Source organism: Leopardus geoffroyi, chromosome C2 (assembly GCF_018350155.1).
Source record: "Leopardus geoffroyi isolate Oge1 chromosome C2, O.geoffroyi_Oge1_pat1.0, whole genome shotgun sequence".
NCBI classification, from domain to species: domain Eukaryota; kingdom Metazoa; phylum Chordata; class Mammalia; order Carnivora; family Felidae; genus Leopardus; species Leopardus geoffroyi.
This window is the reverse complement of record NC_059333.1, coordinates 80,197,003-80,260,000: the sequence shown is the minus strand read 5'-3', so window position 1 is coordinate 80,260,000 and position 62,998 is coordinate 80,197,003. Positions and strand designations below refer to the sequence as shown.

The following is a 62,998-nucleotide window of genomic DNA, read 5'->3' as shown; positions in this document are numbered from 1 at the left end:
TTGTGTCAAGTTATTATGGATAAAAAGTTAGAATCGGTTTGATTACAGAACATATTTCATTAAAAATGGATCATAATGTTTTGGTGTGTATCATTTTGATTTAAAAAAAATTTTTTTTAACGTTTATTTGTTATTAAGAGACAGAACGTGAGGAGCAGGCGAGGGGCAGAGAGATAGGGAGACGCAGAATCCGAAGCAGCTCCAGGCTTTTAGCTGTTGGGCACAGAGCCCGCCTGATGCAGGGCTCGAACTCACAAACCGCGAGATCCTGACCTGAGCCGAAGTTGGTCGCTTAACCGACTGAGCCACTCAGGCACCCCTGGTGTGCATCATTTTAAGTGCTACCTCACATCGCTATCTTTTCCAGTTCAGTACATGGTGACGAATGGGCCCCAGAGCCTTACTGCGAGCCTGTGTGAGTACTGGGCACCGAGCTGAGGCCAGCCCCACACATCACCAGCTGCCTCACATCCGGGCTCACCTGCGCTCCTGCAAGACAGTGCCTGATGACACCGCCACCATACGGCCTCTGCAGGAAAGCCATCCTTCATCAGGAGAAGGCGGAAACTGTTAAAAATGGGAAAAGCAGTTAATTTGTGATGTGAGGCCATAGCTCGGCCACCCGTCATGATCTCTCAGTGTGACTCCAGTAAAAACCAGAAAGCCTTTGTAAACATTGCCGAGTTTTTAACTTGGGATCTGGGAAAAGGGACGCAGTATCCACTATGGGGTCTATCTCTTAGTCTATTACAAAACAGTTACTGACTCTGTTAGCGCGGAGTGTCAGGTGAGGTTCTGAGGCTAGTGGGATGACGGAAACACGGTGCCTGCCCTTCTGGGCTCAGTCCGGGGCAGTAAAGTATCTCCTTTGTTCACAGCCCTGAGACATTTGCCCCTGCATCTCCCGACATCCTGACCGTGAACCCTTGCTCCCTTGCTAGAATCAACTCCTGTCCTCTTCTTCCCTGACCCGCAAGTTGTTTAGAGGTAAAATCGTGTTTGTAATTTACAGACAAATCACATTTTCCAGCTCCTTTTTATTATTAATTTTTCCCTTAATTGCATTGTCTTGAGAAAATGGGGTGTATACGGTAGGAATCATGGGACATTTTCTGAAGCTACCGTTGAATGATGGTTTTCTGCGTTTAGTTTTGAAAAAAAATATATTGAACTTATTTAGAAGGATAGCATAATATTATAAATAAAGGTTCGTACTCGTGAGCAAGATACGGATTTTAATCTCAGCTCTGCCAGTTACTATCTGAATAAAATTAGGCGATTATCTCAGTCTCCACATCTGTGAAGGGGGTAATAATAGAGATCATTGTAATGGGTTTTTGAGGGGAACCAATGAGCTCCCAGTTGTACAGAGCTAGAAATAATTCCCAACATATACTGGACACTCAATACATGTTGTTTGTTATTATTATGCCACCATATTATATTGCTATTATTATATGCCATGTATACAACTTTCTTTGAAAAAACTTTTTTAATCTTTATTTTTGAGAAAGAGAGAGACAGAGTGTGAGCAGGGGAGGAAGAGAGAGTGAGAAAGAGAGAAAGAGAGAGTCATAGAATCTGAAACAGGCTCCAGGCTCCAAGCTGTCTGCACAGAGCCTGACGCGGGGCTCAAACTCACAAACCACGAGATCATGACCTGAGCTGAAGTCGGACGCTTAACTGACTGAGCCACTCAGGGGCCCCAGAACATTCTTAAATGACAAAATTATACAGATGAAGCACAGTGGTTGCCAAGGGTTAGGGGGTGCATGGAGGGGAAGGGAACGGAGGTGAAAGGGTAGCACGGATCCATGAATGTACACACGAGATAAAAATCACATAGAACTACACATACACACACGAGTCCATGTAAAACCGGTGAAATCTGATTAAGATCTGTAGATTGTACCCACTACGTCAACTTGTCGGCTTTGATACTGTGTTGTGGTTATGTAAGGTGTTACCACTGGGGGAAACTGGGAGAAGGGTCCATAAGACTTCTCTGTACTACTTTTGTAACTTCTTGTGAATTTATAATGTAAAAATAAAAAAAAATATTTTTTTAAACATCCTGGAACATTGTGATGTTCAAGAAATGCTATTTCGTGTTATTAATTTTGTCATAGCAGTTTTTCAAGTTTTTATGCATTTAACATACATTAATTTTGAAATTAAATGCGATTTTTACAAAGAAAACATTTTTGCCTTGGCAAAGGGATAAATTGTTAAGTACAGAGGAACTTTGAGCCCCTTGTGAAGTGTTAAGTAGGTTGGCCTTTATGACAACCCCAACCTTCAAAGGCCCCTTTTGAATTGTGAAAATGCCAGAAGGCACGTATAGGGAAGCCCCAAATCCAGGATCTGTGAATTTGGGTCTAGTGAATGCAGAAACACTGGGAACAATGGATGAGAAAGGGCTGGCCTTCGGCGACTAGAACTCTATGATCTCCATGAGTGATTTCTATTACCAGGCCACCCCCACCAAGAGCAATCTCTGTCTCCCACTGTACCTTAGGCTGGACAAGTCAGGGTCACGGTTTCCAGAAGGAGCCTTGGAGATTATCCTGTGCAGTGTTTTCATTCACCGTCAGGAACCAAGGGCCAGGGAGAAGGGGCTGGCTGACCAAGCAAGTGACCTTGACTCAAGGCCAGAGCTGCTTGCCTCAGATCTCACTGTGGGGGGGCCCAGGCCAGCAGGGATTGGACGATGCCCTTCCCCTCTTATGTATGGAAAGCCACTGAGTGTGATGGGGAGAGGAAAGCTGAAGAGGCAAGCCCCAGCCCCTCGGCACTAAAGGGCAGTGACCAGGTGCTCAGGGTATGGCCAATCCGTATCAGTACCAGGCATCCAGATCCCAGGACACTGTCACAACCCTTTGACACAGATATTGAGCTACATGACATGCCCTGGTGGCCTCCTCTCTAACATTCAGAGTTTCCAGTTCTAAGCATCTACACCCTCTCCTTAGACTATGTTGTTCAGTTGGAAAAGCCACACACTAGGGTGCATGAAGAAAGGGGCACCTTTTTGTTAATTCAACAGCCGACACACTAGTTCCATCGGCGCTAGTCAGAAGGCGAATGTTCCATCCCCTGCCTTGCCACTTACTCGCCATCCTCCCTGAACCTCAGTTTCTTCATCCGCCAGATGGGGATTTTTTTCTTCCTTAAGTGACAAGATTGTGGTAAGGGTTCAGTGAGCTCTTGGAAATGAAAGCCCCCGGGGACCTGCCAATTCAATTATATGTGTTGTTAGTGTCATCTCATGAGCCCCTGCCTCCCTCCAGGGTTCTGTAAGGGATGGCCTGCTTTTGCCTGAGGACTGAGACATGACCTCTTTCCGTCCAAGGAGAGCTGCAAACCCGAAACAAAGGAATGGCTCTCAGAGTGGAAATTCACACGCCCAAATAGGTCTGAAAGAGAGATCTGGGGGCCAGAGGACCTCAAATCACATCCCCCAGGCCACGAGCCAATTCCATTGGATGGCTTTGCAGAGATGAAGAAGAGGGTTATAGGAAGGGAGCAGGTACAAAGCACAGGAAGCCAAGTAGAAAAAATAGCAGTAACCCCGTTTACACGCTCCCACCTCCCTGGGAGCCAGAGAAAGTGGCACCTGTGACCGTCACTGCTTGGCGTACTCTGCCACCTGGTGGCTGTCTGCTAGATTGCTTCAGAAATGCAGGCCCTGGAAGAGCTATAAAGCCAACTGGAACCCTTAATCACACCTCACTCTCCCACTCCATCATTTAACAAACCTGGACAGGTGCACGTGACTTTTTTTTAGGCTGAGGAAATTCATGGGTGGCTGGTCCTGTAAGAATTCCCTGGGTGGGGGGTGGGGGTGGCAAGAATAGAAGTTAGGAAAAAGACATGCTCAATGAAGGGCATGGTGCATACAAAAACCGAAGCCTGGTATGTCTGGGAAATGACACGTTTCTCCATGTGACTGAAAGAGAGGGCGGAATAGTGACAGACGAAGCACAGTTCCACTATCAGGAAATGATGTGTGTGACACCCCAAGCCAGGGTGTGCCCAAGCCCCCCCCCTGGAATGTGGCTCAGTTCAGGGCTACACGAGCTGTCCCACCTACATGCACAAAGTGGTCCCAGACTTGTGTAATTATGCCCTTCTTTCTTGAGAGTCATAGCAGACCCGTACTTCCAATATCTTCCCATGGTCAAAATCAGTTTATTTTTTTAATTTAATCTAATTTTTGTAATGCTTTATTTATTTTTGAGAGAGTGCAAGCTGGGGAGGGACAGAGAGAGAGGGGGGCACAGAAGATCTGCAGCGGGCTATGCACTGAGAGCAGCAAGCCTGATGTGGGTCTCGAACTCATGATCTGCAAGAACATGACCTGAGCCAAAGTCGGATGCTCCACCGACTGAGCCACCCAGGCGCCCCCAAACCAGTTTCTAAACGGGATAGGACCTAAGAGAATCTCAAGCTTGAAAGGGGAGCCCTTTCCCCACATTGACATCACTGTTAACTTGCCCTGCATTTTTTTTATTTCTGTGACACTCAATATTTTAGTTTTTTATTTTTATTTATTTTACTTTATTTTTTTAATTTATAGCCAAGTTAGTTAGCATACAGTGCAGCAATGATTTCAAGAGTAGATTCCTTAGTGCCCCTTACCCATTTAGTCCATCCCCCTTCCCACAATCCCTCCAGTGACCCTCTGTTTGTTCTCCATATTTAAGAGTGTCTTATGTTTTTGTCTCTCCCTGTTTTTATATTATTTTTGCTTCCCTTCCCTTGTGCTCATTGGTTTTGTGTCTTAAAATCCTCATATGAGTGAAGTCATATGATATTTGTCTTTCTCTGACTCATTTCGCTTAGCATAATACCTTCCAGTTCCATCCACGTAGTTGCAAATAGCAAGATTTCATTCTTTTTGATTGCCGAGTAATGCTCCATTGTATATATATATATATATATACCACATCTTCTTTATCCATTCATCCATCGATGGACATTTGGGCTCTTTCCATACTTTGGCTATTGTGGATAGTGCTGTTATAAACATGGGGGTGCATGTGTCCCTTTGAAACAGCACACCTGTATCCTGCAGATAAATGCCTAGTAGTGCCATTGCTGGGTCACAGGGCAGTTCTATTTTTAGTTTTTTGAGGAACCTCCATACTGGAGGATTGGACTGGATAGGATTCGAGGTTCCCACCCCTGGCTGCATGCGAGTGTCACCTGGGGAGCAGTCAGCAGCCATTTAAATGTCCTCCATGGCGAGAACTGCTGGGTTAGACTACCTCCGGGGTAAGCTCCAAAACTCCATGAGTTTTGAAAATACTGTTAACTATAATAGTCTCCAGTTCTTGTCAAGAGGCTTCTATCAAACCTATAATGGCCTGGTATACACATCCTTGGTGATCTCTATTCCATAGGGACCTGCGTGGACCTAGATTCTTCTCCCTTCTGTTTAGCCAAAATGTGGTTGCTTTGTCCCCTCATGCTCTCCTAAGGTGAGACACATCAATGATATGAAGGACACAGTTGGGTGGCAGAGAAAGAGGAGAAGCATGGCCTGACCTCAGCCGAGTGACTTTTCCCTGCCATGGGTTCAGTTGTGTGCCCTCAAGAGAAGGGAAGGGGGAAAAAAAGTTACAAACAGAGAAGGAGGGAGGCCAACCATGAGAAACCCTTAAATACAGAGAGCAAACTGGGGGGTAACTGTGGGGAGGGGGGAGAGAAGGAAAATGGGCGATGGGCATTGAGGAGGGCCCTGGTTGGGATGAGCCCTGGGTGTTGTATATAAGCCAATTTGACAATAAATTATATTAAAAGAAAAAGAATCGTGTCCCCTCAGAATTCCTATGTTGAAATTCTAACCCCCAGAACCTCAGAATGTGACCTCAGTTGGAAATGGGGTCATTGCACATATAATTAGTGAAGATGAGGTCATTAGGGTGGGTCTTACAGCAATTTGATTGACGTCCATATAAAAACGGGAAAGTGGGACACAGGGACATGCACGCAGGGAGAAGGCCATGTGAAGGTGGTGCTTCCCCCAGCAAAGGAGTGCCAAGGAGTGCCAGCAAATGCCAGGAGCTAGGAGGAAACACTGGAGTAAGATTCCCCCACCCAGCCCTCAGAAGAAACCCATCCTCACAACATCCTGATCTCAGACTTCCATCCTCCAGATCTGTGAGACAACACCCTTCTGGTGTCTGGGCCACTCGGTTTGTGGCTCTCCTTAAGAAACCAAGCCACCTCCAGAGATGGCTCCTATTGGTGACATCAGGGAGGATAGCTCTTTCCAGACAGAAGGAGGCACTGCAGTCCTACAGAAAGGAGATAGGAAGCCCAGAAAAGGCTCCTGCTTGGCCTCCAGCTCAGCAGGCTGCCTGCCTCCTATGGCCCTGAAGGAGCAACGTGCCGTTCTGAACGTAACTCCCCTCAAGCCCCTGAGTGACAGGACTGTCACTCATTAGCCATCGTGTTCTATCTCTTTGTGTTTCTTTGTGATCTTACCTGCATATTTGTCCATGTTTTGTTTTCCCAACTCGACTGCCCACTCCTTGAAGGCTGGGATGATGTTATAAACCCAAGTGGGAGTCAGGAGCCATCTTTGATAAAAATTCTTGGTGTGACCTTAGGGGTTGTCCCTTTCCCCCTCTGCGCCTAGCTCCTTCACCTGTCAAATAGGAATGCCATCTCCAAGGCTCCATCTGGCCCCACTATTCTGCAATTCTCACTCTAAGGAAGCATCCTAGTTCTTTAACCAACCTGCTTGCTTGGGATGCAGAAGGAAGGGAGACTCAGGAAACTCATCTTGAGATGTGCTGAGAAGCCAAGCATTTGGGGGTTAAATGTGTCAGATTCCTTTAATGAGAGGGCTAGACCCCAAGGGCTTAGGGGGCCAATATTGTAGTGCAGGGACTCCCGGCCCCACCAGGTCCCCTTCCTAGACCCCAGGGCCTCTTGCTTCGGCACCTGCCTGTCTATAAGGCCTCTTTCTTAGCGATTGCTGATGCTTCCTCCTCTTTGGGGGCTTGGAGGAACAACACTGTATTTCCAAGCGGTTCCAGTATTTTGACTTCCTTCTGAGGGATCACAGCCTGCCTCAGCCTCCACTTGTGAGAAGCCTGCACCCCATCTAAGAGTATTTAAGGATATTCCTAATGGCAGATACCCCAGATGCCTGGGAACCTGGGTAAATTGTCCTCTTTTGGTTCTGGGAAACAGGGACGCACACAGACCAGCCCAAGTAATGATGGGTAGTGTAGCAGTAGAAGCAGGGACCTTATTAAAAAGTGATTATAAGAGGGATGGAGTCTTTTAGAAATCTAAGACCAGAAACGACTACTCAATGACAAGCTTCGTAGAACCAGCTACTAGAAGGTTATTTTGCTTCCAAGCTTCTTCTGGCGACCTTACTCCAAGGCTCTGCCATTAATGCGACCCCGCTACTCTCCCGGATCCGCTTCTTGTAGGCATCTCTCTGCTCAGAAGGCATCGTCTCTCTCAAAAATAAATAAACAGTAAAGAAAAAGAGCACATAAATAATCAGGGCATGATGCTATGGCAAAAGTCATGGAGGTGGACCACAAATGACTGAAGTCTGAGAAACACTGGATTGGCTGCCTGTGTCCACATTTCACTATAAATTCCCAGGACACAGCACTTGAGTGTCTCAACTCATTAGCAGCCCCAATTTACATAACTAATACTTTGTAATGGGCCACAGGCCCTTTGCAAGTGGGCTGCCCTTGGATCCAGTGTCCACCCTTAGACAAATCAGTGGTCAGGGAGGTAGGGTTGCATGATGTGGGATTTGGCTGCCCAAGTTCTGGCTCTTCAGTGGGGGCTGAGGATAAAGCAGTTTCTTTGGGAAAATTCTGGGGGCAGGTGCAGCCTGATGTGTTATTATGGACCTCTGGTTCAGCTGTAGCTCTGGGGGGCACGGCCACTGACGGGGAGTTTCCAAGGTGGGCGTGTGGTTTCCGTCTCCCTGTAAACTCTCCTCGGGGTGGTGGTTGTGGGAACTGAATGGGATCTTTGGTATGAAGGTGCCTTGAAAACCACCGTCGGCACAGAAAGAAGTGACAGTAGGCAACTTTGCTCATCTCTCCTGCCTCTGTCCCTTCAGGATTCGGTGACAGATTTGAGCTGGGTGATCCTTACTATCTCATCCCTTCCAGATCCTTAGTGGTCCTTGATTCTCAGTTCCCTGCCTCTCCGGTTTTATCCCCCAACCACCAACCTGGTCCCCAGAAACATTTCCTCTAAAGTTCCAACAGTAGAGAAAAGGACATCGTGAGCCCCCTGTCTTGCAAGTTACGTGTTTATAAAAATTGGCATTCACGGCACACTTGTTTTTGTAATAAAAATTCTGCATTCCCTTTGTCCTGGCTTATCCGTTTAGAGATGTTTGCTTTTTACTCATTATTGATTGTCAATTGGCTCCAGTTACTCTTTGATCTTCCATGTTGTTTGAACTTGAACGCCACCCACACTGTCTGCCCTCGGCCCATGGTCTCTCTATTAAACAGTAATGACACATAAACAAACTCGGAGGCCCTCGGGGAGCAGAGGGGCCCTGGGCCAGCCTCCCTCAGGCCTGTGAATTCTCATTTCTGAAGCTGTCTGTTTTGTAAGTTCTTTTGCCAAGTTTCTATGGGAGCAGAGGGATCATTTTCTCCCTTTTCAAAGAGCAGGGTGAGCTGAGGCCTCGAGCTGGCAAGTCCTCTAAAGTCATTTTCAAAGGAAACCTGAACCAAAAGGCCATGTGGCTGGCAGAGGGTGGTGTCACTTTGTGAGGCTCTCTCTGGGGCTTTGGGTGGTCAGCCCCCACACGCTTCTCAACACGTGCCCAGGGCCTGCCGTAAGACCCTGCCAGAGGCCGCTTCTGTCCAACCCATGGCCTGAGAACCCGGGGAGGGGCTCCACTCCACAGCCCTGCCCCACGGCCACCCAGGACCTGGAAGGGGGCAAGGACGGCCTTTCTCCTCTGGGCCAGGGGCCAGGACCGCACTTGTCCTCACTGTTCTTAGACCTCATCCATCAAACTTGATCCTTGGGGTTTTTTGAGGTGAAATAAAACTAGGTGCCAAAGCAAGCCAGGGTGAACTTATGTCTGAATCATGGAATCATAAATGATCTAGTTAATCTAATCCTCACACGGACAGGAGCCAGAGGGGAAATGGTTGTCCCAGGTCATGCAGGAGGAAATAGGGGCCTTCCACCAGAGTTCTCTGGACAAAGAGCCCTTCTCCAGGGTAGGAGGTTTGCTTGGCCGGAAGCCGTTCACAAACCTTCTGAGTCTGTAGATACCTGTCAATCACCCAGCAGGTACCAGAAAGACTCTAAAGGCACCAAGGCTGAGAAATGTATGATGGGGTCAGACCTGCCTTCATACTTCCCCTGGACCCCAGCAGAGAGAAATTGCTTATGAAGCCAGGAGGCAAGATGAGCCTTCACAGGATGGGCGAATTCTCCAAGACACAGGGAAGGCAGCGATGCCGGTGCCTTTGTGTCAGCAAGGCTAGAACTGAAGTCATTAGAACTCGGCCTAGAGGGCTGAGTGAAGAAACGGAAGAGAACCAGCCAGAAAGAAAGAGAGGTGAGAGACCCATCTCACCTCCCCTGCCTGAGCTCCTCACGGCCCGGGTCTGGAGCCTGCAGTCCTCAGTCCATCCTGGTCTGGGGGCCAACAGCGGCTCCGGGCCAAGCTTCCAGGAACCAGCCCCAGCCTCGGCCCCTCTGAGGCCCCCCATGGCCAGCAGCCACTCCTGTCCTTGAGCATCTCCCACTAGGTTACGAGCTGAGGACACCAGACCCATTTGAGTCCTGAGTCCTGATTCCAACACAAGGAAAGACCTCCGGAACGGAGCCAACTTGACTTTTCAACGTTTTATTCTTGTATTTGTACAGCTATATTTTACAACGCGGTAATGCAGTTTAGACACAGCCAAACCCTGTCTCCGGAGTAGTTCTAACACAAGCATGACGCAGAATGTGATGAGACAAACATTCCCAAAGAGAGCTTAGTTAGCGACGACTTCAAGTCCCTGTGTCTGCCTACACTTCAGAAGGGATGGCGTGCTCGTCCATCACTGAAAACTTCCATGAAAAAAGGCACCGTAGGACACGTTGTACAGGTATATACAAACCGAGAACTAGAACAAAACTACACATTTTTCCTTCGGTAGCTTTTTTTGTTCTTTTTGTTGTTTTTTTTTTTTTTTAATACACACTTTGTAAATTGTAAACCTTCACTTGCAAAAAAATACAAATACACTGAGGCATTTTAGACAAAATATTTTCTTACTTATACAGATGCAATACTTAAAATATTCTCTTAAGTGCTCTTTCTCAATAAAGATTCTCAGATCCGTGTCTGCCTGCAGATACAAAATCGAGCCTTTAACACAGTTTTATATTTTTAATATATCTTTTTTAGGTTTATATATATTTATTTTATATATATATATATATTTATATATTTACAACTCTGCCATATATTCCTTCACCTTTGGTTAAAAAAATTAAAGCCCTCTCTTTGATAACATACCGAAGTCTCTTCTTTTAAAAGAATGCACATTTACATACAAAAGAAACATCTGTTCCCACAAAACATATACATTCCTCATTTTGCAGACCAAGTCAAGTCAGAACTTTTGCATACTCCCCCCGCTCTGCTATATAAAATGATTTTGCCGTTTGCTGACGTGGTTTGCCTTACACATAGGAGAAGAAGCAATATTATTTTCTTAATGTTTTATGGCAGTAGGGGAAGGGGAGCTGCCTTGGCTCCCGGTCCCCCCGCCCCTCCCCCCCCTACCCCAGCCCAGCTATGATTTGCACTAGTGGATGAAAGAGGCACTACATCATGGGATGAACATCGTAAAGTGTTACAGTATCCTTTGGGTAGATTTCTGAGAAGGGACTCGAATGGAAAGCATCAACACTCCATGCTTCAGCAGGCCTTGGGGAGCTCCGGGGGCAGGTCAGTGGCGGACACACGGTACTGCACCTTGGTGTTGGTGATAGCGCCGTGCTTCTGGCGCAAGTGAAGACGCAGCTGGCTTTTGTGACGGAAATGCAGGTTACACTTCTCGCACTGAAGGAAAACCGGAGGCAGACTGTTAGCTGTCACCAACCCAGGGAACGTGTCATTGCTCAGAGACCCAGAGAAGGAGGGTCTCCCTCTGAGAGATCTGGGTCGCTCATCCCCCTCCAAGGCCAGGTGGAGAATTCTGGCTCCAGCTAAGGGACACATAAGCTTTGTGCAAATGGCCCTTCCCTGTCTTCTAACGTGTTCCGATGCTGCTCGCGCTTTTCCCTACCCAAGCACATCGTTTCTTCTGTGTGCCTTGGGTTTCCTTTCTGTAAAGGACTGAGGCAGTGCACTCTGAAGGTCACTGTTACCTCGACATCTGTGCATCTAAACTGCTAGCACATATTTATTGTATTCTTCCTGTGTGCCCAGCACCATCCCGACCCTTGAGTGGATCTGGTAACTGAGCACAACAGCCCCAGGAACACAGCTACGTCCAGGCTCATTTTGCAGATGAGGAACCAGAGGCACCGAGAGGATGAACTAATTTGCCCAAGAACAAAATGCAAGTAAGAAGATTCTCACTCTGGGACTGATAAACAGTGGGTGAAAATAACCACATGTTGCCGGCTCACATTTGTGACACGGGTTAAGCACTCATTGGTTCGTTCTTGTGCCCAGCCCTACCTACAGTGACGCCATAAAGCCACCAAAGTCAGCATCACCTATCGGAGTAGTTTCCACACTTGTAAGCCATGGGACTCTCTTTTCAAATTAAATAGAAACTCAAAAAGCGAAAGGGACAGCAGGATTCAAGAACCTCAGTGTTGTAAGGGGATGGTTTGGAAACTGCTCATCTACAGCATCCTTCTCAGGAAAGAAAATTGTGGTCCACAGCGAGGGTCTGGGCTTGCCTATGGCCCCAAAAAGGTTGGTGTCAAAGTCAGAATAAGAACCAGACACCCCAGCTGCCCAGCCAGTATCTCCCCCGTCGGTGGCAGAGATTGGCAAATGATTTCTAACTGGTGAAGAGCCAGATGGTAAATACATCGCGATGACAAGACTGTCCCTGTAGTAGGAAAGTACCCAAGGACAGTACGTAAACAAAGGAGCACGGCCGTGTCCCAGTAACACTTTCTTTATGGACGTTGAAAATTAAATTTTATATAATTTGCATGGGCCACAAAATATTGTTTCTTAATTTTTTAGCCATTTGAAAATATTAAAACCATTTTTAGCTCACGAAATGTTCAGTAATAAGCCCGCAAGCCATGGTTGGCTGAAACCTTGCTCCAGAACACTATGATTCCAGTGGCCCATTCACGGCATCGTGTTGTGTAGCTGACCACCTGCTCTTTTCTTAAAGTGGCCTTTTCTCTTTTTTTTCCTTCTGTCACCACATTTTTTGTTGTTGTTGTTGTTTATTTGTTTCTTTTGAGAGAGGGACAGCGCAAACAGAGGAGGGGGAGAGAGAGAGAGAGAGAGAGAGAGAGAGAGAGAGAGAGAGAGAATCCCCAGCAGGCTCCGCACTGTCAGCACAGAGCCTGAAGCGGGGCTCAAACCCACAAACCGTGAGTGAGATCATGACCTGAGCCGAAATCAAGAGTCGGATGCTTAACCGACTGAGCCCCCCAAGGGCCCCATCACCACATTTTTCTGATTCTCTTCCCACTCCTATGGCTGTTGTTTCTCAAACACCTTAGGTCCTCTTAGGTAGACAGGTAGCCAGCCCAACATAGACGCAAATTGTAAGAAGCCAGTTAGTGTGGAATGAATGAATGACTCCAAAATCAATGGATCTATAGTCTGGACCTCTGTCCTAAGGCCCAGATCACCTAGCCCAATACCCTCACTTTAAAGACGAGCAAACTGAGACATAGCCAATGTCAAGCAGGGTGTCTTTGACAGTTAGGCCCAAACCAGGTCTCGTGACCTTTAGTTCAGTGGTCATCCCACCGTGTGCCTGAGATTGACACAAACAGCTCTGCTGGCTGCACCTCTACCCTCAACCCCTCCCAGGCCAGCCCACGGGGGTGACAAGAGGCTCACATACATGGTAAGGTTTCTCTCCCGTGTGGATTCGCAAGTGGCTCTTCAGAGTCTGAAGGTGCCGGAAACGGGTGCCACAGATTTCACAGGGATAGGGCTTCTCTCCAGTGTGGATGAGCACGTGGGCACGGAGGTGGGCCACCTGAACGGAAGGGCAAAGCATGAGAGGCTCCGCTGGGGCGGGCCGCGGCCCCCACCCCCGGGAGCCCCTCGTCAGCACGCGGAGGCTGAGGGGTCCTTTCCCCATGGCCCTGCTCACTTGTACGAATCTGGCTCCACAGGTTTCGCATTTGTAGGGCTTCTCTCCAGAGTGGATTCGAGTATGGGTTTTCAGGTTGGCTGGCCGGTTGAACTGGGCTCCACAGATGTTACAGCGATAGGGTTTCTCACCTATTACCAAAAGGAAGGGGATAAAGAAAGCCATATTTGACAGAGGTCCCTGCAGTCCCGGGTCCCTGGATCTCAAAGCAAACTGCCCTTCCGGGGGCCACCCTCAGCGTTATCTCACTTGGAAGATGTCTGAGAGAGGATCCAGGGGCCTGCTTCCTGGCCACCACCCCCAACACGCGCACACACGCCGGAACAGGCTGCAGGCGGCCAGGGTCAAGAAGCAGGCGGGGACAGAGCAGAAACAACACAGGCAGTGGGAGAGGGAGGGAGGGAGGGAGGGAGTTCCTCCCAGGAGGCCTTGAAACCGGCCATGTCATCAGGATTATCTAACTGCCGACTCAGAGAAGTCACTCTCCTCCTCTGGACCTCAGTTTCCCTCTCTGGAACCTGAGGGGTGAATTTAGACGATGTAGGAAGGCTCTTCTAGCTCTCGCCTTGGCTAAGACCGATACGGGAACCAAACCATTCACCAGGAAGATACAATCAGACTGCTCTAGTTTCTCTTTTGGAGAAGACATGCTTTTCTGCTTATGGCAGCTACAGCTGGATTCCATGTGCGAGAGGGCCGGGGCCTGAGTCAGAGTAGATGCTCAGGTGGAGGAAGCCGACAGAGGGGCTGAGCCTTCCTTCATGGGAAGTTGCTGGGATGACGGACACATTTAAAGTACCAAGGGAGAATCAACTCTGGACGACAATCAGGTCACTGGAAGCTACGTGGTAAAGGAATGGAAGTCGATCAGGAACAAGCCCTTGGAGGAAATCACGAGGCTTTTTAAGTTTTTTCCCGGCTTTACAAAAGCCAAACCTCCTTTGCCTCTCTCAGCCTTAGTTTCTTCGCTTGTACATTGGGATTAACTTTTCTGACTCCAGCGAAGGGAGAGACACAGGACAGAGCTTCTCAGAGAAAAGACAAACAATACAGGGAGTGGAATGAGTCACCAAGCAAAGACGTGACAGGTCTAGGCCCACATTCGGGTCAGGACGGGGCCTGCTCCCTGCCTCAGCCCGCCGGGGACCAGGGCCCCACTCTGCTTTCTCTACGGTTCTCTCCCCATCCTGGTCCCAGTAACCCTGACCAGCCGAGGTGGGGTTGGGGGGGGGGGCGGGGCAGGACCATACCCGTATGCACAGTCTTGTGGCTGGCGAGGTTGCCCTTGTAGCGGAAAGAGGCCTGGCAGCGGTCACACTTGTAGGGTTTGTCACTGTGGGTCTGCAGCGTGTGTCTCTTGAGCGAGGCCTCCTCAGAGAAGCGGCAGTCACACTCGTTACAGAAGAAGGCCCCGTTCTCTGTTGGGAGGCGGGGATGGGGACACCAAAGTCACAATGAGGAAGGGAGGCAGGGCTCCGAGGCCACTTCTTCCCTCTGCGGCTGCACTCAAATTGATCCCCAACCTCCATCCACCCGACGCTCCCGAGAACCCAGAGCCAGGGGCCTGTGGCATTTTCTTTTTCTTAGCATTTAGAGTCCCAGTCGTGGAGGACAAAGGAGACAGATTTGAGTATTAAGGTACAGGAGGGAAACAAACCAACGGGTATCTACACGGCCTGTGCCAGCTTTAGGAAAGCTCAGCCGGCTCTTCCTGTCTAGAGAGCTCTGACAACTGCCTTTTCTTATCACTGCATAGTTTTCTTGACATTCATACACGGGAGCCCTCGAGCAAAACCCTTCACCTCTCTGAGCCTGTCTGTGTCTCCATCTCCAAAGTCAGGAGAGCAACCCCCCACGGCCTATCTCATAGGAGCATACTGTATCACGCAAAGCATTCTAGGAATGTAAGATATAAAATCCAATGACACTTGGAGGTCATTAAATGAGGAAGTAATGGTGAACAGGGTCACCCTGTATCTCTCTCTGGATTTCATGTCCCCCAAACACTTCTGTGAGATTGGGAGAGCCAACAAGGACGGGAAGTAGAAACAGTGGCCTAGAGAGAAGGGACGGGATGCAGAGAAAAGGCAAGTGGCCAGGGGGACAGATGGGGACAGTCCCTGCTCTCCCAGCTATACATCCATGACCCTGTGCCAAATCCCTCAGTGTGAGGGACTGATTTCTTTTCCTTTTGTGCTAACGTTTTGAAAATGATGTGTCATGGCAGGCGGTTCACCCCCGAGTAGGTATTACTGGGCTATCCTACTCCAGCCAGAGCTTGAGGGAAAAGATGGGCTTTTATCTGATAAAAACTGGGGATGCCAATCACAAAGTATCCAACACTTCAATTTAATAATTCAGTTCCACGAATCTAATTCCGCTAACATTAGCCAAGTTGCCTACTCCATGCTAGAAATTCTCTGGGATCTGTGGGAGACGCAGGAATGATTACAGTCAGCTGCTTGTCCTTACGGAATGCACGGCCCAGCAGGGGGGAACTAACACAGGTCAGGCCTTTGGGTCCCCAGCAGCCGAGAAAGCTCTGGGAGTTATAGCCAGCCCGACAGGTTACATTAGCTGGAATGCAGCTGAAAAGGCTGTTTGGTCATTCTCTCCTAGCCCAGATGAACTCAAACACCCTATCCATCGCTCCGGTCTGCCTGGTTCAAGAGGCCAAGAGTGGGGTGATGGACTGGCGATTGTCAAGTGCCAGTGACCTTCCAATCGGGGACTTCTCCCAATCGGTAACAACAGTATACATGAAATGGAAAGGCGAACCCCACGGGCAGAGGCAGGGGCCTTCCTTCTCCCCAGCAAGGGAAGGGAAGGAGGGAAAGGAACTCACCACAGCTGGAATCCGAGTACTCAGACTGGGTCTCTCCCATCTCCTCGGGGAATGTGGGGCCGGCGGTGTGGAGGCACATCTCTGCGTGCTGCGGGGACTGAGAGCCGCAGGATGTGCACTTGGGGGGGTGCAAGTAGAGAGGCGAGTGGCTCTCGCTGCTGCTGCGGGGGGAGCCGGTCAGGGACCTGTGAGCAGGAGGAAAGAGAGCCTCAGCAGCTGGGCAGCATAAAGCACCCCACTTGGCCTGGACGCTGCCCCCTCCCGTCCTGTGCTCAGGTGAGCCCAGAGCTGGGCTGCCTCGCTCTGGATGTGGGGCCACAGAGTTATCCTCAAGCCTACCTCTAAATAACGTACGCCCTGAGACCCCTGACAGGGTCACACTGGGCCAACACCCCGACCCAGGCCAGTCCCAGTCTGCAGGCTAGCTCAGTCCAAAGCGGGGGCGAGATCGCCCTGCCCTGCCAAGACCATAGAAGCTGCCCTGGGGATTCATGAAATGCTCTTCTGCCGCCGAGGGGATTTTCCCGCTCTTGCTCTGACAAAATAGATCAAAGCTTAATATGCTTCCTTACTTAGGCGAATTCAATCAGTGGGTGCTCACTGCACACCTCTAACATACTCAGTATTCAGGCAAGAAAAGAACACAGCCCCGCCTCCATCAGAAGAAGTGACCGCGTGGGAAGGCCTGACCCCAGGCCCGGACTGCCTGGGAAAGCACCTGTTGACGATGTTATTGAGCCGGCTGGCCTGTGGGATGGTGGAGTCCTCCCCGCTGGCGCTAAGCTTGGTTGGGGACTGGAGGTCAAGGCTCTCGGGCTCCATGGGCGGCTGGCATGCCGGCGGGGCGGTGTAGGCTCGAGGGGAAAGGCGGCCCAGCTCCGCCTGCTCGGGCCCCTCTGGTTTGGCATTCTGGTTGAGGCTGTTGAGCACAATGAACTTGTACTTCTTCCAGTTGCAGGCTTTGGGGTCGGTGGGGCTCTTGGCCGGCGGCGAACCGGAGGTCTGGAGAATGCAGGCGTTCTTGCTGCTGCAGGACTCCGTGGGCGAGTTGGGCTGGCAGTCAGACTTCTGCGGGCTCTGCGGACTCACCAGACCCTTCCGGTTCAGGGGTGCACTGGGGGGCTCGAAATGCAGGGCGATCTCATCCTCGGAGGAGGGCCTCTCTTCCTCCTTGCCGGCCTTGTCACAGGGGAAGTATGGGGCATTCCGGGCCGAGGGGGCGGCCGGCTTGGGGCCCTCGGCCACGCCGTAGTGCATGTCACTGCGTGCCTCCTCTGGGGCGGCCTCCTTGGGCGAGTAGATGCTGCTGTGGCACACACTGGGGGGCATCTCCATGGCCGGCCGGCTGTACTCGCCGGGTACGGGCCTGGCACTATCACAGGGGAGGGCCCGCTCCTTGGGGAAGGGGTTGGCCACGGGCATCCGGGCATCCCGCAGCTCCTCATCGGAGAAGAGGAAGCTGCTGACCGGGAGGTGGCTGTACACGGGGTAAGAGGCTGGCGGGGTGGACAGGCCGCTGTACAGGCTGGGGGCAAACGCCCTGCTCTCACACCCAGGGGCGTTCCTCAGCGGCAGGTTATTCTCCATCACCTCACGACCCCGATAGGCCATGATGTCTTGGGGCATCAGCATCCGGCTATTCAGAAACTCGTCACGGGGAGGCTTGATGGCAGGAACCATCTCGGCTTCACTGCAGGGGAAAACAGAGAGGGGACATGGGCCTCCAAATCAGAGCTGTTGAACAGAGGGCTTTCCCAGTGACCCCGGCGTCCGTAACCACATTTGTGCTTGGGCAGCTTAGATGTAAGGGATGTGGCTCTGGAGGGGGGAAGGACTTCAGTTACAAGGCCTTTATGCTAGGAACCCAGCAATCTAGCCCGCAGCAGGGGCGACGAGACCCACAGAAGGGCAGCGAGTTCGCCACACACTCTGTGCTGCTTAGACGTGACATCTCATGTCTAGTCACACCAGTATACATGTGTGTGCATCTGTAAGTCCTCAGATATCCTAGAAGGGAAAGCAGCTTTGCCAGCCCTTATCTCGTCTCACCCAGGCAAAATCCTGCAAAGGGAGAAAGGTATTATTGTGTCCATTTTACACACACAGAAACTGAGGCTCAGGGAGGGAAGGATTCACGCAATCCTGGTGCCACGTGTTCCGAGGGTCCAGAAAAAACTGGTGCCCTGTTGAAGACAGGCCTCAGCCTCTGTGCTGGCTAGAGTCCTGGGCAAGTTGACTTTGGAGGACGGGTGGCGGATGCCCGTCCTGGAAGCCGTGGCTCTGAAGCGGCCAGACCTGCTTTCCAATTCTGCCGTGCCACTCAGCAGCTCCGTGAGCTGGAGCGAGTTACTTAACCACTCGGAGCACGAGGCCTGACCCAGTGAAAGCACTGGCAAAGGACAGCAATGATGCTCCTGCGACCACGATTACCCACAGGAGACAATGAGCTCTCACTGCCCGTACTTGAAGGGACATTATGTGGGCGAAAAATAGGCCAGCTCAACATGCTCATAGTTAACAGAGCTAGAACCAATGAGCAAAGGTTAAGGGAGCCACATTCCGGCTCGCCATAAAGCAGAGCTTTCTAACCGGCCAGGGGAGACCGTGTGGCTCTGAGAACACTGGGTTCCTGGCTCCTGGAGGTGTTCAAACAGAGGCTAGCAACCCTTCTGTGCGATAAGGGGTGCAATCACCCTAGAACAGCTGAATCAAATGCTTCTAAAAAAGTCAAGCCCTGAGTCTCTGCTCCACTTAGCCAAGCCCTTCACTTGATTGGCTCTCAGGTTCCTCACCTTTAAAGGACGGTCATGTCTGACCGGCCCTCAGGTAGGCGATTAGACCCAGTGAACTCAGGGTGATTCAGTAAATGGTCCTCTCCAGTAGGAGCCCGGCAACGGCAAGGTAAAAGGTGAGTAAAGCAGCCCACGGTCTGGTAGGGGAACTAAGGCGCCTATGTAAATCATTGTGACGGAAGTCTAAAGGAGAACTCAACTACATATGCAAATAGTTAAAACAGAAGGAAGGTCTGAAGGACAGGCCAAAGGCTTAGGAACACAGAGGAAGAGCTGGGGGAGGAAGAGTGGCCATTGCAAAAACATCCGTGGGTGGGGGCTGGCATCCAAGCTAGGCCTGACAGGATGGGCGGGAGGAGAGGACACGTCAAACGAATAGAAGAAGGCAAGAGGGAAAGCACAGGGCTTCTCTGGAGAGCACCACCTGCCTGGAGCCCAAGAATTAAGAAGGCGGAAGTGTGCCAAAAATTGTGGAAATGTAGGTTGCGCATATCACAGAGGATCCTGTACGCAAGCGTTACCAAGGCTCTCTGAAGGCCTCCAACCCCGCGCCAGCTCACCTGGCCTTGATAAACTTCCGGCAAGTGTCCACAACGTGCTCCATCTGCAGGTACATAGCCGTAGCCATCACGGCCATGATGTTGCCCTCCCGCAGATTGAGCCGAGACGTGTACATGAAGTCCAGGAGGATGCAGAACCCCTCGGGGTTGATCTCAGGATCCAGGTTGATCACGCTCAGGTTACATTTCAACTGGTCTGTGAAGATGCTATAGAACAGGCCGCTATAAAACAAACAAATGTCTCACTATCACAGACAGAATTTGCCATCAGTTACAGTCAGTGTCAGGGCTCTGCTCTCTCCCCTGGGCCTTGCTCCAGAATTTCTGTGGCAATTAATAATAACTGCCATTTATGGAGAGCTAACTAAATGCCAGACAGTCATTAAGCACTTTACATACATTATCCTGTGTTCCTCACAACCTTGCAAGGTAGATATTATCATTCTCCCCTTTACGAATGGGGGGACAAAGATCAGAAGTTAAATGATTTTCTCAAAGTCACAGAAGCTATTTTCCTTATGGTCTTAAGTGCATGGATCATCAGAGTGAAATTTGGCACTCATTTGCCGTTACCATTTTTAGTCTCTAGCTTTGAGATAAACATTTCTCTTCCTATGATCCTTATTTTTAAAATGCCATTGTATGTTTTTAGAAACAAGTTGCGCGTCGATGAGAAATAAATAGAATGATGCCTACGCGTACAGTCTACTGATCTGCTAAAAGTCTATAGACTTCCGTAAGGTCAATATTCCTCGAAGACACAAGTGAAACTTCAGGCCGTGACTCCGGCTACCATGCTGTCTGATGGAGGAAAGAGCACTCAATCACAAGTCAGGATTCTGGGCTGTCGTCTGGATTCTGCTCTTTCTTAATGGGTTGCTGGAAGCGAGCCAGACTTTTACCAGGAAGTAGCTGTGCAACCTTGGGTGAGATACTTAACTTCTCTGCACCCTGCTTTCCTTATCTGCAAACCAGGAGCCATGGTGTCTACCAGACAGGGTTGCGGCAAGGACGAAAACATAAAGGGTACATAGAATGATGCCTGGCACACAGTAAGCACTTGGTGAGTATTTTCTATTACTTTCATTTCTCTATAAATCTCTGTTTTTGCCACTGTTAAAAAATACGTCCTGGGGACGCCTGCGTGGCTCAGTCGGTGAAGCGTCTGCCTTCGGCTCAGGGCATGACCTCACGGTTCATGGGTTCGAGCCCCGCGTCGGGCTCTCTGCTGTCAGCGCAGAGCCCGCTTCAGATCCTCTGTCTCCTTCTCTCTGCCCCTCCCTCTCTCTCAAAAATTAAACATTAAAAACAACAACAACAACAAAAACCAAAAACAGGTGCTTGCTGTAGATGTTGAGTGAGCTCTCGGCTAGCGATAGAGATCCTTGACTTTATATCGGCTCACCTATCTGCGTCTTTGTTTCACTGTCTATAAAATGGAGGTAATGCCTCCATACCACAGAAGGCCACTGCAAAGATCCAGGGAGAAGATGTAATATAGAATCGCTCTGGGGGGCCACTGGGTGGCTTGGTCAGTTAAGCGTCTGACTCTTGATTTTGGCTCAGGTCATGATTTCACGGTTTGTGAGTTCAAGGCCTGCGTCGGGCTCTGTGCTGACAGTGTGGATGGAACTGTCTGGGATTCTCTGTCTCCCTCTCTCTCGGGCCCTCCTCTCTCTCTCTCTCTCTGTCTCTCTTAAAATAAATAAATAAACTTAAAAAACACAGCTCTGTGTATGTGAAATACTTGGCAAATACGAAGAATCGGCCGGCTCACTCTTCCTAACTTGGAAACACCCATGGAAATACAGCCACAGGATTAAACGCACATAGTTACAGAATAAAAGGGCAAAAGATATCAAATTCACTTGCTTACACTATTGTCAACCCCCCTCTGACTTCTTCTAACTGGAGTTATTCTCCATGTTATTGTCCAAACACATCCTTTCTCGGGACAGTATACGATTTCTTCTCCCTCTATTCCCAAAGAACAGAAACTCTTTCTTCCCCAGAAGCGCGTGCATTCATTCGCTCCCTGGGAACCTACTCTGCCAGGCCACGGGTTGAGGTCTGGAGACAAGTGCCATGTAATTCCGAACACAGCAAAAGGTCCGCCTGTTCTGCCTCGCTGCCCGCCCACCCTGTCGGCTCGCCTTTAGACATCCGTCTTTCCCCTCCAGACCCCTCACCTGCAGGCCATGAGGACTGTCTTATGGGCTCTGAACTGCTCGCGGCTCACCACGATGACAACATCGGTCAAGATGTCACGGCTCCGCAGGCGGTTAAGGTTGAGAAGAACGTCGCTGGCATGGCGAGTGAACTGGATACAGCTGTCAGCCGGCGAGGCCATTTTGTCTTCGCCTGGAAAGCAAAGGGTCAGAATCTTGTTGGTTCCCCAGCACCCGACTCCTGTTTGCCAGGAGTGTGAGAACAGGAGCCTCGGCCTGCTAACATGTGGGATGAAAACCGAGGTCCCTCGGGTTTGGTCTTCGACCAATTTGTGGCCCATCTCTGGGCATCTGTAAGATGGGAAAAATAATGTTTATCTAACAAGTGGGACTAGAAAAAAGCCTTTCGGGGAAAGCGGACGTGAATGAATATCTGTGGAGCGCTTTTCCCACATACCAAATACTCGACCGGGCACTGAGAGGCAGTTAAGTGTGTTACAGGGGAGAGAAACCACACTTGGAAGGTTAGCAAGCCAGCTTTACCTTTTGCTAGCTGTGTGACATGGGGCAGACTGTTTATTGTTTCTGGGCTTTGGTTTCCCCAAACGGGGGGAAGTAATACCTATGTGTTTGTAAAATTTAGAGATATGTGCCTGGGCTATAGTAGGTTCTCAAAAATCACAGCTATTCTTGTCCGAATCTCATTTCCTTATCCTAGCCACCATCTGTTCTCTCCTCTTTTAGGCTTTAGAATTGTCTGAATGTACTTCAAGCACCCAGCGTGCTGCTGGAGCATAGTAGGTGGCTACATTGGATCCGATCCAAGAAATGAGAGAGGGTGTGAATGATCACACGACGGTGAAGATAGTCTAACACAGGGGTGAGTGGGTGAGGCCTGGGAACGATGCAGAAGGGAACTGGCTATTCTTTATCTCATCTAATGAAAAGTGGCCAAGTTCACAGCAACACATGCATTGGCAAATTTCAAAAGAAACAGTTTGTCCACAAAGTTTTAAAGCATATAATTAGATTTACTTACCCAATGCCTTGATTCACAGTCCAAAATGTTGCTTAAAATCTGCAGGGAAGAGAAAAAAAGCAAAGAGAAATTGATTTCATGAATGTTAGATTGTCCACTACAGTCTTATTTTAGGACACACGTATTTGGTTCTACTTTGATAGCTTCAGCCTGCCAGCTGGAGTGGTTTTACCACAAGCCAGCAAACATTTTTCCAGGTCTGCGCTTGCGGAAACAAAGGCACCCAAAGCTATGCAATAATAATGTTTTTATCCTGACTACCAGGGACGCAATTGGCACACATTAAATACACGTACATATACACACACCGTTCCTGTCTCAAAGTAAGAAATGTATACCAACCAAAGCCCGCCCCCCGCCCCCTGCCCGAGTTTATGGGAAAGAAAAATACAAGGAAAGTGGTTCTTTCAATATCAATGAGAATGATCCTTCGGTGGGGGGGGGGGGGCTTAAAGATGTGGACGGTTTTCAAAACCTGCTAAAATATTATCTTTCAAGTCTTACAATGATTTCTCAACGTCTACTGGGTCAATATCATTTATCCCCATTTAGCTGCTGACAAAACTGAGGCCCAGGAGTTCAAGTGGTTTGCTTAGGACAAAAGAGGTATTAAGAAGCACTTAATAACCACAGGATCTGCAGAATACACCCCGAGATGGCTTAGCTATGCTTTCCTTGAGAATCTTTGTCTTTTTCAAAGTTTCTTCTTTCCCTCCTGGGTCTGAGACCACAGTACTACAAACTTCCAAGCTTGTGCTCCCTCTGCTGGTGAAAGATTTAATTGTGTGCTTTGGCTGAGAACTGGCCAGGGAGGACTCATGGAATATGTACCCGCTCCAAATTGGTTTTTCTGAAACAAAATAATTTTAAAGCACAGGTGTAGGACTCTTATTTATGATCACATGTGGGCTGCAACATAAAACAGTATCTGAATCCTTTTCAGCTCCCCCCCCCCCAACCCCTTTCAAAATCATAGCCCTTTAGAGCTATTTTCCGGGTAAAGGGGCCTGAGGCCAGGGAGGTCATGTTGGGCCACGTAGATGGTTAGTGGCCCGGCCCTAGGTCTTCTGGCTCAAGTTCCTGTCCCTTTTCCAAATCAGCCTACGTGCTGTAGAACATGCAAGACAGCACCCTAATGTGGGTGAATCTCATTCTTAAGTTCCTTCCCCCACACAAACACTTTGCCCCCATTCCAGGCTGCTGAATCTTACCAAATGAGCATTCTAAAATGAGAGGTTTCCTTGAGTCTGTAACCAAACACTCTGACATTTCTCTGTGGTCCCAAGTGCCAGTCACTCAATCCCATCGGCTTCAAGGTTAGTGTGTGCATGTGAGTGAGTGAGGATAAGGGAAGGGAGTGGGGGAAGGGAGAGGAAAAGAAGGAGAGGAAAGAACCTATTTCCTCCTCTCCCCATCCTAACTCAAGACGGGCAAAGAGAAATACACTGAACTGTCCTAACCAAAGTTCAATGATTGTCTCTGTTGAAAAAGAACACTGGAGACGCGTGAGAGATTCATTTACAAACCGTCTTCTCTTCCCCCGGTGCAAAACATCCCTGAACACTTCTGGAATATCTAAGGCTCTCCTTTAGCCAGCTTCAACCACCAGCTCGCTTGTGGATTTCCACTCACAGATTTTTGGAACCACAGGAAGCCCAGATCTGCCATTTCACCTTGACGAGTGGCAATGACTCACTCCATATGCAGATCGAAGCAAACAAACAACACGTTCCCACCTCCTGCCCCCTGCGGGTGGGGTGGGGGTGGGGGTGGGTCTGTCAGCCAGGCCCTGGGGCTGGGCACTTTTCATCCTAAACCTCTGCCTGGCTTGGTCAAAAACAAACGCACATACACTGAGGCTCACATCCTTATTAAGCCCACCTCTTCTTCAGCTGGGTCTATCTTAGGGGGCCTCACAGCTAGTGAGTGCGTGTTAAGGTGGATGTGGGAAGCCATGCCTCCCTCTATTTGCTGCAAGTGTGGAAGGACCCCTAGCAGCTGCTTTGTTTCCTACAGACCACTCAGGCCTTCCCCATCCATCATCGTATGTGATCTTTATAACAGCCCTGATTTACTGGGGAGGCCACTGACGCTTCATGGGATAAGCCTTGCCCAAGACTGAAAGCTAATCTCCAGCAAAGTCCTGGACAAACTCTGTCTTACTAAGCTTCAGCCCGAATCCCATGGACGCCACACACAATACTCATTACACAGAAACAACCGCCAAAAGAACAGGGCTGTCAAAGAGAAACTGACAACTGCAAGGGCCCAGACGTGGGCTCCCCCCACCCCTACCCGGCCCCAGCCGCAGTAACCACGAAGTGAGACCTAAATATTGTCTTTCCACCCACACACTTTCTCTCCTCTGCCTTTTCCCTCGGGATTTTCAATTCGGCACCTTGAGGAGAAGGCAGATCTTTCAGAGCAGCTGGAGAAGAAAAACGAGGGACCCTCTCCCTGTACAAAAGGCAGAGAGGGAAGAGAAGGCAGCCGAAGGAGAAGGCGGAGAGACAAGAGAGGAGGGCAGAAAAGAACGAGAGCCAGGTTAAGAGAGAGAGAGTGAGCCAACACGAAAGCCCCCATCCACCCTTTCCCTGCCTCTCCCGCTCGGCGGGCACTGCGCTTCCTCTCACACGCTCACACGGGCACAAACCGGAGCCCTGCGCGCCACAGCAAGCCCGGGCAGATGCGCCCACCCCGACCTTACCGTACCTGCCCGCCAGGGACCGCCCACCCCCGGGCGTTCTGCGGGCGCCGCGGCCCATCTGCCTCGAAGCCCCCGCAGGCGCGTCGGAGGCCCCGTGGTGAGATCGTGGCAACCTTTAATTTGGTTACATTCAAATAAAACGTTTCGTACACTTCGGTAGCTAACATTGTGTGTGCCTTTTTTTTTTTTTTTTTTTTTTTTTTTTCCTGTTACGCCGTCAAGGCAGTGGGCAGTGAGGGGAATGGCACAGCCCTCTCATTCCCGGAACGTAGTCGATCTCAGCTCAGCGGATTTCACAGAACACTCTCTGCCTATCGCCGGCTCCAACGAGAAGTAACTTTCCAGGAAGCTGCCGGCCCCCGACGGCCGCCAGGATCGCTGCCTGAGGCGCGAGGGCCGCCGGGGATTCACCCGGGGAGGGGGGGCCGCCCAGGGAGGCTCGCGGGGAATAGGCACACTTTCCCCTAAATCCCTCGCCGGCGCCCGATCCAGGATTCTGAGTTCACGCGGTCCAACCCTTCCCCCACAAAAATTTTATACATGGGGAAAGTCGCGCAAGTGAGTAGCAGAGCCGGTCCAGAACCCAGGAATTCGGGTCCAATCCGAAACTCATTTCAGGACTTAGAATTGCCTAATTCTGGTGTTTGTTTGCCTGGTGTGTCATTTATTTATTTTTCTCTCTCTTTTTTTTTTTTTCCTTTCTCTCTTTTTGCTTGCTCCACCCCTCCCCACTCCCCTTAAGGGGCTGGTTATAGGCCAGGCGTCAAAGTAGAAAGATGGGAGTCCCTAGGACTGAGGGTCTCCAGCCAGTGCGCACCAGCCGACCTGGAGCAAAACCAAACCGAAAGCCCCTTCCGCCTACGTTGGCAAGTAGGGGAACCCTGCTTAGCTCGGTTTCCGCCCAAAGTCTTTAGAATAGGAGCTGCCAGGCCAAACCTGGCTAGGTTTCGGGATTTCGGAATCCGATTTCTCCGAAACACGTAGAGAGGCGGTTAGGATTGCGCAGGGACCGGGGAGCTGACCCCAGCGCGCGCATGGGCGCGCTCCTGGATTGCCTAGCTTTCTCATGGCCTTCCTCGGAATTATAACCCCTGGGCGCCTTCTCCTAATTGGTCCTAGTAGTGGGCTCCAAGAGTAATTTTCCGGGGCGAGGGGCACCAAAGACGTAGCCCCTGAAGCCATAGTCCTCTCCTAAAACCCGCGGGTGGTCTCTCACTGCGTCGCGCATCCCATCAGCGGCGGAGGCGGGGTCTGGGCGGTAGGTAAAGACTGGGCCTCGTCCGCCTCATAAAATCTTACTTGGAGGCTTTCTCATCCCTTCGCCCGGTGGAATAAAGGTGAAAGCGAAGGTTGAAATTTAATATGGAATGGGGTGAGTATCTAGGAAGGGAAGTTAAAATTAAGTACATGCACTTATTGGAAATTAGGAGTCCCGTGGTTCCGGGAGCTAAAATCTAATCATGTTTTACCGCTGCCTGACACTAGAGAGAGCCCTCTATCAAGGCTAGAAACCGACAATATCCATGTAGCCCCGCCTCTCCTTCCCATTGACCTACTTTAGACACAGGCTCCAGATTTGGAGAATGCCTTTCACATCCCCACCCCACCCCCACCTTTCTCTATCCCGGCCGGCCTTTGGATTATTGGTAATCTAATAACACCAATAACTCTCTGAGAAATCCAAAGGAGAATCTGGAAGTGCAATGCACTTGTTTGGGGCGGGGGGGGGGGGGCGAGGAATTTTAATTAAAGCTGGAGCTGCCGTAGTGAAACCAGCATCAGGGCTCTTGCCCAAGCGCTCCCTTTCCGCGCAGCTTCTCAGCTAACTGGCTGCTCCAGTTTAGCCACAGTGGTCCAGCGATAGGGGGTGGGGTTAAACCGCGCGCTTGTTTTCGTTTTAAGGGAGAAACACTGTTCGCTCTCTTGACTGGGGGGCGGGAGAGTGGAGTAGACAATAAATGAAAGCGAATTTGATAACGCGGTAGCCTCGGCAGGCGCTTTGGATGACCGAGGTGTTCGGGGACATTATGTCCTGACTTTATTTCTATCACGTTTCCTGCCAACAGCGCTCTTTGAAGCCTGCAAGCTTCTAGGAAATGCAATAAAATAGAGGGATGTGTTTTATCATCAAGATCTGAAGAGGAGCTGCAGAAGGGACGCTCCCCATGCGCCCAGCTCGCGACAGCCTTCCAGAAAGAGCCGGCAGACAATGCCAACAAACTACGTCCCTAAGCAGAGATATCTCGGTCATCCAGGCTGGACTGGGCTCTGCCTTTGCAAAAAGGCTGCCGGGGGCAGGGGAGCGGCATGATGTCCCCAAGCAAACAATGCCTTTAAAAATCTGATCTGGACAGAAGTCAGCCAAGGTCTTTATTCACCTTAATGAAGATGGAAGGCACTAACTGTCCTTGGAAAGCGATGAGTCAAACTTGACCGCTCTTCAAACACATCCCCAGATTCGTTTCCAACCCGAACAGAGGCGCGTTTCTCCGACGCGGCCTCCAACAGTTCCCGCAGTGGGAGAGGCTGAACTCGATTTCCTAGGACCAGGGAGGTGGAGACGGCAGCACCTCCCGCGGGTGTGCGTCGCCGGCGGCCGTCGCTAGGGGTCGCCGGCACCCGTACGCGCGCTTTGCCATCTTAAGTTTTCAGCTCCAAGAAAATAAAACTTTGCTTAAGAAGAAACTATTGTAGCCAAAATTCTACAGGGATTACCTCCTGCTTGTCCATATGACCCCCCTGCCATCTTCCTCACCCCCCTCCATAACTGATTTCTGGTCAAGTCACTAAGCAGCGTGGAAGGAAGGGGAAGAGAGTTATTTCAGTATCCAAATGCGAGCCTGGGGCGAAGCGAGGTACATCTCTGCAAGTCTAGGGACTGGGACCTAATCACCCGCTAACACAAGCACCCTCCTCAAGATCTGAGACCGCCACCCTCATCAGTACATTAGGCTGTCCGTACCTGTCACTGAAAATCTTATGCCATACTTTCTGAAACTCCTCCAAGGCACCTGGGTAACTGTTTCCAGCTATGCTGACCTGAGACATTAAAATCATGGATCTCACTGCTGCTCCTTTCTCTTAGGTACGCCAAAGGAGCAGAGATAAACTCGCCTTTGACTTTATTTAAGTCACTGACCTGGAATTCAGAAAGTAAAAAATCTGTCCCAGTTAGGGTACTAACTCACCAGTAACAGACCACCCTCATGAGGCCTGTTTCCTCAGTTGTCAAGAGCTTTATGTCCTAGAGCCCCCAAGGCTTCCCGCCACCCCCCCACTTCACCCAGGGAGAAGCCACGGAGACAGAGAGATAGTGTATTCAATACGGGTTATCTTAAGGTTCTCTTAGTGGAGGCTGATGCCCCTCACTGGGGGACCGTGGGCAGGACAAGCAACTGGAGGATTCCTAATCTCCATCCATCTTACCAAAACTTTGGAGGTCGGATGTCATCCTCACTGGATGGTCTCCTCCTCTGTCAGTCCTAGTACCTGATGGGGATACTTGGGAAACCCGAAGGTGACAGGGGCTGCCCACCGCCCCAGACGAGGAACTCGGCTACGATCTACCACTAGGTGGCAGACTCAGTACGTTCGAAAATTACCGCGCCTCCACAGCCTTCCACAACCGACTGCCCCCCGGCTTTTCTTTTTCTTTTTTCTTTCTTTCTTTCCTTTTCCTTCTTTCTTTCTTTTTTGATCTTTTAGGGGGAGGAGGTTGCCTCTACAAGCAACTCTGCAAAACGTTTAATTTACTGGATGTAATTCCGTTCTTCCCGATGCGCACTCCTCTAGCAGCCACAACACGGTATCTGGAGCTGCGTTCACAAATTATACGGTGATTTTTTTCCAGCCGGAAGGGCTGAATATATTAGAAGGGAGGAAAGGGAGCGCTTGTCTTCAAAAAGCAGAGTGGAACTCGAAGGTATTAGCAGAGTTTCTTGCCAAATACTGGTCGACCCGGGAATCAACTCCTGATCCCCACGGAGAAAAGGGGCCCTGGAGGCCAAGGACAGGGTTCCACCCAGGCTTACAGCTCTCGGCCAAAGACCCCACCGAATTATGGTCTTTTGGTGGGGCTGCTGGTCACAGGCTGGGAGGCTGGGAGGACTGGGAAGAGCCATTCCTGGCTTCCAGTGAGTGGGAAGAAGAGAAAAGGGCCAGCTTCACCACAACACAGCACCCTCGGCCGGATCACTGCGGCGGCATTCCCACTTGTTGCGCAGTGCAGGAAACCGGCACGCGCCACACTATTTCAACTCCCAGAGAGCTCCAAACCCTGCTCGACTGGCCTACCATTGCCCCCACGCCGTCCACAAACCTGCGTCCCCAGCCCAGCCCCCATATACACCACCACCATCACCGCCAGCAAAACTGCAGGACTTCCAATCACTGGTTTGTTTTTACACCAACACATTCCTCCTTCTGTCAGTGTCAGACTGGCAACAGAATTCAGGTGCTCTGAGAAGTCAAGTCCAAGGGGGAAGGAGGCTACCTCCGTCAGGAGAACTCACCTAAAAGCCAGCTAGGCGACCCTCCGCGGGCGCGCGTACACACACACACACACACACACACACACACACACACACACGGAACTTCTTTGCCTGTTATGACAGTATCCTAGCTGGAAAGCAACTCTTTTCCTCCCCATTTGAGAGATCTACTACAAAGTCCTTTTTGTTTTTAAAGGTAGTTTTATCTCCTTTTTCTAAAGAAAAAAAAATCCTCATAAGGTCATTTCACAATGTTTTCCAAATATTTGACTTTCGCAAATAGAGTTTCACCCACCGAGGGGTGGCGCTGCCGCACCACCACCTCCGAATCTCTAAGTTTTTCACAATAAAGTGGGTTGTGAGTGTGGCTACCGGGCAGGGGAGAGAGGGAAGGAAGGATTTTGACATCTAGTCCTGGCTACGCTTTTACTCAACCAATAACTGGAACTCTTCAGGGCTCAGCAAACGACAGCTTAAGAGTTTTGAGTCCCATTCCTGTCCACCAAACCCAGAATAAATTGGAGAGTCTTTTCAAGAAAGCATGGGGTAAAACCCTTCAGAACAGCACAGACGAAAAGGCCAATTGGAGAATTCCCTCTTCTGGCTTCCTTCTCCTTCAAGCTGCCCCGTTTACCAGCAGCTTCTGGCCTTATTGTCACTATCAACAGACCCTTAAAACCAGCCAGTGCTTGGGCCTGCAGTATTGGAGAGTCTTCCAAATAGGATATTGGAAACTTCTATTTATAAGTGGGGGGAGGGGGAAATATTTCCCATCTACAGGTTTCTATTTCAGCCTGAGGACTCAACTGCAGCCATTTAGCAAGGGAATGCCCATCTTCTGGCACACTCTTTCCATTTCCTCCTCCCCTCTGAGACAATATCCTTTCTCCTTAAAAAGAAAAAAAATGGTATATATTTTAAAGCAAGAATGTGATTTCACCTCATTCCTTTGAGCTCATGTTTGCTACCTCCAGGAATAGCGTGTGGACTAGGGCCAGATGAACTTCAACTTGGGCTGCAGATTTACGAGGTTCTGTTCCAGTGCCAAAGGCTCTTGGTAGTAAATAGTGAGCAAAATAGATACCTGTCTCCTGACAGATCTTGCCGGCCCCCCTCTTATTTTTTAAAGTTATTTATTAAAACCACACACACCTTGCAAAGAAAAAGGGAAACTGACAGTCTCTGTAGAGGAAGCCGGTGGCATCGCTCAGAGCCACAAACTGTATTTCTAAACAGCCCTTTCCCTGGTTCCCTCTGTCCTGCCCCACTTTTTTTTTTTTTTTTTTTTGACAGAAAAAAAAAATGCATGTATTGACACTTAGAAAAAGTAAAGAGTGACAAGATTTTCCTCCTGGAAACTATAACCTGAATGGAAAATAAAATCCATTAAAAAATTAAATTAGTTTCCTGTAGCTGGTGGTGGTGGTGATGGGGATGTCCAGCTTTCTGTGATCATCTGTGAGGGACCCAGTAACAGCTCTGGACTTTCGGTATCCTGTTTGGGGGTTTTCTCCCTGTTCAGCAGTCTGGACCCTCACCACCAAGTCTTAACCATTGCAAAAAGGGGCACCCTATAGAAAGGTCTTTTCTTCTCTCTTTCTTTCTTTCTTTCTTTCTTTCTTTCTTTCTTTCTTTCTTTCTTCCTTTCTTTTTAAAATCTATTGGGTTGTGTTTTTGTTTTCCATGGGAGAGTTTTAAAACTCATTATTGTAACACTAGTTCATTTTTCGCCAGAGTTCCAATAACACAGCATCATAAAGGCAACGCAATCCACAGTTCTCAAGACACTGACCACGGTCACTACATCCCGCAGCGGGGTGGCCCCTAGTTCCCGCTGCCCAAGAGCCCAGCCGATTTCCGAGGCTCCAACTCCCACCCGCTCCCGCCCCGGGCCGCCGCCGCCGCCGCCTTCCCCCATTCCTACTCCCTCCAGGAGAGCCACAGGTTGCAAATCCAACCAACCTCGCAATCCGTTTTTGCAAAATCACTCACAAAGATCTCCCTTTCGCGCCCGCGCCCCCTTCTCCCGCGCCAGGCCCCCCACCCAGAGCCACAGAGTGCCCTTCTCTCCTCCCGGGTCTTGCACGTAGGAACGCGGGCTGGGGCTGTTTGTTTTTCCCCTCGCCCAGTGCAAGGACCTCGAGAATCTGAAGCCTGATGTCGGCTACTCTCCGGCTGGCAGTTGTCTTTTTACAAAGCTCGCACGATGGGAAAAAATAAGACAAAATTTAGGAGAGGCGGGGAACAGCCATTGGGAGCTAACACCGAGTCACGCAGCGCCCAAAACACAAACACCGCGACCGCCAGAAATCCCGCCACCTTCCCGCTCGTCTGGGCCGTCCGGTGAAGGTTCCCGCAGTCCCCGCACGCTAAACTGCACCGCAGGTGCAAACGCGCACCCCTTTGCCACCCACCCCCCAAATCCCTGTCCCGCCACCAGCCGCTCTCCTCGGGATGGGGAGAGGGAGTGAGCGGGGTTCCTGACTCCCTCGACTGCAACATGAAAGAATAATTTTCAAAGTATTCAACATCCCCGCCCCCAGGCAAGCTAAACCTCCCCCAAAACACAGGGTAAGGGGACACCAAAACACTCGGATCTCGTTAGGAAGATCGCGGCTCTAAAAGGAAATAGTAGAAACGATACTTCAACTGGGTTTATGGGGAGGTGGGGGGAGAGAAAAACAAAACCCGAGGAGTTCGCTTGCATTTTTCCTCCCAAATCTCGGCTCGGAGGCAGGGAATCTAGAGGAGCGAGGCCGATGGAAGGGAGCCAGCGGGGCGAGCGAGCGGGCAGCCTCCCTCCCCGTCTCCCGGAGTCACCCAGAAGGACGGGAGCGGAGAAGGAAGGAGAGGCGAGGGAGAGGAGGAGGGAGGGAGGGAGGGAAGGGGAGGCAGGAGCGAGGGAGCGAGGAAGGCAGTTTGCAAGCGAGAAAAGAGGGAAAAAACACAGCCGCCCGAATCCAGCGAGATCACAAGCCGTACGCAAGCAGCAGCAGAAAGAGCGAGAGCGCGAGCGCGCGTCCTCTCCGTCGTCTGGGGCCAGACAGCCCCCAGACTTGCCCGGAGCACCCCCCCAAAACACTGTCTCGTCCTCTCGGCTCCGGCCGCCCCCTAATTCCCCTCCTTCCTCTCCTCCACCTCCTTTTCCAAAACCAAAACAACACCAGGGAGGGTGGCAAAAGCCTCCCCAAACCGGCCGATTCACTCAAAGACAACAAGAATAAAATAATAAATATATAAAAATCTATATCCTAGAGTGGGAGAGACGTGGGACTAATCTTCGGCATTTATTTTAACACCTGACAGCTAGAATAAATAAATATATACATTTATATCAATAGATACACATAGGAAACTTGGAGCCAAAGCATTTGGCAAGAGCGGAAAAAAAAAGAATTAAAAGGTAAAATAATGATCATGAGCAGCGGCGGCGGCAGCGGCACCAGCGGCACCAGCGGCGGCGGCGGCAGCAGCAGCAGCGGCAGCAGCAACAGCAATAATCACCTGGTGTCCGGCCTTTCCTAGAAACTTCTTGCATCACCACTTCTAAGAACCCCAGTTCTAAGAATCAACAGAGCTCAATTCTCGGAATTTGAGCTGCGGACTTTACCACTGCTACGTGGCAGGGGAGGACTCGGTGTCAGCTCTCCGGGACTTTTGCCTCTCCTGGCCCATGGAAAGCCCTCAAAGCCACAGTATTTTTCCAGTTCCAGGAAGATTTCGAATTCTTCAGCGTCTGGACGTCTCAGATTTGGGGGTTCCTGTTGGAGGCTGGAGGGGCCAGACGGCGTCCCTCCCTCCCCGGACCCTGCGCGTTGGTACAGCCTGCTCCGCCAGCGTCACGTGGGCGCCCCCTCTGTGACGTCGGCGTCTTCGCTGTAGCAAAGCTCGGCCTCTGGAATTCTGAGAACTAATTTGCTATTCGGTGACATAAGAGGGGGAGTGCGCTTTGCTTTCCCGGGGTCTGGGGCTAATTCCTCGTCTCTTACCCTTAAACTCGGCTCCTCGAGCTAAATACACAAAAGGGAGCGAGAGGTTCGACCCGTTGGAAAAAGTCTGTTCTGTATAGTAGCTTTAGAGGCGAGTAAGAGAAAAAAACAATAAACACCACAGCTCTTTCCAGCTAGAATATTAGGCACCACGAGAAAAATATTTGCCAAGCAGTTTTCGGTGGGTTCATTTGCTTTATTTTATTTGGGTCGGATTTTTTTGGTTTTGTTTTGTTTTGTTTCCTTGTTGATGTGGTGGCTTGGGATTTTTTGGTTGTTGTATTTTGACGATTTTCGGATTTTTTTGCTTCTGATTTTTGCCTTTTTCAAGTTTGTGGTGTTACGTAAATAGTAGGATCCCGCATCGGTTGGATTTTGGTGTGTGTGTGTGTGTGTGTGTGTGTGTGTGTGTGTGTGTGTGTGATTTTTTTCCCCATCTAATCTCTCATGCGTTTTAAAGAAGATGTGTTATTTTAATATTGATACTATTGAAAGCAGCTTAAATATTTGATCGCATGTAACAACCCAACCCCCACTTTTTGGGGGGCGGGCGCGGGGCGGGGGGGGGGGGGGAGGCTGCAATTTTCCTCTTTCCCTTGGACTTTTACTGAGAGGAGGCACTCCAGCGCTTGAGGGACATGTTCAAAGGATTTGTTTTGGTTTGGTTTGTTTCTTTCCAGGACAGCAAGTGGTGGGTTTACTCTTTCTGTTATTGTTGACTGTTAGGAAATGTCTTGTTGAAAGGAACGTGTGTGTATTTGGGTATGTGTATGCATGTGTCCTACAAAATTATGTGAACCAAATACAGGTTTGTGTTTTCCTTTTTCTTAAGGTCTTGATCCCCCCGGAACCCCCCCCCCCCCCCCCCCCCCCGCCCCGGCTCGTTTCAAGGTCGTTGTAAAAAATCTCTTCTGTCTGTGTTTAAGAGATCAGCCGGAGGGAATTCTAAAGGCCTGCGGTGCCAGTATCACAGATACTGCGTGTATTTAGAACAGACTGTGCTACAACTACAGCGCTCTGCACGCAGCACAGTCTTAGCTTTCGAGCCTAGTTGGGAGGAGGAGGAGAAGGGGGAAATCTTTCTTTCTTTCTTTCTTTCTTTTTTCCTTTCTTTTTAAAGGCAAATGCAGTGCAGAATCATTTCACTGTGGGCCTTGGTTTGTTTATTCAGAACTGCCAGTTTCCCTATTTAAATGTTGGTTGGGGTTTTTTCCCCTCCTACTCATCCCCGAATGAGGGAGACTCTTGTTTCTTTTATGTCTCTCTCTTAAAAGAAGGGTGTGAGGGGAAAATAATATTTCAGATTCCTCAAGAATTAACCCAAAATGTTTGGACCAGAAGCAGCTTTCAAAGGTCAGGCTGTTCTGAGCCTTGGCTAGGAGAGTCCTTCAGGCGACTCATTAAATTACAGATGAGTTCTTAAAGGTTCCACAAAATTTCTGCACATGTTAATTTCCAAAAAAGATATGTCCCAAAATAATCTACCTCTCCCAACCTCAAATTTGAGTTTATAATGGAGCAGTGAGCAGAGCTCTGAAAGATTGCAGGCTGTTTCCTGGGATATTTGGGTTCCTTTTCCCAGGAAAAGTCCACGGGAAGTTCAGATCTATTGCTGAAAATGCTGTTGTCAATGCACCCCCGCCCCACCACCACCTTTAAAAGGCTGTGTTGGGAATTTTAGAACCAGGAGAGGTCCAAAGGGGTTGATTATTTTCCACAAGGTCTGAGGCTTAGGAACTATGCGTAAGTATCTGTTTCTATGAAATCTGAATATTTTAATACTTATTGACAGATGGATTACTGCAGCCTCTGCAGAAGAGCCTGTCTTGTAAAGGATTTTTGAAAAATATACATAGGCCTAATCCTGTCACTGTTGTTGAAATGAACATTTTACCCCCAAAGACTGTCAAGTGCAGATTCATTCTGCCAGAAGGCGGACTATCTGCTTTTTTATTGTCTCCTTCCCCTTCCTTTTCAGAGTTTTAAATGAATTCCACTGGATTCAAAATGATACCCCGATTTTGCTGAAGTGATTTTCTCTGTGCATTTATATGTGCTATATTTTTTCTATCTTTACGAGCAGCAAGAGTTTCAGGGTTTCTCGGGTGTATCTGTATGGTTTGGAATGTGAGATGTACGCCTCTGCCCTATTACTGATCCTATGATGGACATTACTTATATGATTTTTCATGGCTTTTCTCATCAAAGTTGCCATCCTGTGTCACTGGTCCCCTGCCAGCGCCCCTGACCAACCCAAACCTTAAACACCGTTTGTCCCTCCTGCGTTCTCTTTGCCACTCCAATCTTAGCCCCATGGGGGCGCTGCAGAGCAGAGGGAAATCTGCTCCCACTGGCTATAGAACCAGCCAAAATGGGGGCTGGGAAGGAATTCACCCTTCTTGTACCTCAGCCCTTTTTGATTCTTTGCAGGGAGCCCTTACAGGGAAAACTTACCAGGCCTGGTTTATAGATAGTTAACCCCACCACAAGGGACATCAAACCTTTTCAGCACATTATTTCTGGGACCAAGTGCCAGAGTCCCACATTTCTACGACTGTTTTGTTTGTTTTGGTTTGTTTTTGGCTTTGTTTTTTTGCCAAATCAGTGTTTACACTGAAAGAAATTGATCGGAAGGACACCATTAAAAGAAAAAAATATTGAAAATATTCTAAAGATAGAGACTATGTTCGGGTAGATCCCTTTCTCTCTACTCAGTGAACAATGAGGAAAATTGTGCACCCACTCCTCAATCTCTTTTCAATTCCTGGGAGCGTAACTGTCAGATTTTATACCAGTTGAATTTCTTCCAGAATGGCCTTCTTTCCCTCATTCTTGATCTCTCCCCATCAGTAGCCAGTTGGCATCACTGTGTGGGCTCCCTCACTCCAGCAGTGCTATGATTCTTTTAAATCATCTTTAAGAAGCTCTAAGGAGAGATTCCATGTCTGGGGTCTTATGAGTGATTCCTGTCGACCTGGAGGGACTAGGTATCCACCAGTCCTATCATTTAATTGTCCCTGGCTATTAATACTCAGAAGACCAGGTCAGGCCCTTTGCCCAGGGGATGGGCATAGTAATAGGTACACAACTGCTGCGTAAATATAAGGTTTGTTACAAATCAAATAGCCTGGTCCTAATATTACATTTAATTAACGAACAGATTTTGCATCCAGTTCCCCACAATTCAGTCATAGCTGAAAAGAAAGCTATCCTTGGAATAAACACCTTCTTGTCCTCTTTTTAAGGAGGCTCCAAACAGGAAGTTGATTTCACCTGCCAGGAACTTCTGACACCTTGGTAGGTCTCTAAGGTTTCACATCTCAGAATTAGAGATTTTAGAACTGGAAGGAACGTTGCAGATCAATCACTCACGTCCCCCCAGGTTTCACTCTTTGGAGAGGGGAGGCGGCCCTCACCAGAGGCATGCGTGACGCCAGGACAGAACTGAAAATGGGCATTCCTTTGAGGGTCCTGCATCATTTCAGGAGAATGAGGGTGATCTGCCTACCTGGCTTTGGAGGAGAGTATCCTGTTTTCTGGCAGAATTGAGGAAAGCAAGACTGCTTTGGGCTCCTTATAATCTGTAAATTGTTTCTCAGAACGAAATCCAAGTCCTGACGATACTGCATTTTGATGGGCATTGGGTTTGGTTACGTTTGTCTCTGGCGCTGTGCTATTTATTCTACGTGACTTCTGGTGGGTGTGGGAGACACTGTCCACCTGATGCATAAAATTTTACCTATTCCTTTTCTTTCACATTCTTCATTTAGACCTATTGTAAACGAGCTCCGTGTATTCTTGGAGAAAGAAAGGAGTTTTCTTGGTATATTTTAGAGAAATTGAGCAGAAAGTTTTGAGACATTAAAAAAAAACCAGAAGATGATTTCCAGCTACTACCTTCTGAAAAAGAAGTGTCAACGTTTAATTTTGATCCATATGCTGCCTGCTTTCAGCCTGTTTTATTCTGAGATTTTTTTTTTCTTTAGAAACCTTTTCAGCCTAGCTCAGAGTCCCCCCCCCCCCCCCCAACAACACTGATTTTCCACACTTTTCTCACTTATTTAAAATGGAAATAAATATCGGGAGCTTAAAATAGAGAAGTGATGGGGGGGCAGGGCACCTAATCATTTGTTTATTGCACTGGATTGCACTGGATCACTGTTTTGAATAGCAGGGTTTTCACTTCCTATGAAACTTTAGCATGAAGGAAAGCAGCAGCTGGACCAGGAAGGGATGAAGAGAGGAAAGCACTTGAGTGTTTGTAAACTCTGGGTAGCTGGCCCACCCTGCCTGCGGCCGAGCTGTCTTTACTACCTAAGGCCAGAAGTGGAAAAACTTGATTTGCGTGTTGTGCCTGCAGTTTTTTTTTTTTTTTTTTTTTTCTCCTTCTTCTCCACACCACCCTCTGTACACCTGGCTATGCAGAAGCCTATCTGAAGCCCGGCTTGATGGCAGGCAGAGCTGGAGAGCGGAAGAATGTGCGGAGGGAGGGAGTGCTTTCGGTACTTTTCCATTCACATCTCCACAGTGGCTTTTCTTGTTTATTTCAACCTCCACCCGCAGAAACCTTTCAGCTGCCTGAAATTCGAGTCATTAAACTGTTCCCTGAGGTCAGACTACAGATGCTTGGTGCATGTTTTCTACATGTCCATGACTGTGTAACATATGTACATACAGACACACACACAAAAACACATTACCTCCTCAGGGGCATGGTGCGAGGTAGGGAGAAAAAAACAACAACAACCTGGATTCGTTGCCAAAAAAAACCTGGGTTTCTAATTACAGTGCTGCCTGGAACTCTGTTCTAGAACCTGGAGCAAAACTACTTGTCAGGACTCAGTTTCCTCAACCGTGTGAAGAAATAACCCGGGTGATTTGCATGATAGCTATCTGTTCTAAATTCTATACCTTTACATCCAGATACATATTTACATGACTTTAAGATGGGGGAACGGAAAAGGAGCTATATCTATGTGTGTACCTGGCGTGGGGGAAGGGGTTAAAATTTAAACTTCTAAGTAAAGAAGGCAGTCCTAGAATCCTCCCCTCTATCAATTTTTAACCAATTGTAGACCAAAGTCTGGGGTTATGCTGAGTGGGTTCAAAAACCAACTGAAGATTTTTAAAGTTGAGTTGGAGGAGACAGGTTCTGAGACCTTGTACCTTTGATCTCCAGCATTCATAATCAGCTGTGACAACTCTCAAGTGTATTTTCAGTACTGTAGTTTTTTTTTTTTTTTGCCTTCTGTTTGTTTTTGGAAACTGTCCCAGTCAATGATAGGAAGGAGATGACACTTGTAAACTGGACAGTTTTTAAGCCACTGGGCCCCATGTGGATGTGAAAAATATGTCATAACATTCACACACACACACACACACACACACCCCACACACAAGAAGGAAGGAAAAAAAAAAAAAAAAAACCTAGAGAGAGATTCCTGGTAAGAAACTTAGAGGTAGCTCAGCTATCACGGCCTTAAAGGTAATTATTTGAAGTGAGAGGAAATAACAGATGAGGAGTTTGCCCTTACCAAAAAAAAAAAAAAAAAAAAAAAAAGCCTTGATCTTCCAGAACAAACTTGAAGGCAATAAAAGACATACTTTCACTCAGTATTTCCTATACTTTTTTGATCTCCATTCTTTAAAAAGAAAGGTCTAAAGTTTCTCAGGCCTGATTGTCTAGATGAAATAGGGTCTTTAACAGACTTCAGCATCCTCAGGAAGTGATAAAGCAGCTCCTACTTATTAGCAGTGAGCTCCCCATTACCACCATTTCTCCTTTGGCTTAGACTTTCTGCAATATTATTGCCCATGGATGAGCAGACATGGAGCCCATTAGAGTCTCTCAATGTCAAACTACTGGGTTACAATATGCTAGAACTGAAAGGGTCCTTAGCAACAAATTAATCCAATGCTACCGGTGTTACATAAATGGATACTGAGGCCCAGACAGAAGGCATTTTCCACATACACTGAATGGCTGACAGAGCCAGATCTTGAACCTTGATGCCCTGGTTCTAAATCCACTGTTGTTGTTGTTTTTCCATAGCTTATCATGGAAAGTGAATATAGGGTGGGCAGCCCTGCAAAAGAGCCATTTGCTGTGGCCTTACTTTGAGAGAACGCTGAAGATTTGGACATGTGATGTGCTCTCCACGGAGGTTCTGTTCAGTCTTAGGGGCACACTGACAGGATGGAAAGAAGACTGTCCTGCACAAGTTTTGCGTGCAGGTCTCACTGCAGGACGCAGGATAGGAGCCTCATAATCTCCCACAGTGCCGTGACTTCATATTGTTACTAAGTCTAGAATTGTCTCAAGGATAGTGCAGTTGTATCGTGATTGTATGCATGTTGGTATTTACAATATCAAATGTTAAATATATTTGGCCTAGAAGCAATGATGCCACAGTAGCCATGATCACCCCTAGTGCTCAGATTGTACCATAAAATAAAGATTTGCTAAAAGAAGAAGAAGAAGGGGAAGGAGAAGGAGGGAAATCAAGATAAACAAAAAGTCTCTACATTGATGGGGGATATTTCAGAGCCACTGGGGCTACTGAGGTGCTCCCAATGGCCAAAGCTGGAAAATTTGAGCAACAAGGTAGAGTCATATTAGATTATAACCCGAAGTATAAATAAGTACCCAAAGTTCATACAGATATAAATAAATTATGGGGAAAATTAATAAATGGAAGAGAAGAGCCCAACTTCCCTAGCAGAATTCCAAACAATTTATGTAGATACTCTATCCTCAAGGAGGCAGAATATAATTCCTTTCTCCTTAAGTATAAGCTGGGCATAGTGACTTCCTTCCGAAGAATGTGGTATGGGAAGGGGGTGGGGGAGGTGATTTTACATGGAGAAACCAGACAAACACTACATCAACCATGATATCAATGATCAACCATGATAATCATCAACCATCATCAATCATGATCATCAACCAATGATAAACCATGTTGATTGTATGAACCTTTGACAGAAGGTGGGAAAATGGTTCTTTACCTCTGTGGTCTCCCTCCCATTTCCCAGTCTATTTATGAGGAAAACATCAGACACATTCCAGTAGAAGGGCATCCTACAAAATGCTTGACCAGTACTCCTCAAAACCGTCAAGGTTATCAAAAACAAAGTCTGACAAGTTGCCACAGCCAGGAGAAGCCTAAGGAGACATGATAACTTCATGTCAACACGTATTTAACAGAAAAAGAGAGAAGGTAAATCTAAACAAATCTGAGCACATGATGGATGTTAGTTAATAATATTGTGTGAATATTGTTTCCTCCATTGTTATAAGTGTACCATACTAAGATGAAATGTTAATAATGGGTGAAATTGGGTAAGGGTTGTTCTCCATATTATATTCTCAATTTTTCTGTTAAAAAACACAAATTTTATATATATATATATATATATATATATATATATATACCATCTCTCTATCTCATTCTCCCATAGAGGATCCTCCAAAAGGTGACCCAGGCTTCTCTTGAAATCTGAAGAGATCCTGCCTTTCACTCAACAATGCCCCCAAAATAGAGTCCAGAAAATGAGAGAACCTGCATTTATTCTTTTAGTTTCCTAAATTGAAAGCAATTTAGCTAATTTCTATATGCCATCATTTAGATAGAGAATGGTTAGGAGAACACTAAGGAGGCACCAAAGGGCCAAATGTCATTATAGCGGTAGATGATTCAAGCCACCTCATCAAGCTGCTGATTCAACATTTCTCTGAGGAGATTCTCTGTGGAAACAAGGCCCAGAAAAATCTTTGCCATCAGTCCATATGGGACATACAGATCTTGAGGCTTCATAATTGAGGTTGGGGGAGTCCCGAGAGCTTCCTAGAATGTCTGCTATTTCATTGTACAACTCTGATAGAACCGTGGGCCTCATCAGAGTTGTAACTCTGGTGTCTAGAGACCAATAGCTTACTGGACCCCATGACTCTGTGAATTTGTCTTCATCGTCTGGATTTGACACTATAATCTAAACTCTCCTCAGCCTTCAACCTATTAGTTCTACAGTTGAGAAAGATCCAGAGAGGGGAATGGTTTGCAAAGACCACCCCCCAAAATTAGCGGTAGAGTTGCTTCCCATCAATCTAGGCCACCCTGAATCACTTACTTTGCTGCAGTATCCACTTTGGTAAACCAAAAGCCGCTATTACTTTGATGTGTATTCAGGAAGGCCTCATTAATTTCTAACCAATTGTCAGTTACCAACGATGTCTAGTTCCCATGCTGTACTTGAATCTTAAGTGTCTCTTCCTTTTTTTCTGTCTTTTCCCACATCTATCAACGTCTCTGCCAAGTGCTTGTAAAATCTTTGAACCAATACTTCTGTTCACTATGGAGGCTGACATTTAAATAATTGAATCCTGTCATACTACATTTTGGTGAGCATGACTCTTTCAGTGATCTATTTGGTCACATGTCTCAAGAATCACAAACACAGTCATGCCCTTTGAGTCAGTACTTCTACTTCTAGGAACCTATCTTTGAAGTGCATACAATGTACAGGGAAAAAACTCAAACATATAGGGCAAAAAAAATCTTTGAATGAATATACGTGTCTAAGTGTTATAGCTAACAACAAAAAAGTGAGGTTCCATCATCACTGGGTTGAGGGAAAAGGTGTTGGATGGAGAATGATCAAGTATAATATGACTAATTAAAAAAAAAAAAAAGAATTGAAAAACACCTATGGTAACAGGTAAAGTGAAAAGAAGTTTTATATACATATATGGTAGATTAACAACTATGTTTAAAAATACTCTTCATAGGGGCGCCTGGGTGGCGCAGTCGGTTAAGCATCCGACTTCAGCCAGGTCACGATCTCGCGGTCCGTGAGTTCGAGCCCCGCGTCGGGCTCTGGGCTGATGGCTCAGAGCCTGGAGCCTGTTTCCGATTCTGTGTCTCCCTCTCTCTCTCTGCCCCTCCCCCGTTCATGCTCTGTCTCTCTCTGTCCCAAAAATAAATAAACGTTGAAAAAAAAAATTAAAAAAAAAAATACTCTTCATAAAAAATAGACTAGATATAAACAAGAGTATACAATACGCAGAAAACATTTTGGCTGCTTTGGGTAATAGGATTACAGATGCTTTTTTCCTCCCTTGATTTTTTTCTTTATCTTTCAAATTATATAAATGTGTATATATTAGTTTGATATCTGTTTATCTATCTATGTATCTATCTATCTGTCTATATCTGTCTCACAAGCACAGCTGAAGACACTGAAAAGCCCTAGGTGAAGTCTTTTAAGTGCAGTCAGTCCCCTAATTCACAATTCTGAATGTTTGGCCTAAAATTTATGCTGCCCTCATCTTTAGGACCTTCTAGCAAAAGTGAGAGTGGCCCACTCGCTCTTGGAGAAGACTTTTCATTCTGGGAGACACTCGTTTTCACAATAACAAAACATCACCCTTTCTGAGCACATTGACCCAAATTAGGTAGATCTGTAAATCTTTAATCTACCTCTGCCCCCTTGGTCTTAGTGTGCTTATCTTGTTTGTTGGTGTTTTATAGCATTTGCAAACGTCAAGGGTTTCCTTGTTACTTTGCTGTCTCTGTGAGGCCACCCAGGAGCTTTCCTGGTAGATGGACTGCCTTTGGGATTCTTCTGGAACTAGAGGACATTAATTTTTTTTTTTTTTTAACATTTATTTATTTTTGAGACACAGAGAGAGAGAGAGCATGAACAGGGGAGGGTCAGAGAAAGAGGGAGACACAGAATCTGAAACAGGCTCCAGGCTCTGAGCTGTCAGCACAGAGCCCGAGGCGGGGCTCGAACCCACGGACCACGAGATCATGACCTGAGCCGAAGTCGGACGCTGAACCGACTGAGCCACTCAGGCGCCCCAATTTTTTGTTTCTTATAACATGTTTGGCTAGTGAATGCTAAGGAAAAAAAAATAAACCTCAAAAATTTTTTTTCTTCTGAGAATCACAGGCTGTTAGGAACTTTGGGGAGTATACTATTATTTGAACTACTGGATTTTGAAAAGTGGCCTGGGGGTAGACATCAGAATCTAGGCAGCCAGGGTGAGGACCATGGTTCTGATAGGCCCCTCTTCCCTGAAATCACTAATGTAATTCTTCACACTCAGCCCACTCTATTCACTCATTCACGCAGCACACAGCTCAATGAAAGTCTTTTATGAAAGAGATGCCATCATGCTAGATGACAGGAAACAAATATGAATACAATAGGGGACCCTGATCCCAGGTAGCACACAAACTACTGAGGAAACAAAGGCCCAGAAAGGTGCTAAAACTAGCTTTAGGTCAGGCAGAAGAGAGTCCCTGAGTCAGGACTGGGCCCCAAATGTCCTGATTCCGAGCCAAGCAAAACCACATGGCTTCTTCTCAGATGCTGTGTCCTACCTCCCACTCTGACGTCACTCTGAGGCATTGGCACCCTCCTTGGGCAGGTTCAGTCTCCGAATTTTTCATCCAGTCTCGATTAGAACAAGATATAACCCAGCCGTCTCGAGGTACCATCCAGTAATACCCAACATCCAGTGCAGGAAGATCCCCACGAGTCTCGGCTCTCTTCCCAGCCACGATCACCAGGCTAGTTCAGTCTGCAGGCTGGGGCTTTGCCTGGACCTGGGTTTTGTACCTTCTTGTACCTGACAGGTTCTACTGGGAACAATCAGGTCACCCAGCCTCATGCTCTCCGAGAGCACACAGCCTCCAGTAACATCCGCAGTCTGGATGTCAGAACATAAGACCATCCCTGGCAGGAACTGCACACCTAATAGAGCTTGATGCCTACTTAACTAAGCCCAAGTTCACCTCAACCCTCTGGGCATCCCGGACCTTTGGGTAATAAACTGGCAGATGATATCTCCAGGTGCCAGCCCTGTATCCGGACCAGTTTCCATAGCGCCGTAGTCAGCAAGGCCCAGCCTACCTAGCGTTGGGCTTATCTGCCAGCAGTTATAACCATTTCCTCTCTGCGGCCAAGAGGGTGGACTGGAGATAATGATGCGTGCTCAATACCACCAGACAAGATTTCCGAAATCTTAACAATTACTTAGTCCGGCAGCTTTCAATGTGTAAACATTAAGTTGCCAAGAACAGCCTCATTCTTTGGAGGCCCTGGTGCTAAAATGCCAGCAAAATGCTCAGAAGAAAATGAGACGGAGAAAGATGAATTCTGACGTTAATAAAAGCCATCCTTTGAGAAGGCATATTAAGACTTGGTGGCAGTGAGGGGCGCCTGGGTGGCGCAGTCGGTTAAGCGTCCGACTTCAGCCAGGTCACGATCTCGCGGTCCGTGAGTTCGAGCCCCGCGTCGGGCTCTGGGCTGATGGCTCAGAGCCTGGAGCCTGTTTCTGATTCTGTGTCTCCCTCTCTCTCTGCACCTCCCCCGTTCATGCTCTGTCTCTCTCTGTCCCAAAAATAAATAAACGTTGAAAAAAAAAAAAAATTTAAGACTTGGTGGCAGTGAGAACGGAGAAACAAGGCCCTCCTGCTCTTTTCAGTCTTGGCTCTCTACAACAGTTTTCTACACCAGACTCCGAGGACCCATGCACTTACCTCCGCCCCACAGCCCTGCCTCAATTTCTGTCTTTCTTCCATAGGCTAGATGTTTCTCAAGGAGAAGAGTACTTCATTTTTGTCTTCTTAGACTTGTGCCCAACACATTGCTCACTTAGGAAATGTTGGTGAAATTAAAGTTAGGTAGAACTGAAAGAGAGTTTGATGTGAAATCTGATGATCTAGGTTCCAGTTAAAGTTCCACAACTGATTAACTTCTGTGGGTCTCAGTTTCTTGTTCTCTAAAATGGTAATTTCTGTTAAAAGACTACCTCTCAGTGTTCTCAGGAGAATCAAGGACAGTGCAAGAGAAAGCACTTTGGGTATTATAATATGCAGTTCAAAGTAGTTGTTGAATGCCAAATGAACACACAAACTAATGAGTGAACTATCATAGTTAAGGAAAGCTTCCAGGTTATTCCCTAACAGATTCTGTGACTCAGGTTGTATTTGGGGAACGGTGATGTAGAGTGCCCTGTCTTGACTTTGTAACCATCCTTAAATATATTAATTTCACTTCCTGAAATATTTTAACCTTTTAAATACAGGAAGACATAAATTAACTGCTAAGGATTCATACTGATCCAAAGAGAATAAAAAAGATCATCAGAAAGTCTTTTTGTTCTTGAAATGCAGAATTGGAAATGAACCTTTTCCCAGTAGTGGGAACTGAAATCCAGTGTTAGATCCTCCTTTTTGGTACCTTCTTCCTCTTTCTTCCTCCTCTTTCTACCTTAGCCCCTCCCTAGCCCTCCCCTGCACCCAAAAGGAAAAAAAAAAAATCATTTGTTTTGAATTAACTTCAGTCTTAGCAAATGGTATAAACAAAGTCCAAATTTATCAGGGCTGTTTTCTAGGATCAGCAAGGTGGATTTCTACAAATTTTTCCAGGAACTGAGTTGCTGGGTGAGTTACTAAAATGAGGTTGGTTAACTTTCTACCAAAGGCCTGACCTGAGTGACAGGAAAAGCCATGGGCCAGTGCTGTCCTCCTAAGAGAATTCCTGCATTTATCCCTTCTGTCTCTGCAACCAGAGCCGAGTGGACCCCATGAATATTGAGGTAAATATAAAAGGGATTTAGGGCAAGTTGTTCTCGACAGGAAGGAAGAGAGAAAATAGGAGTACGGGTGCTAGAGAGAAGATCTTTAATAACAGGACAAAGCGATAATTCAGCAGATGAAGCAACAGAGCTTTGTTGACATTAAAAACAACCCAAGAGTCCGTATCCTACTTCCTGAAATCTATCACAGTAGGGACCTAAATGGGACAAAGTACCCAGCAAACTTAGTAGATGGGTGCATAACAGTCTCAACAGGGGCCAGGGACAGCAGGCAGTAGTGGCAAGAGGAAACTTCTAGAATTGGGAGCCTGTCTGCCCATACTTGCCAGGTTTGCCATCACCAAGCCCTTGATCAACAGCTCACTTATTTTTAGATTCCTAGAGGTGGGAAGGAGAGAATACTGGATGTATACGGCAGTAAAAAAAAACTCTGACGTGGGTGAGCTGGGACGATGTCCAAGCTGTGCAAGGGCAGCCACCTCCCCCATATGGTTCCTTTTTTTTTTTCCCTCTCCACCCCTCCTGTTCCCAACACCTCTCACCCAACCACACCTGTGGAAGCCACATTCCTGCACAAAGCTAAATGTGTCCAAGGGGAGCAGAGCGAAGGAACATAACACCAAGATACGTCCCTTCTCAACTCTGAAAACTGGGAAGTGTCAGTAAGAAAACAGAGGAGTGCTGGAAGATTCTAGAGGTCAGGAATGAAAAAGTTTGGAGAAACGGCACAGTCGACTGTATTTCATTATTTTATCACCCACTGGGTTAGACTTTTTTAGTATGGGATACACATATGTTGATATCTTCAGGTCTGACTACTTTGCAGCCACAAAAATTATCTATTAAGCACCTACTATATGCTAAGCACTGGGCTAGACTTTGCATATACAAAGAACAATTACAGACTTGTCCCTGGAGGAGCCCATTGTCTAGTTGAGGACACAAACATTACACAAGTACATCCACAGAGGAGTATTTATTATAAATTATGTTAACGGAGCTGCAGAAAATAAGTAAGGTACTGTGAAATGGGGGAAGGACATAATTTACTTAGGATACAGGCCCCTCCATGAAAGTAAGCTTTAAGCTGAGATGTGAAAATGGAGGATGGATTAGGCAGGCCAAGGGTGAGGGGTGAAGTGTGCGGGGCAGAGGGACCAGAGGCCAGACAACCCTGTAAACCCATGGCATGGTCAGAGACCTGAAAGAGGTCGGTATGGCACAAGCAGAGACTGGTGGTAGATGAATTTGGGGGGAGAATCAGGAGCCAGAAGATGGAGGCCTTTGTAGCCTATGGGCAGGAATTTAGAGTTTGTTCTAAGTTTACTGAGAAATCATTTAGGATATTTTAGGCTGGGTGATGACATGATCTGATTTTTGTTTTAAGAAAAGCACCCCAACTATCACGTGGAAGATGATTAGAAATGGGCAAGAGTAGATTCTTTAAGAGGCTCTGGTAGGAGTCCTGGTGAGAGAAGAAGGGAGCTAGCAGTGCAGGTGGGGAGGTGTGCAAAGATTTGAGGCACACTTTGATGGTAGAATTGACAAGATCGAAAGCAAGATTGGGTTGATTGGGAGTGGGTGGTGAAAGAGAGAAGGATATTAAGAATGAATCCCAAGTTTCTGATTTGGGCAATTGGGTAGATGTGTTTCCGTTTACTGAGTTAGAAACACTTCAAAGTAGAAGTTTGTAGGAGGGGCAGCTGCCGGCAGTCAAGAACTTGGCTTTGTGCACGATGTGTCTGAGATGTCTCCGATGTCAAAGTAGACAGTTGACTCTGCAAGACCTGAACCCGAAAGATAGGTCTGGTTTGGAGATATAAATTGGGCTTCAGCAAAATAGACATAGTATTTGAAACTAGGAGAAAGGATTGGTTTTCTCATCAAGCCAGGCATTAAAAAATAGAATTAAAAAAAAAAAAATAGTAAAGGCAGAATGATCCTTGGAACTAGTCCAGTCCAAACTCATTTCTCAACTGATAGCAAAACTGGGACCTCATGAAGTGAAGCTATTGGTGGAAGGAGAGTTGGTGAGAGATCAGGTCTTCAGGTTGGTTGGTTGTTTCATATACTGTTTTGTCAACATTTGACATAAAAATGGTTGAGGCTAAGAAATCTAGGTCACTCTATAGACGTGGCTCATGGCGCCACCTCCCTTAGCTTAAGGTCTCACCTGCTGCATGTAATCGGTCACACCCCGGTTAGTGATTTGCTCCCCTCTTCCTTTATTCGATGTAGGACCTTCTCTCCTCATGCCCTACTTCTTGAGATAAGGTGTAGCCATCCCAAATGAACATATCTATGCATTTTAATATCGAGGCAGTGCAAGCCTCAGAGCAGTGACGGAGGAACTGAAGGCACGTTCCTGTAACACTCCATCCTTCTCAGCTTACCACCTATGGCCCCTGTAATTATTTAGCAACTGTACTGCCTGTATCTCCTCTGGAATATGAGTACCTAAAGTCAGGAGCTACTTTTCTTCTTCTCGCTATCTTGAGCTGGCCCTGGCACCTAGGACAAGTGGCTTACCCATCTGATACATGTTTTCAGTAAGAGGGACTCAATAAATTGAAGCCTTTCATTGGACTCAACATACATTTAGTTACCTTTCCATCCTTCCAAGTAAAGATATTTACTGAGCACATACTCTGTATCAGGTATGGTGCTAAAGGTTGCCGTTGTGTTCAGTCTTTAAAATGCAGTTACGCAGCGGTTGATATTAGCTATTGTCCAGTATATTTAGGTTCATTCATGTGTATGTATTTGCATTCCTTCCACCCGATTCAGTGAATATTTAATGGGCATCGACCATGCGTACAGAGGTACAAGAGGAAACCTCTGTCACTCAGGGCTCTAGGGCTAGTGCAGGCGAGAGATATCAACGAACACATAAGCAAAGACAATGGCTATCACCGAGCTACAACTGGTATATTTTGGGTGAATATGGGAATATTTCGGGTGATTGCTTCAAGCCAAGAGATCTAGGAAAGTTTCTTGGAGGGGTTGACTTTGAACACAATAACAGAAGAATGTAAAAGAATGAACGTATTCTTGAAATAAACATCAAATTAGTAAGCATAGCTTTGAAATAATTAACAGCTAACATATATATGGTACTTAGTACGTGCTCTTTTAAGTACTTTACACTTGTGAACGTATTTAATCCTTACAACAACCATATGAAATGAGTGGTATTTTCATCCCCACTTTACAGACAGGACGCTGAAGCACAGAAAGGTTAGGTAACTTACTGCAGCTCGAACAGCTCACAACAACAGAGTTGGGATTTCAACCCCAGCGATTTAAGTCTTTGACCTTAGCCGTGTGCTCTGTCTAGAAAGCTGTCTAGTTTGCAAAGAACTTTTTCTGCCATTCCTTAATGTGCTTTTAGTCATGACCCTGTGAAGCCACGATTATTATTCTAATTAGAAAGAGGAGTCAATTGGAACCCAGAGTGGGAAGACACCAGCTGGGCTAGTTAGCTGGAGCTTAAGGTTCAAAACCTGGTCATTTAACCTCAGACAAGTGCCTTTTCCCGGGTTGAATTATTAGCAAGTAAATAGGTTCATTGCTCCTACTCTGAGCAAGGCCCTGTGCTAGCCTGTTCATATATGTGCTAATTTCATTCCCACAACAGCCCTGAGAGGTAGGTGTTGTTACATTTCAAAAGAGGAAACAGTTCAATGCAGCCTCTACTTGACTTTTTTTTTTTTCTTTTTCTTTTTGAGAACACTAGTGATTTCCTATGAGGCATGTTGGTTTTCAGTTTCATGCTTTGCCTACTCTTTGGTCCCTGGGAACCCCTGAGGACAGAGTATTACCTGTGTATTAACACGCAGCTTCGCTGAGAATGGAAAATCCCAATTAATCTCTTTGCCAAAATCTTCCAGTCACTCCTGCATTTGGCCAACCTTTCCTGCGTGCTGAAAGTCAACATTTAAATATGAAACTCAGCTTTGGTTTCCAAAAATTTAATTGCATTATTAAGAATTAGTTGAAACTGGGCTTTGTGCGTCTAGGAGGGAAAGGCTGGGAACAAGGCTGACCAGACACTCCAGGCTGGTCAGCAATTCGGTGCAATTCCTGACAGGCTCTATGTAATCTGGGACTGGACTGGCGGTCTCCAGCTCGCTGCGTGCCCACCGTATAGGGCATAATCTAGCCCCTCTGGGGGGAATATAAATCAGTGGCTAGAGAAAGAGACCGGCTTTACCAGGGATCCATTGACAAGTATGTCAAATGCCAAAGAAAGACAATTAGTCGAAAGCCAGTAAAAATTCATAGCCAGTGCCACAGCCTGAGGCAGCAGAGGCTGGGTTCCCAGGCATCAGCTTTGTTTGTGCATGTGCTGTCCGAGCACCAGGTATGGAAGTCTCTGTGTTCAGCCCTGTTGCCTCCCAGGGTTTGATGAAGGCTCTTAGGAGGGTCATGATCTCAGCCTAGAATGGCAGTATTTAAAAGGGACAGCAAAGAAGAGAGGGAAGATGACTGATGCTTTCAGTGCAAGAAGAAGGAGAATGGATGGAGTGAAAATTGGGAAATTTCCACTTTCAAGGCCGGGGTTATAATAAAGGGCTTTGTTGTTTTGCTGTTGTCAAACCTTTCAAAAGAGTCTTCTCTGCAAGTGGCTACCAGAGTCCTAGTACGATTTCTCTCTATGCCTCTTGCCTTGGTTTGCTCACTTGTAAAAAGGGAGAGCAACCGTCCCCTCCGGGTATTCTCTTGAGGATTCCATGTAATAAAGCTCAGTGAGTGGCTCATTAATATAAAATGTGTAGAATGTAGGCTGTGTATCATGCACTCTCCTGCTATCCCAGCTGTACGGTAAAAAATAGAACTAAACAGTTAATATCGTTTAACAGAACCTAAGAGATCATCTGACCCAACACCTAAGTGGGGTAGAGGACGGGAAGGGAGAAGGCAGGAAGTGTCTTTGCCCAAGGGTGTCAGGTTCGAGGCTGATGGAGAGTTTGCCGGTGCGGGAGGGAGGGAGTTACTGACAACCGCTGTGAGCTAGCTACTCTGCTGAGCTCCCTAAATGTAATTTTATTTCCTACTGACAGGAGACATGGGCAGGTGCCTTCCTCTCCTAAATCAAGAGCCAGAGGTCCCGAATGGAAATAGCCTCCCTGAGATCATAGAGCTAATAAACGGATGAGGGGGATTCAAGTTCTGGTTGAGTTAAATCCAAAGCCCATGCTCTTGACCTGACACCATCTCACCAAGTTTTCTGCTTCTTTGCAAAGACCCGCTTTTCAGGGTTTCCATAGCACCTACCAAGAATGGTGGTGGCTAGAGAAGGGGTTGTTTTTGGTTTTGTTTTTGTTGTTTAAGTAGGTCTATGAATCACAGTGTAAGCCTCCTTTATGCAGCTCGATCTTGCAGTCTACAATGGCTAAGTGCACTGGATGACAGTCTGACGTAAAGCTCGAACTCAAGAACCATGAGACCATGACCTGAGTCAAGACCAAGAGTGGACACTTAACCAACTGAACCACCCAGGCGCCCCTCTGGTACATAAATTTTTAAAGAAAGTATTCTGTCAGCATCTTATACACCGTTATAGGTGGGGTTTTTTTCTTTTTCTTTTTTCTTTTTTTTGCATTACTCCAACCTATCGGCCCAGTATCCATCCACCTGTATACCACCATTGATCCCAATAAATTTACATACATAATTACCAAAAACCATACCCATTACCACACACGTTATACATACATATATAGAGAGATACCTGCATATCTTCAGTGAATGTTGATTAAACCCCACTATGTGACAGACAACAAGTGAGTTGCTGCAAAATGTCACCAGTTAGAATCTAGTCTGGGAGAAATCAACCCGTGCTTGTATGGTCAATTAATCTACAATAAAGGAGGCAAGAATACACAATGGAGAAGAGTCTCTTCAATAAATGGTGTTGGGAAAACTGAAGAGCTACATGCAAAAGAATGAAAATGGACCACTTTCTTACACCATAACCAAAATAAACTCAAAAGGAATTAAAGACCTATGTGAGAAGGAGAACATAAAACTCCTAGAAAAAAAACATAGGCCGTAATCACTTTGACATCCGTTTTTGGCAACATTTTTCAGATGTCTCCTTAAGCAGGGGAACAAAAGCAGAAATAAACTATTGGGATTACAGGAAAACTAAAAAAGCTTTTGAACAGCGAAGGAAACCATCAACAAAATGGAAATACAACCTACTGAATGAGAGAAGATATATCTGATATGGGATTAATATCCAAAATATATGAAGAACCTATACAATTCAACAACCCCAAACCCAAAGAATCCAATTAAAAAATGGGCAGAGGATTTGTATAGACATCTTTCCAAAGAAGACATACAGATGGCCACAGGCGCATGAAAAGATGCTCAACACCATTCATATTCAGGGAAATGTAATTCAAAACTACAATGAAATCGCATCTGTCAGGACGGCTAGAGTGAAAAAGACAAAACATAATAGGTGTTGGCAAGGATGTGGAGAAAAAAGAACACTCATGCACTATTGGTGGGAATGAAAAGTGGTGCAGCCATGATGGAAGAAAACAGTATGGAGGTTCCTCAAAACTCAATTCTAAAGATTTATAGATAGATAGATAGATAGATAGATAGATAATGGGATATTATTCAGCCATAAAAAGAATGAAATCTTGCCATTTGCAATAACGTGGATGGATCTAGAAGACATAATGCTATGAAATAAGTCAGCGAGAGAAAGACGAATACCATATGATCTCACTAACATTTGGAATTTAAGAAACAAAACAAATAAACAAAGAAAAAAAGAGACAAACAGAAAAAAACCAGACTCTTACCTCTAGAGAACAAACTGATGGTTACCAGAGAGGAGGGGGGTGGGGGGTGGGTAAAATAGGGGAAGGGGATTAAGAATACACTTATCATGATGAGCACTGTGTACTGTACAGAATTGTTGAATCATTCTTTTGCACACCTGAAACTAATATATAACACAGTTTGTTAATTACATTGCATGTTTAAAAATGAAACAAACAACCATGTCATGCAGTAATTCTACCACTGGGTATTTACCCAAAGAAAATGAAAACACCAATTTGAAAAGATACGGGCACCCCTATGTTTATTGCAGCATTATTTACAATAATCAAGATACGGAAGCAGCCCAAGTATCCACTGATAGATGACTAGATAAAGGAGATGTGATATATATATATATATATATATATATATATATGTGTGTGTGTGTGTGTGTGTGTGCATGTGTGTGCGTGCACGCGTGTGTGTGTGTGTGTGTATGTACACACACACACACACACACACACACACACACAATGGAATAACTCTCAGCCATAAAAGGCTGAGATCTTGCCATTTGCAACATGGGTACAGACCTAGAGGGCATTATGCTAAGTCAGACAGAGAAAATCCAATACCCTATGACTTCACTTATATGTGAAACACATGAAGAAGCAAACAAAACACAGGAACAGACCCATAAATACAGAGAAGAAACTGATGGTTGCCAGACGGGAGGGGGTAGGGGGATGGGCAAAATGGGTGAAGGGGAATGGAGATACAGACTTCCAGTTACGAAATAAGTCATGGGGATGAAAAATGCAGCATAGGGAATACAGCCAGTGGTACTATAAGAACCCTGTCTGGTGACAGATGGTAGCCACACGTGTAGTGAGCATAGCACACTTATAGTGTAGACTTGTCCAATCGCTGTGTCCTACACCTGAAACGAATGTAACATTAGTTACGCAATACTATACTGTACGTGTCCCCTATACTCTAACGAACAAACAAGCAAACAACTAAATAAAACCTAGACTAGGATGCTAATCATCCCCAAAGTCATGCCATTGCTTATGCCACTGTTTTTTTTATGTTTTTAATTTACTTTTATGTTTTTACATTTTTATTTATTTATTTATTTATTTATTCATTCATTCATTCTTGAGAGAGAAAGAGAGACAGACAGACAGAACACAAGTGGGTGAGGAGTGGAGAGAGATGGAGACAGAATCAGAAGCAGGTTCCAGGCTCTGAGCTGTCAGCACAGAACCCGATGTGGGGCTTGAATTCATGAGCCTAGAGCTCATGACCGAAGCTAAAATCGGATTCCTAAGGGATTGAGCCACCCAGGCGCCCCACCCCATTAAAAAAAAAATCTGATGTTTAAGAAGACCAGTAGGCATTGTTCCCCAGCTATATTATTCTTATGCTCTTACTGGAAGTTTAGCTCAAAATTCAGGTTTCTTCTAAATTGTTACCATGTGCTGCTGTGACAAAACCACTCACAGCACAAGGCAGTGCCCTAAAAAAGGGTTTGGATTCACGCTTGCTTGGCACATGGACCTTCCTTTTCACCTTTTTTATGTTTAATAGCTTAGAGCCTGTTAATCTGTGTGGGCTCCCGAATGTTTTATTTATTTACTTGCCCAAATTTGGGCCACTCAGGCAGCACTGTCAGCTGCTCAATTCATTGCAACAAGGTCTCTGAAAAGGCAGTTTATGGAAAGGACACAAAGACACTTAAAACAAAGCTGGTTTCTTTGGACCCTAACACAAATACCTGTGTGACCCTGGGCAAGTTACTTAACCTCTCGGAACCTCAGCTTTCTTATCTCTAAAGAAGGCGGTAATAACACCCGACTCACAAATGTACGTAAGGATGAAAGGAGAAGTAATCTCCAGAACCTGGTGCACGGGGAACAAATAACACTTCATTTGGATACTAGCCATGTCCTCAGGAAGGCACATCTTCCAATCCCTCCTCCCATGCCCCTCCTGTATTCAAAAGCCCAGATGAAGTGTATCTTGAATTAGTCACCAGTTTGGAACTCCCTCCCCTCCTTTCCTTGCCACTGAGTTAGATAATCTATATGAGAGTCAGAGTGACTATTTCAGTGACACACACTTGCATTTCACTAATCCCCACTACATGGTCCAGCTTTCGAAGTGTGAAGCACTTTCTCACCCGTTACCTCATTTGATCTTTACAACAGCCCCATGAGAACCCAAGTCCGTGTTGTTTTCCTTCTTTGACAGATGAACAAGCAGAGGGTTAGAGAGGTCAAGCACCTAGTCCTGGGTCACACTTCTAGACTTAGGGCTATGGCTCTGAATTCCATCCATGAGCTTTCTATTATATCAAGCAGCCATGGGATTTTTGCTACGTACTTAAAGAGAGACGCTAGGTGCTCTGGAAGAAATAAAACCAGGTAAGTAAAGGCTGATGAAGAGTAAGTCAGTTAGTCCGACCCTATCCATCCCATGAAGACCCCACTTGGCCTCTGCCCAGTGTCCCTCTATCCTGAGCACTCCTTTCTCAGCCTCTGGTCACTCAGATCCTCCTGTGATTCAGAGGGTCGCTCAAACTTGGGCTTCTCCATAAAGCCTTTGGCCAACCACCCCACCCATTTCTTCAACCAATATTTACTGAACGCCCATCAGTGTGCTCCACTGTCCTTTGGAGTTTCCTTCTAGCAGGGAGAAACAGACAATACCCTGGATAGTAAGTATGAAATGGCTTTGGCGATAATAAATACTACAAAGGGGGGAAAGCAGGGCAGAGAGGCAGCAGGGTGCAGTGTGAGATGGGGTGCTGGGGAAGGTGCCACCAGATAGCTTACACCAAAGACTGACGAGAGGTGAAGGAGAGAACTATTTGGCTATCTGGGGTAAGAGGTACCAGGCAGTGGGAACTGTAGGCACCAAGGCCACGAGCCAGTGCATGCCCATTGTGTGAGGAACAGCAAGGAGGCTGCCCCTGAAGATGCCACTAGAGCAGAGTGAAGGAGGGCAGGGCACTGACAGAGGACAGTAGAGGAAAGGGGAGTATGTTATATACACCCCATTGGGCACTGGAAGCTCTTTCTATTCCTCTGGAGGAGATGGAAAACCATTGACGGCTTGGGCAGGATCCCAAGTTTATTGTCACAGAATCCCTCTAGCCTCTCTGTGCCGATGGGCAAGGTAGGAACATAGAGACCATTTAGGGAGCTATTATAATAATCTTGGAGGGAGGTGATGACGGCTTGGACTAGGAAATGGTGAGGAATATTCTGTATGTAATATTCTGTATATAATTTTCTGGTAGTTTGTGGGTTGTGGAGAAAAAGGAAGCAAGCCCGGCTTCATTTTTTTTTTTGGTCTGAACAAGTATAACAGATGGAATCGTTATTTACTGAAAAGGGAAAGACCGCAGGTGGAGCAGATTTGAAGGAGTTCGGGGCACATGAGGAACTCGAATTTGGATGGTTCAGTTAGAGCAGCCAAATAGACAGTCAGAAGATGGGGTCTGGTCAGGAGCTGGATTCCTGAGTCTGGAGTCCCAGAGAGAAATCTAAGCCAGAGATAGAAATCCACGAGTTGTCAGCGGTAAGATTTTATTAAAACTGGAACTGAATAAGAACCCCAGGGAAGTGAGCGCAGAACAAGAAGTCCGATGGCTGAGCCTTGGGACACTCCTCAGTTAGAGATCTGGGAGAGGAGGAGAGATGAATGAGGCATGGTCAGGGAAATGGGGGAAAAAACCCTCAGTTATCCTTTCTGTGGGATCCTAACAAGACTTGTCTACGCTCTTCAACTCTTGGTTTATGTTTCCTTGATGGAGGCTGATGAGAGGCATCTTTAGTGTGAGACTGTCAGTTCTCTACTCCCCACAGGGCTTAGCTTCTAGGAGCCCGCCAGTGAAAACCCAAGTGGTTGTCTCACACTGAATCGTTGTATGATTCAGTGTAAGAAACCCAAGGAATCGTCCGGCTTTGTGATTTCCCAGCTGTATTCCTTGGAGCAAGTCAAGGAATTATTTTCTCTCGTCATTCAGAACATTATAAAGCTGTGGCCCTCCTTCCCTAGAAGGGCTAGTAAAAGCAGTCGCCACCCCACCCCTTCTTTCTAAGAAATATTTGTGACTTTCGTCAGGTCTCAGACATGTCAGAAAGCTCCAAGTGCCTGGCTCTGGTCGAGAACAGGGCAGAGGGGCCGAGAAGCCCATTGTACTCAGAGAACCTCGGCCTCATTTCCGACTGATACGAGAAAGGAAGACACCGTGTGCCACATTCCTTCCTCTAAAGACCAGTGAAGGCCCAGCTCCTAGACAGGGTCATAGAGATCATCTAGTCCAGCCACCTCTTCGATGAGGAACTTGGGCCTAGAAAGGCCCCAGGATCTTTGCTCAAAATCACACAGCAAGTGTGTTTGCTCCGAGACTAAGAACCAGGTCTCAACTTGAAATTTTCTGCTCAGATTCAGACTCTCTTAAATTCTACTAGCATTTGCTATTTGCCTGGAAACACACCAGGCGCTTTTACGTGTTGTCATTCTTAATCCTCGACACAACCTTTAAGACTAATACTATTATCTCCCTTTCGTAGAGGAGAACACGGATGCTCAGACAGGACAGTGACGTGTCCAGGGTCACATAGCTGGCATGTTGGAAGAGTAGGATTGGAGCCCATGTCTGTTTGACTCCGAGTCCAGTGCTCACTCCAGCACATCTGCTGCCTTCCTCAGCGGAGCTCATCTCGCCAGGTTATGTTTACGCACAGTATAAGTGGCTGCCCCAAGACCCTGCCCCCCTGCCCACAGGTGAGTCCTCTCCAGCTTGGTGTGTTAGTGAGTAATTTAACGTTGAGCCCAGAGTATGGACTCTGGAACCAACTGCCTGGGTTTGAAGCATGACTCTACCATTTATTAGCTCTGCAACTTTGAGCGATGTACCTTCCCTAAGCCCCACGTTCCTCATCTGTAATATGGAAACAATAATCTATTTATCCCTGGGGGGTTAGGATTAAGTAACATAATATCTGTAAATCACTTAGCACAATGTCTGACATGCATAACTGATGTTCAATCAATGTTAAATGTGATAGTCAATGGGTGACTTTTAAAAAACCCTGGAGCTGTTTTGGAACATACTGTCAAATGCCTCAAAATTCCTTTTTGGAGTATGTCCAGGTGGGGAAACCAGTTCCAAAATTCAGGCCTGACATGTGTTAGGAGTTTCAACAACATACTCTATCAATCAGGGTTCAACTAGGAAGGATAACCACCACAATGGTATGGAATTATAGGAATGAGATTGTATACAACAGATAGAAGACCAAAGGTGTAAAGTGGTAAGTCCTAAAACCCCTTTGAAATACCAATGAAAAAATATTGATAGTGAATATACTCGCATATGTATACAAAAAAGGACTGGAAGGAAACTCACCAAAATGTTCACAGTGGATATTGCTGAACGATGGGATCACGAGAGGTTTTATTTTTACCTTCACTTATTTGCTTTCTGATTTTGTACACTACACTGATATTCAAATCAGAAATTATTTGTTAATGTCTATTGCTCATTTCTTTCTTACTTTACCTGACAGCTTTCCCTGCCCCCCTCCCCTCTCCCCCCCCCCCCGCCCACTAAAAAACAAGGTGGAAGGAGTTAGAATAGACATAGAATAAGAACACAAGGTAGATAATCACCGGATTTGAGTTAGTAAACTCAGTCCTCTGGACTCTGGACTCTGAGAGTCATGAACAAAAGGTATTACCAAGTGAGAGCTTGAATATCTATCTATCTATCTATCTATCTATCTATCTATCTATCTCCATCTCCAGCATGGTAGTGCTATGGAACAGGCACTCAACTGGGCTGGAGTCCTGGCCCATCTCAGGGACTGACTGGGTCTTATACTCCTCATCTCGCTTTTCTCCTCTCTAAAATAAGAGCCCTCCATATCAAGGGTTCCCTGTTGTGTCTGTGTGTTTCATTTGCCACTGCTCAAGGTCATTGGCAGAGGGAAGGATTGGGTTGGATGCTAGGTGATCGCAGTGAGACCTCTAAATACCATGGGGAAGAGGGGCAACTCCCCTGCTTGCACCATCCTGCCAAGAGACAGGCAAATTAAAGACGAGAAGCTTGGGCATCCTTTGACATTCTTGGTTAAGCAGGTTTAGACCAGAATCTGATAGTCTAGAGAGAATCCTAGAATGTCAGGCCTGGAAGTGTCACAGACCATGCAGTTCAACTCCCCTTTTGAGAGATGGAGGTGCTGACACTCACAAAGTCAAATCACTCATCTGAGACCACACAGAGCCTGGAGAGAAGCAGAGACTTCACAATCCCAGACAAGTATGCCTTCCACCATATCTTGATCTCTCTGAGGTCTCATCCATGGTTGATTTTATGATGCTAATAATGAGTGAGAGAGGAGGAGAGAGGGGAAGAGGGGGTCCTCAAATCTCAGTCTTTTTGGTAGGAACTAGAAAACAACAAATTGGTTGGTTTTCTTTAAGATCCTGGACTTTCAACAGTAGTAGACCTAGCTTCTGATCAACGGTCACTATTTCTTCTCCCAGGATTTCAGAGGCGATCCAGGTGGTCATCAGTCTAGACTCTGCTGGACAAAGCTTATGGGTAGAGCCAACAGGCTTATTGTGTGTTCCATATCTCACCTTCTCATTGATAACAGATATGCACTTGTCTAAAGTTACTACCTGGATCTCAACAGAAACCTCCTAGCCAGTCATTGCTCCCAGAAAACCTTCCTACCAGTCAACTCACACGTAGCTGGCCATTCAGCTAAGACAAGTAATGAGCCAAGAAAAAACAAAAAGAGAGTGTGGTTTTGATATACAGGATTTTACTACTGGCATTAGTCAAGTAATCGTGGGCCAGCGAATTTTCAAAGCAGCCTTAACAAATCCTTTTCCTTGATATTCAGACACTGTGCAGAGAAAGAAAGATGAGAGTATAATCTTCTCAAAGTTTCAGTTTCTTAGTCCTTTGAGTAACACCATAAACCCAACTCTCGAGTCTAAAGACTTAATCTTAAAAGATTCTTGTGTGGGAAGAGGCAGCAAGGTGTACAAAAAAAAAAAAAAAAAAAAAAGGAAAAAAACCATGATGAGCCTGAAGTCAGAAAAATGATTCTGTTTGGGTGCTTCTGTCTATCAGGTGTATGACCCTGGGCAAGGAAGGAATTTCCGTTTCTGACCTTGATTTTCTCCATGAAAAACCGGGATATTGTCCATACTTGTCCTCTTAAACCCTACCGTGTTGTTCATAGGATCAACACAGTGGATATGAAAATGTTTGGCTATTGGGGCACCCGGGGGCTCAGTCAGTTAAGCATCCGACTCTTGACTTCAGCTCAGGTCATGATCTCATGGTTTCGTGGGATTGAGCCCCAGGTTGGGCTCTGCACTGATAGCAAGGAGTCTGCTTGAGAATTTTTCCTTCCGTCTCTGCTTGTCCCCACAACCCTTGTGTACATGCTCGCTCCAAACAAACAAGCAGACAAACAAACATTAAAAAAATATTTGGATATTGCTATTTTCATTAAGTGTGGTTTTCGTGTTAGCTTTCAATAATAGCATTAGACCTCTCTATGTAATGAATTTGGCCTCTGGGTATCAAACGCTTATATTTCTGAATGGATTTGGAAAAGAAGGGAGAAGAAGCAAAAAAAGAAACATCACTCTTTTCCTGGAAAGCTCTCTTGTTTAATCCTCTTCTTGGAGTGAAAAATCCCAGCCACACTGTAGGGAACAGCACAGGCTTCTCTTTGATGTCACCACCCACCCAATGGCCAGGATCACTTCCCCTTCTTTCATGAACAGACTCAAAACCCTTATGTGTGGGCTTCTCTGGTGACCACGTTAAACATTCAAATCCCCTGCTTGAACATGTACCATTACCTAAACAACCGCAAGGAAGACAGAGGCGAAGGAAGAGGAGAGAGGGCAGAAAGAGAAAGCTAGTACTGTACTCTTTGGAAGGAGCATGGTTAACGAGACTTATATTTTAGTGTAGAGCCAAATAGTTTTCTTCAAACAAAGAAGGTCACAGCAATCTCAGACAGGAGCAGACAGGAGGAGAAACATGAGCCTTGCTTTCCAACTAATGGCGTAACCACCCATTTGTGGTTCTTTAGAGAGAATGCTGGGATGAGCCAGGCCTTAACACCCTGCCCTGCAATAACAAAAGCATGGACCCAGCCTTTCAGGTACAATCCTTCTAGGGATGGGCCTACCTCCCCCGGAGCCTTGGGTTCTTCTCTCTGAAGCCAGGGTGAGTCCTGAAAACATTCTTAACCCTTCGGATCCACACACACCAAGCTGCTATGCCTACCAACGTTGGATAGCACTATTCCTTAACCCAGTCAGCAAATCAACACAAACCCCCGGTGAGTGGTGGGAATCAGAGAAGTGAGGGGGTGCGGGTGCCCAGCAAGAGAGTTAAGGTGGGAGACCTCCTCACTAGCTCCTTTACTATGCCATTCTTTAAATCTTGAGTCACTATGCATACCCCGCAGTTCAAAATTCCTCCAACTTACCAGATCTGGCCAGACGCTGCCAAGGTTGCCCCTCAAACGACTATGACAGCTTGACACGGTGTTCTCCCAGTTGCATTTCAGATCTTCCCATGTGCCTCCTTTCAAGTGGTCAGTTCCGAGCTGGATCAAGAGAGACCATCCTGGTGTAAGACAAAGCTAGCGATCATTAGCTGGTGTTTAGTCTTGAGCAGTACATGTATAATTGTACTAATCGGTTGATTGATGCAGGGTCAGTTGGGAAATACTAAATTTTAAGGAAGTGCAACCTTTTAACTTCTGAGCTGGAGCAGGCGGTATGCCAAAATGAGAAGGACCGGATTAGATTATAGAACAATGCTTCGAGCGATGGGCACTGAGCTAGGTACAAACTGGGTCTCTGAATTCTCAGAGGATCCAGTGAGAAGTAAGCAGGCAGGTAATTGTCAGGTACCATAACAAATACTGGCAAGGTGATCTTGCCCCCTCCTGTTTGCCAGGTCCAGGTTTGGGCATGTCAGTCACCTCAGCTGAACTTTTTTTTCACAATGCCGTCATCCATATTTAGTTGACCTTTATTACCCAGAACCCCATGGCTCAGAATCCTGGAATACTGGTGCCTTTAGCATTAAAAGACTCAACTAGCTCATGTGCGGAGTTGGTTTTTTCCTCTTCCTCAACAGGTCTGAGCAACTCATTTCTCTCTCTTTTTTGATATAAAGGTAAAACCCAGAATCAGCTCAGAATCAGCCTGGTAAGAGTGAACAGCACCAGAAGAGTCATAAAGTCTGGAGTTCAGGTTCTTCAGAGATCACTCCATACTTGAGTCTCCAACATAACACACCTAACAAAGTGTCCATTGAACTCCTTCTTTGTTGAACTCCTTCTTTGATAGCTCTAGGCTGGGATCTCTCTGACTCCCAAGGTGGACAATTCCATGGTTGGTTAGCTTGAAAAGAGGAATAGTTTAAACTTGGATTTATTTTCTGGTCCAGTTATAGGAAGGGGTCCACCACAGCAAGAATGCACTTACCAAAGATATTTGGGGCTGTGTGTGATTGGTGACCTCCGTGGATCCATGACCACAGACTATACCCCAAATCCCAACCCGTATGTAAGGCCTTGGTTAGGACTGTGAACAGACAAAATTGTACACTGCATGTAG

General features: G+C 46.9%; 1 protein-coding gene and 1 long non-coding RNA gene across 6 annotated transcripts; one reads left to right on the top strand and one right to left on the bottom strand.

Moving 5' to 3' along the window:
- Nucleotides 1-9,858: 9,858 nt before the first annotated feature.
- On the bottom strand, nt 9,859-33,575 carry BCL6 (BCL6 transcription repressor). Of its 5 annotated transcripts, none has more exons than XM_045502626.1 (10): nt 33,434-33,562; nt 22,733-22,771; nt 21,715-21,886; nt 19,526-19,747; nt 16,892-17,863; nt 16,174-16,358; nt 14,579-14,746; nt 13,329-13,459; nt 13,074-13,211; nt 9,859-11,083 (listed from the first exon to the last, which is right to left on the bottom strand). In XM_045502626.1, exons 3-10 carry the CDS (start codon nt 21,873-21,875, stop codon nt 10,940-10,942), a joined length of 2,121 nt encoding a protein of 706 aa, XP_045358582.1. In that variant the 5' UTR covers nt 21,876-21,886; nt 22,733-22,771; nt 33,434-33,562; the 3' UTR covers nt 9,859-10,939. The 5 variants fall into 5 exon arrangements, with proteins under 5 accessions (XP_045358582.1, XP_045358584.1, XP_045358583.1 ...); XM_045502628.1 differs by lacking the exon at nt 33,434-33,562 and adding an exon at nt 25,445-27,512; XM_045502627.1 differs by lacking the exon at nt 33,434-33,562 and adding an exon at nt 23,944-25,007.
- Nucleotides 25,983-28,124, top strand: LOC123611111. Its single transcript, XR_006718441.1, has 2 exons — nt 25,983-26,094; nt 27,506-28,124. It is a non-coding gene; the product is annotated as an uncharacterized LOC123611111 (long non-coding RNA).
- Nucleotides 33,576-62,998: the final 29,423 nt, after the last annotated feature.

What these genes read in the sequence shown, in the direction of transcription:
- BCL6 (XM_045502625.1), bottom strand. Translation starts at nt 22,034, where the DNA reads ATGGGCCACAAATTGGTCGAAGACCAAACCCGAGGGACCTCGGTTTTC. An exon ending in CTCAATAACATCGTCAACAG is followed by an intron (nt 16,359 to 16,891) that starts GTGCTTTCCCAG and finishes TCCTGCTCACAG; the next exon opens with GTCCCTGACCGGCTCCCCCC. An exon ending in GTGGAGCCAGATTCGTACAA is followed by an intron (nt 13,212 to 13,328) that starts GTGAGCAGGGCC and finishes CCTTCCGTTCAG; the next exon opens with GTGGCCCACCTCCGTGCCCA.